The following is a 72,089-nucleotide window of genomic DNA, read 5'->3' as shown; positions in this document are numbered from 1 at the left end:
TGAAAATGGTTCTGATAAAATAAGGTATGTCACAAATACTCATCATTTGGATCATGACTTGCATTCAATCTACAAACTTCATGGTCATTATTAACGGGTTGCCAAGGCGATTTTTTAATGCTCAAAGAGGGCTAAGTCAGGGATGTGCCCTCTCGCCCTTGCTCTTCCTGATAGTTATTGATTGTCTTAGCTGGAAGATGAGGGAGTCTAAAGAGAAAGGATATATTTCCGGGATTAAGGTGTCCAGACATCAGTGGTTCACCCATATGATGTTTGTTGGCAATCTTCTTTTCGGAGGAGACTTCAGTGACAGAATGGTGCCAAATTCACATGATCCTTTCCAAGTTTAGTTCATCTACAGGTTTAAATATGAATGGTGGTAAGTCTTTGTTGATATATGATAATATAGATGAGGAAGTGGACAAAAATTAGACTTTTATTTGGGATCTTGGTTAAACATATTGACAAAGGGTTTAATTATCTTGGTTACAAAATTAAATCAAACGGATACTTCATTCAAGATTGGGAGTGGATGCTTGATAGGTTTCAGAGAAAACTGGAAGGTTGGAAACATAGGTGGTTATTCATGGGTGGCAGATTGATCATGTTGAAAGTGGTATTGCAGAACATTGTAGTATATTGGATGCATTTATATCTCTTGCCGAAGAAAATTATTCATAGGAGGGAGGCTATTAAGAGTCGTTTTCTATGGGCTGGGTGTAGCTAAAGGGAAAGTACCATTTGATAAAGTTGGAGACGATAGGAGGCCCGTAGAGGAAGGAGGGTGAAGCATTATATATATATATATATATATATATATATATATATATATATATATATATATATATATATATATATATATATATATATATATATATATATATATATATATATATATATAAATATATAGTTTTAATAAAGCTCTTATTATTAAGAATATGTTGAGGGCTACTACAAGTGAAGGTATGTGGTCTCTCATCATGAAGGATAAATACATGTTTGATAATTGTTTTAAGTCTCGGATAACACTTGGAGCCAGGAATAAAACTAAAAAATTATATATTTGGCGATGCATGATGAATTTACTTCCTTGTATGATGAGTTTTATCTGATGGGAAATTGGAGATGGTGCCACGATTATGATAGGTTTGGATGCTATGGTGGGAATGATCTAAGGTCATACCTTATTGGCTTAGCTTCTGAATTTCATTCACAGTAAGGGCATTCATACATTACACCAGATTTATATAGCACAATATGATAACATTGATGGTCATTCTTGGAGATGGGCGATAGATTTAGGCTTGTCGGTCATGCACAAACAGGAATGGGAGGAATATGTATCTAAGCTTAGAGACTCATGTATATTTTTCCAAGATCAACACCATAAAATGTGTTGGAATGGGAAATTGTATAAAGGAGCTTTAAAGGTGAAAGATATTTATCTGAATTAGAATCTGAATCCGCAGGCACATGTTACAAACAGTTGGTTACAGGTCATCTGGAAATGAGACATTCCCTTAAATATTAGAAGTTTTTTTTCACTCGCGCTAAATGATAAAATTTTGACTTGGAATAATCTCCAAGGAAGAGGGATGATTGGACCAGGTATTTGTGTATTATGTAAAAAGGGACTGGAAAACACAAAACATCTACATTTCAAGGAAACATCTAAATTTAAGTGTCAGTATGGGACGAAACCCTCCAAACATTGAAAATTAATCTGATACAACGAAGTGGCTCGCTGGACATATGGACATGTATAAAGAGGTGGTTCTTTGTTAAAAAAAAGAAACCTAGACCCTCCCTCTCTTTATCTTATGGACTATCTAGGGTAGTAGGAACCTCGCAATTTTTTATCAGAAAGTTGGGTTGGTTCGAAATGACATCAACAAGATTATATCAATATATGAGGAGATGGATCCGAATAAGAGGAACAAAGGAGTGAGGATTATCCAACACAAAGATATATAAGATTATATCAATATATGAGGAGATGGGTCCGAGCAAGAGGAACAAAGTAGTGAGGATTATCAAACACAAAGATATATGGGGTAGCTATTCTGTGGGTTTCTTTGAGGGAGCATGTAAAGGGAGGAGGTGTGATTTTGGAGCTGTTATAGTCATTAATTCCATTTTTGGTGAGGAGGAGGATAGCTAAAGAATAGTAAGGCATAGTGTACTCAAAGTGGCAAAATGGTTGTGAAGATGCAAAAAAATATCATAGATTGGGTGAAGAACAACACAGGTTTCAGTCCCCCTATTCTCAAAAACTGAATGTGCAACATTGTGGTCCTTGTGAGTACCTTTCAAGCTGTTAACTTCAATCTAATTGAGAGAGAACAAAATATGATAGCTGCTCTGTTGTAAAAAAAAAATGATGAAACCAACAGATAAATTTTACTTTTACTGCTTATGAACAGGGACACTTGATTAATGCTGGTAGTATAAACTCGTCATAGAAGCAAAAGGGAGAAATCTAGGATAGCTAGAAGCATTGACAGATTTATGTCGAAACATTAAGACTCGCTTTTTTTGTTGTTTTTTGTGAAGTTTTATTACTAGGAAAATGTAATAGAATAATCATAAAGGGAAAATAAACTGATATCAAATAGGTTGATGTAGGAAGTTTCATAAGATGCTGGAAGAGAAACATGAATTTGTATTATTTTTATATATTAATACGAATAAAAAATAAATAAAACAGACACGAAATAGTTAAAAATTCTTACCCATTAAAGGCCTTCAGTTTGCAACCTTTCATATTTGCAACATGAGAAAGAGCAGCTCTCCAGCCTTGAATCATAGCAGAGTCGTGGCGTGGCTTCTCTCCATTAGTTTGAGGGTCGCTGCTTGTCTTTTGCTCGAGTTTTTTCAGGGCTTCAACTTATGATCCTTTTTGTCATTCCACCTGACCTCCGAAGGCTCGACATTAAAAAATATTGGAACAATAGGAGCCCCCGACTTGACCATAAGAACTAGTTCATCGAGGCACCATGTCGATTCCCCATAAGTCAGAGAAAAAATTGCAATGTGGATAGAAGCCACTTGAATAGCGGCTTCGATTTGAGACTTGATGTTGTGTCCAACCTGCAGTTTAGGCCTGTCAAGAAACGACCACAATCCATGTTCACGAAGGTGCTTGTCGAGATGGCTAACGAAGGTGTTTTTAACATCGGGCTCCCGATGATTGATGAAAACATCATATCAGGGACAAGAGGTGGAGGCAGAAGACGATGAAGCATTGTGCTTCTATTGCGGTGCAGAAGGCATATTGGGATGGATAATATGTCTGCCAGATTAAAAGAGTGCCCAACACCATACTTCTCATCTCATTCACAGGGAGAGTCCTTGTAGTCTACCATCTTGCTATTCATTCTGACCTTCTTCCTGCAAGACATAATATGTAAAATAAACCAAACCATAACAAACTGACGTACCTTAGGATAATTTGGGGAGGTTACCTCATCTGCAAGATCTTCCAAATTAGCGTGATACATGTATAACATAATCATAACAACATATAGACATATACAAATAAGTGCATCAACACATAAACATCATTCTAGTTAGAGTCCAGTCATCAATGTATGACCATATCAACTACACATATCATGACCTCATGCATGAAAACAACAACCATTACGCCATTGTACACATAGCCACATGCAAACATCAACATGCATAAGCAATGCGTAAGAAACCACACACACACATGAATGCATGTACTCAAGCATAAGCGAACAATACTTGTAGCACAAGAATGATGCATGTAATGTAGAAATTCTGACTGTAGATTAACATGATAATGCAATATAACCAAAGCAAAATACTTTAACCTACTTCTACAATCAATTTGCGGAAGCTTAAGAGATTTGAGCAAGATCAAGCTGAACACATATAACCAGAAGAAGAATCAATGCACATGAAACACAGAAGAATACTCAGGGGAAAGCCTCAGTTAAAAACCCCACTATCTGTATTATCATACAAGTTGGAAATATCTCAGAATTACACAAAGCCTTAGCTCTCACAGCTAGCTAGCTCTCAGTACAATCCTCACAAATGCTCACAGGCAAAATATACTTCTCATAAACCTTCTCCTCTGCCCTCCAAGCTCATATTTTCTTGTGCAGTTTCTCCTGAGTGATCCTCTTGTTACCAAGTGGAACATTGATCTCTCACACTCATCTCACACACTGTAAAAACACATGAAACTGATAGTATATTGTCCCTGTCTTTAATCTCAACTGGGTCTTTCTCAGAATAGACATGCATGAGTTACTAATGAGAGAATATTCAGTTATCTGGAGTACAATTAGTTGAGTGCATGCATGCATCAACTGAATGATAACTCACAATTAGTTCCTCAAACAGTTTGGAACTAATTTAATTAGGCCTAATTCAGTAAACTGAGATAACTAATTACAATTCAAATATAACTCAGTCTTATCTCCTTAATTAAGGGATAATCTTCTTAATTTAAGGGATAATTGTTGCATGACTTCAGAAAGACTTCTAACTTGAATTTCTCCAACTAATTAACTCAAGATGAATTAATTAATTATTTTTCAAGCAGCTAGTGAGACTAAATTCGAATTTTAATTCAAGGACATATTAAAATTGGAATATTAATGTTGCCACATTTCAACACTCCCTCTCAACAAGAAAGGGATTATCTGCGACCCCGATCCTATCTCTATGGAGCACAAATTTACACTTTGACAATGCCTTTTTCAAAATGTCAGCATCTTGCTCCTCTATCAAAATATACTACAACAACATGATCCTCCTCGCTACACAGTCTCTGAGATGATGATACTGGATATCGATGTGCTTGGACCTATCATGAAATACTGGATTCTTAGAGAGTTTGATACAACTCTGATTGTCACAATAGATCACAGTTGGATCCATCCTCTGATCAAACAAACCAACTAGGATTTTCTGCATCCAGATGGCCTCACATGCTGCTTGACTTGCAACCATGTATTCAGCCTCTACCGATCTAAGTGAAACTGACCTCTATTTCCTACTGTATTAAGGAACTGTAGCTGACCTAAGGTTGAAAATCCCTCCTGATGTGCTCTTCCAATTTGATGGACTCCCTGCCCAATCTGCATCAGTGAAGCCATGTAGCTTCACTCCCTCTGTCTATCTGTACCATAATCCATACTAAGATGTGCCTCTGAGGTACCTCAATACATGTTTTTCCACCTTCCAAAACATCTTGGTAGGCTTAACCATCGCTTGACTTAGCTGGTTCACCGCATAGCACAAATCTGGTCGTGTGTTCACTAAGTACATTATTCAGTGAACCCACAAGCTTCCTGTACACAGTAGCCTCTACTACTTCACCTGAAGTAGCATCCTCCTTCCTCCAGTTACCTTCTAGAGGAGTATGCATGGGCTTGCACTTCTCCATGTGGAATCTCTTGAGTATCTCATTGGCATACTTGCCCTGAGACACAAACAACTCCCCATCCTTCTGCCACACTCCCATGCTAAGGAAGTAATGCATGAGACCCATGTCTTTCATCTCGAATTCTCTTGCAAGGTCCTCCTTGCAAGACATGATCAACTGATCATCACCTGTCAATATGAGATCATCAACATAAAGTACAATGATCAACGGCTTACCTTTCACCATGATGTGGTATAGGTTCACATCCGCTTCACTCTTTGTGAAGCCCAACCCAATGAAGTAGTTGTCTATCCTAGTGTACCAAGCATGAGGTGCTTGCTTCAACCCGTACAAAGCTCTCTTGAGTCAGCACACATGCGACTCACGATCGAAGGTCTCAAAACCTTCTAGCTACTCTATGTACACCTCTTCCTCAATCTTGCCATTGAGGAATGCAGTCTTCACATCCATTTGATGGATCTTCCAACCCATCTGTGCTGATAGTGCCAACATCGATATGATAGATGAGTACCTTGCGACAGGAGCAAAAGTCTCATCATAGTCAATCCCCTTGACCTGTGAAAAGCCATGGGCAACAAATCTTGCCTTATGCTTCTCCACACTACCATCAGCAGCTTTCTTTACCTTGTAAAGCCAACGAGAACTCACAACTGACTTGTTCTCCAATCTCGAAACCACGTCCCAAACACTGTTACGAACTATGGAGTCATACTCCTCCACCATAGCATCAACCCAAATCGACTGTTGCACCGCTTCCTCAAAGGAAGATGGCTCGGTCTCAACACATTCCCCAGTAAGGGCCATGTATCTAGTGTACCTCTCAAGTGACCTCCTCTGTCTGCGCTGAGAAGATGGTTCTCTCACATTCTCTCTCACATCCATCAAAAATCTGTCAACTTCTCTTGTGCGCTTCCGTCCATCTCTGGAAGCTCTGCTTGAGTGGATGTCTCCACTCCTACAACCTCTGCATGCGGCTGCTCCGCATAAGTCTAAGGCTCCTCCTCCTTAGGAACCAACAATTCCTCCACAGCCTATAGTTGGAGCTCCCTCTCAAAGGAAACTCGCATGGCCTTCTCTTCATCAAACTTGATATCTCTGCGAACCACTGTCCTCTGACTAGTAGGCAAGTACACTCGATAGTTGTGAGGTGTATCAGTGTACCCCACAAGTATCCCCAACTCTGTTGTCGGCTCAAGCTTCTTCCGTGCATCCTTTGTCACATGGAAATATACCGATGAGCTAAAGATCCTGAAGTGATCCACATCTGGTCTCTTATCGGAGAAATCTTCCTTTGGTGTCTTCATCCCAAGTATGTGATGCAGGCTTCTATTCTACAAATAGACCGTTGTGTTGCATGCCTCAGCCCACAAGTGAAGTGGTATGCCTTGGTCATGTAGCATCGCCCGTGCTACCCCTTCAATAGTTCTGTTCTTCCTCTCGTCCACCCCATTCTGCTTTGGGTTATGAGGTGTCGTCAACTCTCGTTTAATTCCTTCCACTTCACAAAAGTCTTTAAACTCTTGAAAGACATATTCTCCACCATTATCGCTTCTCAAGACCTTGATCTTCTTCCCTGATTCTTTCTCGACCAAAGCTTTGAACTCACAAAAGTTTCTGAAGGTTTGGTCCTTCTTCTGCATGAAATAAATCTAGCATTTACGAGAAAAATAATCAATGAAAATCACATAATACCTTTGCTTCACTTTGGATTCCGTTGAAAATGTTCCACACAAATCAGCGTGAACTCGCTCTAAGATAGCCTCTGCTCGACTGCCTCAGTCATGAAAGGAATACTTGGTGTAGTCTCCCAAGGTACAAACTTTGCATGTGTCAACTTGCTCAAGTTTACCTTTGGGAAGTCCTGTAGATATCTACTACATTATCTTCAAGGCCCCATGATGCAAATGGCCTAATCGCCTATGCCACAACTTGCCAATGTCTTGGCTTTGCACCAATTCTGCTTTCATACTCAATGCTGCATAATCATCTACCTCTAGTTTATAGAGATTCTTCACCCGAATCCCTATTCTCTTGGTCTGACCCGTGGCTATGTGTCTTAGGAATGCCTTTCCTTTACTGAAGACAACATCGTAGCCTTTTTCCTCCAACATCGCGATCGATACCAAGTTCTTCTTCAGCCCAGGCACATACATCACATTTGTCAAGGTGAGAGGAGCTTGATGCTCCCTCTAAAAAGAAAGCATGCACACTCCTGAAACATTATACCTTCCATCGTCACCCATATCTATGTGCATCTTGAGGTCTTTCTCCTCCAAGGCATTGAATAAATTTTTATCACTGGTCATGTGGAATGAACCTCCACTGTCAAGATACCAGACACAACCCATTATCGATGACACCATGCATGCGATGAGGGTAAAGTCCAATTCGAACTGAGAGGCTAATGCCTCACCTTTCAATCCTTTCGAGGATCCCTTCTTGGACTTCTTCGATGGGTAATTAGTCGCATAATGTCCCATCTCGTGACAATTAAAGCATCTCACTTTAGACTTGTCAACCTTCTTCCCTCCATGAGAAGAATTCGTTTTGAAATGGGAAGCGTTCCCCTTTCCTTTCCTTTCCTTCCTTGCTAAGGCCAGATTTTCTTCATCATCATTCCTGGATGAAGAACCATCTCGTGTGCTCCTTCTGATCTCCTCCTGCATGAGATCCGACCACAGTCATTCCCAATCCTGCAATTTCTCCCTTCCATTCATAGAGTCCTGGTAGCTATTCCAGATCTTTGGAAGACCAAGGAAAGCGAGGCTCACCATATCATCATCTGCAGTAGTTATTCCCACACTGCTAAGCTCATCTTTGTAGGTGGTGAGCTTGTTCAGATATGTGGAAATAATATCTCCCTTCTCCATCTTGATTCTTCGAATCTTATCCTTGAGCGCCAATTTCCTCTGGTCGCTACTGTTTTGGTAGAGGTCCTTCAATGTCTTCCACATTGAAAATGGAGTATCCTTCCCATGGAGACTCGAGACAATATGGTCTTGAACTCCCTCAAGGATGATCCGTCTCGCCTTCGCCACACACTTCTTCCACTCAACCAACTCTTGTGCATTAGTTGAAGCTAGCTTTTGGATTTCTTGATCAATGAATTCCTTCAAGTCGTTGTCTTCTAATATAGCCTCCATGCGATCTTTCCATGCTATGTAATTCGAGCTACCATCCAAGGCATACTCGAGTCTCAAGCCATTGAACGCCATTGGCCAACCTTGAAGTATGATAAGAATTCGATTTTGCACCTGCAACCCTGAACTTCAAACTTCAAATTCTCTTCTCAGTATACTATTCACAGCTCTGATAACATTTTCTCTGATACCATGTAGAAATTCTGACTGTAGATTAACATGATAATGCAATATAACCAAATCAAAATACTTTAACCTACTTCTATAATCAATTTGTGGAAGCTTAAGAGATTTGAGCAAGATCAAGCTGAACACATATAACCAGAAGAAGAATTAATGCACATGAAACATAGAAGAATACTTAGGGGAAAGCCTCAGCTAAAAACCCCACTATCTGTATTATCATACAAGTTGGAAATATCTCAGAATTACACAAAGCCTTAGCTCTCACAGCTAGCCAGCTCTTAGTACAATCCTCACAGATGCTCACAGGCAAAATAGACTTCTCATAAACCTTCTCCTCTACCCTCCAAGCTCCTATTTCCTTGCGCAATTTCTCCTGGGTGATCCTCTTGTTACCAAGTGGAACACTGATCTCTCACACTGATCTCACACCCTGTAAAACTGCACAATCCTCAAGGAATGATCTTCCTTATGCATGCATGAGTTTTGTTTATAGGAAAACACATGCAACTAATAGTACAATGTCCCTGTCTTTAATCTCAATTAGATCTTTCTCAGAATAGACATGCATGGGTTACTGATGAGAGAATCTTCAGTTATCTGGAGTACACTTAGTTGAGTGCATGCATGCATCAACTGAATGATAACTCACAATTAGTTCCTCAAACAGTTTGGAACTAATTTAACTGGACTTAACTCAGTAAACTGAGCTAACTAATTACAACTCAAATATAACTCAATCTTATCTCCTTAATTAAGGGATAATCTCCTTAATTTAAGGGATAACTGTTGCATGAATTTAAAAAGACTTCTAACTTGAATTTCTCCAACTAATTAACTCAAGATGAATTAATTAATTATTTTTCAAGTAGCTGGTGAGACTAAATTCGAATTTTAATTCACAATTTTAATTCAAGGACAAATTAAAATTGGAATATTCTTGTTGCCACATTTCAACATGTAACCAAGCATACAAGAATGTAACTAAACATACGAGAATGTAATCAAGCATGAAAAATGATACATGTAAGTGAAACATAACGACATGTGACTAGTCATACATTCACGACGATGCATTCACAATACCAATCAACAACTCTACATGATGACACCACTACAACCATTATCAACATTATGAAAATGCAACAAGCACATGGAATGTAAGTGTAAGAGACACACATGCAACTAACATGCATGCATGACCAACATATAGCCCATCTAGTCTGAGGGGCTAAACCATGCTCTGATACCACTCTGTAACACCCTCCTCCCACATCTACCCAAGTAACTGGCCAACCGAGGTAAACATGCGACGAGAAGCTACTATGGTTAGATTTTACCTCCTATGTGACCTTAAGGAAATGGAATCGACAGAAACATAATACACAAACCTTCCACATCAGCTACAAGACCCCTCAGAACCATGCCATAACTTCAGGCAGCCTCTCCCTAGGTCCCATTGAAGTTTTATGGTCACTTATCTCTTGGTTGCTCTCATGTTATAGGCATGCCAGTGTCCAAGGACATCCATTCGCTCTCATAGGCCTGCCTTCCAGCATCCAAGGACCAATTTGTCTAGTTTTGTGCCAACGTCCCTAGGATTTGAGCAACTTTTTCAGGCCCAGAGCCCAGGTCACTACCCAAAATGGAATGACATCTTAAGAGTAGTAAAATAATAGAGAACCAATGATGCAAAAGAAATAAGTTAAACAATACCTTAACCAGACCCCTACTAGCCATGACAAGCGTTTCGTTAAAGATATCATCAACATGTAATCTACAGAGGTAAACAATAGAATTAAGTATAGGGATCTCATACTTATCTGAGAATCGCTATGAACCATTGTTCCCTCATGACATTTTATGCATTATCATCTATTAGGTCATAGATACATTTTCCATTCATTTACAAGTAAAAACATGGTGAGATCCATACATAGCTATTGTCATAAAACATACATATAACCAGCATAGTAACAACGAAAATACCATAGATATAATAATCATAGAATCCATATATAAACCAATACATTTACACATGAAAATAAAGGGAATGAATCTCTCATTTATGAATGCAGAAACCAACCAGAGATGGGACTATCACATTCCACCCGACTGTAGATTAGCTGAGCCAAGTTTCTCTTCAGCCAATCACCCCCATGCCATATTCCAAGCATGGATGTGGGAATCATAACCAACCGAAAATAACCAAACAATCATGGATGCTACCTGAGTTCTCCACCTACACCGTGAGGAATTTGAGTGCCTCCTAGTCTCTCAGGCTTTATCGTAACCCACTGTCTGATCCAGGGATCACTAAGCCCTACACCGAGACCCACTCCCTAGGCTTTACCGTACATCCCATCTTAGGACTACTAGGCCCAACAGAGAGCAATCGACCTCTTGGATTTACCTTATATCATACCATTCACTGGCAAGGATTCCTAGGCCCACCGAGGCACACAATCATGGCTTTACCGCAACCCACAGTCTAGCTTAGGGGTTACTAGGCTAGTGGCTTTACCGTGATCCATAGTCCGGTTCAGGGACCACTAGGTCATGTGTTTGTCATTTCGAAGATCCACCCCACTCAGCTTTGAATCCATCTGGCAATCCATCTCAACCAAAGTATGAGAACCCATCTCATCAAGGTTATCAGGAAATGGCAAGGCTAGGATGAAAACACTGTCACACCTAGAAAAACCCATGTCATGAAAGAAAACAACCACATGCAACACGATGCATGCCAAAACTAACAAGGAAAATACACATGCAAATCGATACCTACTAAGAATCTTGTTGTAGCTGCTTGATCCTGCCTTTCCCCGCTTGATCTTCGCTCCCTCTTACCTTCTTTGCCTTTCTTGCTCCAATTCCAAAGTGCTCCAAGAAAATCGTAAGTGTCCAAGAGTGAGAGAGAAGAGAGAGAATAACGAAAGAGCTCCAAAACTGAACTGAAAAAATGTTACAAATTGATCCTCAAAAGCCTTTCTATGAAACAGGCCTCTGTTTTCTTCATTTTCCATTATTTTCTTTCATTTTCCACCTCACATGGAACCTGTGACCTTTCACCTTACTTTTCTCCTAATTTCCATTATTTTCATAAATAATTGTGCCAAAATTCCATTTTTCCTTTCCAAATCCTTAGCCATTACCTTTGCCAATTTCCTTGGCCATAAACAACCAAATGAACACCCCCTAGGATGTCTTTCCCAACATTTAGCTTGGAATAAGTGTCCCATCAACTGTGGTTATTATTTTTAACTTTTATTACATGGAATGTTCATCAGGGTTGTTACACTATTTTTATTGATTTATTTTTTCCCACCATAGTTTCATTTTGTTAATTATTTAAGCAATCAGTGGTGTGCATCTTGTCGCGTCGATGCTAGAAAAAGTTTATTATGTATAACGCACTTGAAAAATGACTTTTTGTATAATTGTTAATTTAGTATATGGTTTTAAATGGTTACTTGGAGTTTTTGAGCTCATTCTTGAACCAAATTGGAATCTAGAAGAGGAACAATTATCAGTGTCCAAAGGTAGATGTTCTAAAGGCATAAAAAACTCATTGATATATTTTTTATGATTAAAATATATGTTATATCTTCGAAGGCCTATGAGCATGTTGAAGTGGTTTTGAGTTTATGGTAGAAGTAGGTTTCGAGATGAGTCATATGTGACCATATTGGTGAACAGGTTGAAGAAAAGTTGTGACAGGGTATGGCAAGGCATACACAATAGTATGATAACATCAACTTATTCACTTTGAATATTTATTTTGTTTGAAGATTACGTGGACCTAGTTTGAAAGATTTTAAAAAGTGGTCCATAATAGGTTGAAGGAGGAGGTGGGTGCCTCCACTAAGGTTGGAGCTTAGATTAGGTTATATCTTGCTCATCATCGAGGTTTATGCCTTAATCAGGTTGGAGCCTAGATCAAGTTGAAATACTCTCATCATCAAGGTTGGTTCCTCAATAAGGTTGTAGCCTCAATGAGTTATTACTTGCACATTTTCAAGGCCGGTGTTTCAATCAAGTTGTAGCCTACCACAAGTAGAAACTTCCACATTTTTGGAGTGGGTGCCTCCAGTAGTTTGGTGCCTACAAATCTATGTAATGATTTGAAGCATAAGAAGAAGAATTTGTGGTTTTCTCCCATATGGGTTTCCATGTAAAACTTGTGTCTCTTTTTGTTGAGGTGATGGCTTCCTGATGTATTATTGATTTGATGATGGCCTTATGATGCATTTTTATATATGATGATATGTTGCAAATGGTTATGTATTATTTTTGTATAATTGTTTGTTAAAGAAAAGTTGTGAAACTGTAAATTTGTTGTCAGATTTACTCCCCCCCCCCCCCGACCCCCCAAGTGTGGTCTTTTGTCCAAAATTTTGTATATTTCTAACCAAAAATGATGGATGGAGCTTAAAGAAAAATTCAATATCTACAATTCTAGCCAAATTTTATAAATATATCTAAAGCAATTTATAATATGAGCCCTTTAATAAATTTGAAAAATAATGGATTTTAACCAAAAATACATTGTTAGAATTAGATCTCATAGCATTACAATTGCAACAGACACTTTTAATGAGATCTACAATATAAAAAGCATAGATTTTACAAATAAAAATTAGATTACAACTTATTTACTTGTCAAACAAGGTAAATCTAATAAAAAAACAATATCTATCAAGTTTCAAGATCAAAATATATTTGATACAGTACTTTTAACTAGTAAAAAATATTATCTTTCTTTATCACCTCAATACTACTTTTGAATTTGGAGAGATGTAGGATGATGTTGTGGATATTTTAGTGCTTCCTCAATACATCACCAATTCTTCCCATATTATTCAATATGTCTTTGAAATTGATACCATGTTGAAAAAATGCCTTCACGCAAAAATTTATAAAATAAGGAAAAAAATAGTTGCAAAGAAAATAGAAGGCTAAAAGCCTATGAACCTCACATGAAAATAGAACTAGTTGATATTATTTAACTCTAAGTTAAATTCTAGGAGAGAAACCAATCTTAAAATCCAATGAGTGTGATAAGTCTCATTTACATATTAAGCTATAGATCCTCTCAACTAATTGACAAATATGCTAGAATAAACTAAATCCTAAAACAATTAATTTAGACTTCTAGAACATTAGGATTAGGATATTAATAGACTGGCCTACTCTCTTTATTAGAATACAATGATTGAGGATGGGTGAATCGTCTATTCTCGATACTTCCCCACAGGGAAAAATCTATGCTTGTGGAAGGATTCATCAAACCTTCAACATAGTCCCCTTCAACAATGAATACTATTCCTCAAAAAGGGTTGGCTCAAAGTTACCTTCGGATTCTCTATGACACGATACCATGCACAAGGGTGGGTTGGTCGTCCCCTCCTTACAATCTCCCCCAATGAAATGACTAAGGCTTTAAAAAGGGCTAATTGACCCTTTCTCTCATGCTCCCTCATGATGTAAATACTATGATCAAGAACAAGTTGATTTTTCCTTCCTTGAGTTCCCTTTTAGTGTATATTATGCATCAAAAAGGGTTTGATGATCATTCCTTCAAATTTTCTATGACATCAGTGTTATGCTTAATGGTCAATGAAATCTTCCCTTGGGTCTCCCTCAATGGCAATACTGAATTACACTTAGTGCCCCCACATAGTGAAAATATTATGGTCAAGGACCTAGGATATTGGTTAAAAAGAGAATCATACCCTAAACAACCCTTCCCTATGACCCCTTAGATTACAATATTATTCATAACAAAGGGTTATTAGCTAACGTATCCCCATTCATTGTCTTGATGGAAATATTATGTGTGAGGAAGGGTCAATCAACCCATCTAGTGGATATCCTATGACGTGAGTACCATCCTTGAGAAAAGTTTAGTCAACCCTTCTTTATGTTTTCCCTTCATTTAAATAATATGATGAATCTTTCTAACAAGTATATAAACTCTAGAAGAAGAGAACATATCCCTATAATGGCTATGGAAGCTTGAAAAAGAATTAGGAGAATTTTGAGGTCAAAACGGTGTCTGAAAACACATTTTTTACATGCATTTAAAAAAAAAATTGTGTCTACTAAAAAATATGCAAAGTGGGTACTCATAGGATGCACTTGAAATTTGAGTAAACTTATAAAGAGATAAGTTGAAAATATGATTTAAAAAAAACTCTCTTTTTCTTTAAAATTTCATCACTTATTTTATTATTTAAATTGTTGTTTTATTATTTTCAATGGGAGACTCATTTTAGACCTCAAAATTCCCTTAATTGAAGACAATAGTTCCCATGTAATATCCATATAAGTTCGAAAAAAAAAGAGAACATATCCATATAATAGATTTGGAAACCTAAAAAATGAGAGAACATATCCCTTATGACAACTAAGGAAGCTAGCTTTGATATCAACTAATAGAAAAATAACTAGTTTAAACTATTGAAAAACAAAGAAATTATTATTAATTTCTTAATAATTCATCACTTTATATATGAAATCACAATCTTTATGTCTCCTCTATTATTATTAGTCCCTATCAATGGCCAACGCTATTCCAATCACTTTGATCATTATTTTGAGTTAGTTATATAAATATTTACCTATTTGTTAATTTATAATATCAAATAAATATATTTTTATTTTTGTAATATATTCAAATTTTGTGTTTATATCAATTTATTGTTGGATAAAATCGTGACTACTAAATTGGAAACAATAATAAAAGAACAAAAAATAAAAAACAATAAAATTCAAAGAGGAAAAATAATGTCCATAAAACTTTGAATTGACAATGAATGGGTGTATTGTTAGGGCACTCCATTCTCAAAGCTCACTAGTTCAAATCCTAGTCGGTGTATACTCCTTTTTCAATTGTTTTTTTTTTAAAGCTAATTATTTGAAAAAAAATTAACACCATTATATACATAAACCTTTTATAGACAACATTATCTATTCACATGAACTTCATTTTGAGAGGATTTAAATCTCTTTTTATTTTAAAAATACACAATTTAATCCCTCTTTTTAATAATTATAATTGAATAATTACCTTTAAACAAAGTGTAATTAATTATATTGAATATTTATCATGCTTTTTCTAACTTAACTAAAAACTACACAAACATATATATAACAATCATTATTCTATTTTAACAATAATTTTACTTCTTTGCTTCATCTACTCTTGATTTCTACACCAATATATTACATTTGTCAATTTAGCTTAACATTTATATCTAAAATAACATACACATGTTATAAGGCTCAATTGCATATTAGAATATTAATCTCAAAAAATTGTTTATTCAATGCATAATATGATAATTACTTAACAAAGACTATTTCAAATGCTTTCATTTCCAAAAGGCATTCTATTGGTCTTTCTATCCATGGAATTGTATGGAAATAGAACTCATTTATTTTTTTTAATAAATTTTATATATTGTAAATAAAATTATGGAAATAAAACTCATTTATTTATTTTTAATAAATTTTATATATTGTAAATAAAATTATGTTTAACATAATATTTTTAATGTTTCAAAAAGAGAAAAAAGAAAAAGAAAAATGAAAGAGATATTAATATTTAATGAAAGAATTATTTTTGAATATTTTGAATTGGTTTGAAAATAAATGAAATATTATTGGATAAAAAATAAAATAAAAATCACAATTTTTATTAAAATTGAGTTAAAAGTTTTCATCAAATTTTTATTAGACCCAATCTTTACGATGTGATTAATCACGAAGACTTTTCTCTAAATTGATGGATCACAAAAGTCTTAGATCTAACAAAATTTATTCATTTGATGTCCATGGGGTTTTAGAGAGGTGCTTTGTTAAAACACTTGTTGATGTGAAGTCATAGATTTAGTCATGCCAAATTACAAAAAAAATAACTTATTTCATTTGATTACATTAAGTTGCAAAATACTAATCAACTTATTAATGAGAAAATAATTTTCAATTAAAAAATAAACTAGTTTCTTGTGCTTAAACTAATGTTCATTCACATTATCATTAATAAATAAATATTTTTCAATTAAAAAATAAACTATTTTCATTTTTTAAATTGAGCATGAGCACAGGCTTATATAATGTCTTTTCCAGAAAGAAAATAAAATTTTAAAATAAAAATAATTTTATGTAAAGATTTGATTATTAAAATATGTCTCTTCAAACTTGAACTCAATTTTTTTTGTTTGTTTGTAAAAGACATGTTTTTAATCATTAAATCTGCAAATTAGCCATATGAATTAAATGTTTGGTAAACACAAATAAGCATCAATCCATGATAAAAATCAACACATTTTGCCAAAAAAAAAAAATTTATAAAAATAAACTTCATTATAGTTTTATTTTAAATTATGTATTATTAATTATAAAAATAATCAATATATGAATTAAACCTATAATCATTTTAAAATACATGTAACAATATTCTTAACCATGGAAATTCTTAACTTGTAAATAGTTTTTTCTTTTTACAATACCATGCCCAATACCGAGATATATATTGATATTTTTTTAATTAATTAATTTGAGCTAAATCAATTAAATAAACATAACTAATTTGGAGATAAAAACTTATTTCTAACCCATAATTAAATTAAAATTATAAAAAACTTATTATAATTATTAAAAAATACTATAAATAATTATTATTATTATTATTATTATTTAATATTATTAAAAAATTTATTATCATTTAATATTATTAAAAAAAATACCAACCCTAACATTAACTTGTATAACTTACTTTCTTTAATGCTATTCACACTAATAACACCTCTCACCATGACAACCACGAAGTGTTCGAATGGTTGGAGTTTTGAAGTTTTGCCATCTATCTATCTAATATCAACAATGTGTCTTCCACCGCATCTAACAACTAAATTAAATGAACCCAATACTAACCCACTTACTACCAACCAAGAGCAACAAGGTCACCAAAACAAAGAGACAAATGCAATAAAGTATTAAAATATACTTTCCCATGGGCTTAATTTCCCCTGGTCTTCATTCTTTTTGTTTTTCTATCCCCCTCGCACTCTCTCGCTCCACAAATAGCGGACCACAGCCTCTTCATTTTGCTTTCTTTTACATATGTGAATCTTTCCTTCAATCGTTGGCGCAACTGCTCCAGTACTCTCCCGCGCCACTGCAGTTTGGGACAGTACCATACTCTAAGAAATTTCAAGGACATTAAATGTTCCACACCTCGCAGCTCTTCTAATTCATGGCATTCTCGAACATTTAAACCTCTAAGCTTTCTGAAGTGCTCCAACCCTTGCATGCACTTGAACTTGGGACATCGATCAACCCTCAAACACCATAAATTTTCCAAAGCTGGCAACTCTTCTATCTCAGCGAGATCACCAACAAATAGGATTTGAAGCTTTGTGAGGTGTTCCAACCCTTGTATGGTCTTCAGTTTACTACATCCAGAGACGTCCAACCAATCCAAAGATGTCAGATGTTCCAGAGATGGCAACACTTCTATCTCATCACAATCACGAACATCTAGTATTCCAAGCTTTGGGAGGTGTTCCAACGCTTGTATGCTCTTGAGTTTGCTACATCCACTCACATACAAGTGCTTCAAAGATGATGTCCACGTTTCAAGACTGGTGAGCTCCTTTACATTTTCACAATCATAGATACCACAAAGCCTTCCTATCTGCCTCAATTCCTTACAGCCAAACAAGTGAAGTCGTTGAAGGTTTCGGCAAACTCCTTCAGGAAAGGTTACCTCCCTTATCTGTACTCTAACCAGTTCAAATTCCCGGAGCCTCTCCAAACCAAAGATACATTTGCCATTGTAGTCGTCCAATTCATTCAACGCTGCTACTGTTTCTCTTTCTCGTTCTGCTGTTTTAAATGGAAGTTCGCCCAATGGACAATCTTCTATGCGAAAGTATTCGAGATTGTTCAGCAGGAGAATATCCTGTGGTAACTTTTGTATCCCACAAGAAACCAAACTCAACCGTGTCAGTTGAGTCAACCGTCCAAAAGTATCCGGCAAGCATTTCAATCGCGGGCAATTGCTCACCCGCAAATCCTTCAAGCTATTGAGGGAACCGAGGCAAGATGGCAGCACTTCCAACAAATGGTCCCCTAAATGCAGAACCTCCAAGTTGCATAGATCTCCAATACCGCTTGGCAATTCTTTTAACTCGGCATCCAACAAATATAATTTTTCCAGGAATCGTTGATGTGCGACCTGGGGAGGCAATTCTTTCACCTCGGAACAACATGAAAGATCCAAGAATTCCAGCGTGGTAATATTTCCAAGTGTCTCTTTGGAAATGGTCACATTCCTACATTCCTTCAAAGACAGACGTTTGAGTCGAGTCAAATTCCCAAAAGAATTTGGCAGCATCGCCAGGCGGGAACAATAAGACAAATTAATGGACTGGAGGTTTGGTAGCTTTCCGATGGAATCAGGCAGCATCTCCAAACTGGTAGCATAAGACAAATCGATGTGCTGAAGATTTGTTAGCTTTCCCAGCGAATCAGGCAACGATCTCATTCTTGTGAATTGTCTTAAGACCAGGCATGTCAAAGAGTGCATATAACAAAATTCCTCTCGCAAAGTTTTGATTTGGACAGTCCCATCATAATCCACAACAATCTTTTCAAGGTACTTCAGTTGTCCAATCGACTTTGGAAAATCTGAAAAGGGAGCGTAGATGTTTAACTCTCGCAACTCGAGAGGCGGCTGCAATGTCCACATTTCCACTGTAAGAAAGATTTCGAGATGATTCTCATCTACAAACTGAGATTGAAATCGAAATAAAAGAATAAGTATAAACACGCAAAATTGCGTACCTGAGATTCCTGTTGCCACAAGGTCTTCAATCTGCTTCCTCTCACTTCTAAAACTCTTAAATGTTCCAGGGGAACCCAAGAAGGCAGGGAAGAATAGGGGCATTTATACCAGCGGAGCCATATGAGATGTGGTGACCGCACCCTCCTCAATATAGCTTCTACATAATAATCTTCACTTGCAAGAATTCGCAAACCATGATAACGGTCTGTATTGAACAGTGCCCGCTTACAGTTTTCCAACAGCTCCTGACTACGCCTTCTGTACCATGACATTTCTGAACGGACACCGAATCGATAATCGAAACCGTCTAGACGATGAACCGTCGAAATCCCGCGAACTTCGGTTGTGACCTATTCAATCATAAAAATAAAAGATAGATAGTATCCAGGGCACAGATCTTGCGTTGACAAAAACAACTTTAAAAATTTTGAACCAAAGAGGAATGTTTGAATCACTTACAGACCACGACGATTCTTCAAATAACTTATCAACATTGTTATTGTTGGTGGCGTGACACCAAAGACGATGGGGCATTGATCTTTCCGCAGCAGTGTATCTTCCCATATCTCTAACCTGATCATGCATTTTTATCTGCTTTCCGCTGTCCAGTTCCAGAAGACACTTGCTCTCTAAATTTGAAATCCCCACCGCTCCCCATATTCTTTTTGCTGTATCCATATCTTCTCCTATAGAAAAGCAGGCCATATCTAAGAATATTTGCTGGTACTCTTGGTCGAGTGAATTATAAGTAATTTGGAGCGTTTCCCGTATGTCCGCGGGTGGTATCTTGTGAAAATCATTCAATAGCTCTTTCCAATATGTGTCATCTCTTCCACAAAGAAGAGCCCCAGTAACTTTCAATGACAACGGCAATCCATCACAGGCCCTTACAAACCGTTCCACCAGATGTATAAATCCTGGTGGTGGATGTGGCTGATTGAAGGCATATGAGCAGAACAACTCTTGGGAGTGTGCTCTATTCATCCCGGTGAGTTTATAAATTGATGAATCTGCTATTTCTGAACATAGGAGAGCATGCTTGTCCCGAGAGGTAACTATTATCAAGCTATTGGAACTAAGAACATCCCTAATTGGTAAGAATGCATCCAATTGATCGGCCTTCTCTACATTATCTAAAACTATCATTGCATTACAACAAGCTAGGTAACGTTTAAGGATTATCACACCTTGGTCCACAATCTCAATTTTAATATCCCTGTGTGTCAAGTCCTTAATGAGCTTCATTTGCAAATCAACCAGAGATTTTCTAGCTGCAGTTTCACTAACATCAGATAAAAAAGAGGATCCATCATACTCAGAGCACCTACGGTTGAAGATCTGTTTCGCCAAAGTGGTTTTCCCAATACCACCAACACCTATAATTCCGACAACCCTGGCCTGGACGTCACGCTCCTGCCCCTGCTGCGTTAGCACTGTACTTTCAAAGTGTTGTAGCTTATCATCCAATCCAGTTGGATATTTAGCCACAAAAAGCGGTGTTTTTGGAAGTTTTTTCAATAGGCTTTGAACAACTTTGTCCAGAAGCTCCGCCTCATTCCTGGATGACCACATTGAACTTTGGGTTTCATTCAACTTAGTTCACAATGCTAACAACATGCAAAATGTCTCTGCCTACCCTTGTAACCATTGCTGAAACATAAGAGGCAACACACAATTCCCCTGATTCAAATGGATTGAATTCAAACTACATCAGGGAGGAAACACACAATTCCCCTGATTCAAATGGATTGAATTCAAACTACAGCAAGAGAATGGAAAGGAGATTGCGTAGGGCAAAAGTAAACAAGAACATACATCAAGAGACACCATATTTACCCGGGAGAAACCCAATTTAAGAAAATCCCTGCAGGGAAATGGACTCGCTTTCCAATCAGCTTGTCCAATTCAGATTATTGAGATGGACTTTTCATTGGAGCCAATGGATCACTTAAAAAAAATCTCTTACAGCAATCCCCAACATTCATTTGCTCGGCAAGATTTCTCAGACCACCTTCAAGTTGCTGATTTCCTCAACTGACCGAGAGAACTGGAAGGTTTGTAGTTAAATGCTTTTATTCTCACGTATAGCACGTCGCAGGGCGTCAATCACAGGATCAACATTACACTATACTTTTGGAGATAAACGAGCAGGATAATACGAAAGGATCCCAGCCTTTCTGAAGTGCACAAAAAGACAGATGGGATTATTTTGTTATTAGCTTGGTCTAGGGCGATCAGCTCATTGAATTAAGGGGATCGACGGAGGAGATGATTTCAATTACTAGTTTTTCTGGTGTTGTGTGGTCATAGTGGAGTTAAGTTTCATCATGTGGTAGGACTTCTCCTGGATCCTTTGTGAGAAGCCGATTTTGTCATGATATCTGTTTTTCCTCCTTCGTTTCGGCTGGCCTTCCCTTCATTTGCAGAGATAAAGCTTCAATAGCTGGATCGTAGCCGTTGGGGATTGGCTGAATGGACAGGGGACTTTCTTCGGTAATCTGTGTTTTTGCGCGTAGTCTTAAAATCCCATAAAATAACCTAGAAATCCCATAAAATAATCTAGCCATTTGTAATAATTGTCCAATTTTAAAATTTTGTCCAATTTTAAAATTTTGAATGTGTCAGAGAAGATTTTTGATGATGCTGAATTTATTTCAGCCCTAAAATAAATCGATTCAAACACTCCAACTAACTAACTGATTTTTTGAATTTTTTGAAATTTTAATACGAGATTCCGACCAAAGCGGTCGTCGAGGCTATTTTGTTGCGTCTGTAGACAATTCCATGTTTCTGGGGGTTGGACGATTGGGACTGATCGCTCTTTGGGTGGTGCGTTGAAGGTCTTTGACCGGGGTTCTGACCTATTTCTTGGTCAAAAGTAGTTGGTGGGGCTAAACTGGCTCTTTTCAATTAGGCAGAAAATATATTTCGATATTTGTACCCATCGCGTGGCTAGCAGTAGGTTGGCGTATCCACTAGGAGATTTCTGGGCGACCTTTTTAGGCTTGGGATCTGCTCCTCTTCGTTCTTGGGGTTTTTGATCCCATGTCAGTTCATAGGTTCTGTACTGGGGCTGTGGCGACGTATCTGGCGTAGACGTATGCTGCCCACTCTTCTCTTCACTAGGTGGTCCGTTTTTCTCGATTGGAGTTGAAGCTTGCGTGTCTAGCTGTTGTAAGGCCTTCCATTTATTTTTTTACACCTCACTCGGTACTTTCCTTGGGAGGTGGGTTGGTACTGGGTCTCGCCTCTCCGGCTGGAGCTAATCAGCGATATATTGGGTATTTAATGTCTTCAGAGCAGCACACCACTTAGCCCGATAATACGGGAGCGGGCAAATATTATTTAATGCTGAATTTGCTCACTCCCGTGTTATCGCGTTAAGTCCCCTGCTGCTCTAAAGGCATTAAATACCCAATATATGGCTGGTTAGCTCTTTCCCTCCGTTACAGGGAACTCCTATTTCATAGACCATAGAAAAGTAAATGCTCCCTGACATGCCAGGTATTTACCTTTCGCCCTCTGAGTGACAGCACGCCCATCGAGATAGCAGCCTCGAGAGAGAGGGTGAAAGCGAAAGATAAATACCTGGCATGTCAGGCAGCGTTTACTTTTCTATGGTCTATGAAATAGGAAAGCGAAAAATAAATACCTGACATGTCAGACAGCGTTTACTTTTCTATGGTTTATGAAATAGGAGTCGCCTCCATTTATTTTTTTGACACCTCCGTTACACTCGGTACTTTCCTTTGGGAGGTGGGTTGGTATTGGGGCCTCGCCTCTCGGTTATGGATTGCGATGGGGTACAGTCAGGGTTGGAATTTGACGGGCATTTTGCCCGTCAGAGACCAGTTTACCCGTAAAATACGTTGAATTTTTTTAAATAACCGTCTGACCTGACGTGTTGGGAAGGACGCACAACGTATTTTTGACGGTTAAGGTTTTTTTTAAAACGTTATTAATATCATATCCCAAGAGTGACACCTTTCCACTTCAACTTGGAACACTATAATAAATCGATAATCATCTTATCAACAAATGAACTTTAGAAAAAAACCAGGTGCTTTAGAGGGCAGTTTTCTCGACTTTAGTTTACAGAAATGGTCCGCTGAAACTAAAATTCGTCTGCATTATACGTTCCGTGATTGTGGTTTCGACAAGACTGCTAAAAGATATTATTCATGACCATCCCGCTATTCAGTGCTCGGTTATTATTAAGTATTTTAGATTTTTATAGTTTTTTTGGATTGGAATTAAGTATGGTATCTTTTAAAGAAATTGTAGATTTGTGTGGATTAAATATTTTTATTTTTTTAATGTATAAATTAATTAAGTATATTTAAAAATCTCTCCAATTTTAAATAATTAAAATTTGATAAACATAATTCTTTAAAAAAGTTTAGTGTTTTTTTATGATGTTTTAGTTAAAAATATACTTGAAATATATTAAGTGAATTTAGTGAATTGCTTTTTATAGTATTTTCATATTTTTGTTTCTTTTTCTCTTTTTTTTCAAATATTGGGAAAAATGATTATAATTTAGTGGTGAAATTCACATTGGGGACAATCATCACTGGAAGCTATCCATAATGCAAGTTGAATCATCATGGTTTCACTGGCAGCTATCCATAATGCAGGTTGACTCGTCATGGTTATTATAGAAAAACCACTCCCTCGAATTACCCCACTCCCTGGAATTACCCTACTCCGAGTCCGAGTTTGACTTTCACTCTTACCAAATATCTCTTAGTCTTGGCCTATTAACCTATTTCCTTACATTCCATGAAATCAAACTCTTAGCCAAACAAAAGCAATTTTAAGGCATACCATAGAACTAAAAAAAAAATTGTCAACAATTCCAATTTATAAACACAATTCTTTTAAAAATTTGTAAGAAGTGTGTGTATATTTAATGGTTTATGTTTTACAAAATCCATCACCAACAAGGTGTGTTATTGAAACACATACTTGTAATAAGTTAAGTGGGTTCAAGTTAAAAAAAACCTAATTTATTAATTGTACAATACCATCAGAATGAAACGAGTCTAAAACATCACTGAAAACTATTTTTTAATTTATTGGAATTAATAAATGTAGAAATGGTGTTGAAGAACTCAATTGTAAACATGATAATGTAGATATCTTACCTTGGAAACCTTTTTTTAACAAAACCTTCTAGAAATGACCTTTTTATACTTTAGGAATGATTACAAATAGAAATTATAAACTTATAGATAACAATGTTGCGTATTTTTATTCCTAGGCTTCACATTCTCGGTCTTTCTCTATTTTCTTTTGTGCCATTAATTTTGCAAGATTTCAATTTTCCATGGGTAAATCCATTTAGGCCCCTTTTCACCTTCATTGATTTGCTTTCTTGTTGATGAGCTTGAGGTGCATGTGAGTGGACCATGCCAATTGAAGAGAGCTCTCAAGTGAATTCGAATATGCACACACATAGAAAGTGAAACATATTTTTATTAAAGTAGGAATTACGATACTTACAACTAGCACAAAAGCACCTAAAGCCTAAGGACACACAACCAGGAAAATGGATTTGAGACCATTCAACAAAGGTTATTACCTAGTCTCCTTAAATATATGTCTACAAAACTAAGTGATCAATAAGCATCTAGTCTAATAGAGACTTTATATATATATATATATATATATATGCCCACAACACAACAAATTTGGCTTGGTTTGAAATGTTTTGTTCATGATGAGATCTCTTCAGATGCTCAATCTTAATATGATTGAATTCCCATAAGTGTCACCTAGAAGGTACAAGGGGAAGAAAACATATATATTTCGTACTCCTTAGAAGGAATGTCGTTCAATAACTCACAATTCGTTCATTTGATTAGGGTAAGTTGGATTAGAATCTAAGTCCAAATAGTTTCCTTGAAATCCAATGAATATGTATCTACCTCTTATGCAAACATCATTAAAATTCTCACTTGAATGAATCAAACAATCAATCCATGAGTGTGTTAGTGCATCATCGAACCTACATAGCTAAAAGAACAAAACGTCTTCCTTGTCACAATAATTTTGGACCACAATCTTGCTTGTTCCCACTTACTCTCCCTGAGTGTATTGGCCACCCACCTTTATTGAATTGTTTGGGCCAGAGGTCTGTCACAGTGTCACCGACTCACCACTCACTTATGAAAGTTATCCTATGTCACAATATCATCTATGGAACAGTGGAAGTTTCGCTTCGACTACAATTTGCACATCGAGTGTCTTAACATATCACTTAAAAGATTTGAAAGATATGGCTCATGAAGCTTATGAAATACTAGAACACTTTTTATACATTGTACTTATTTGACTACAAACTCTCCAGAGTGGACCCTCACATTGATTCCATGTGATTATGATCATGGAGAGGATGCAGAGGATAGTCCATCTCATAGTTTTACATTGTTGGTCATCTTATACGTCCCATAAGAACTCCTTAGTAATATCATGTTATGGCATGTTTGAGTCAAGGACATTTGATTTCAGAGTTATGGAGATTTTATTGTGAGTGTTCCATATAATTTTAAACCAAATTTCAGAATTCAATAAGTCATTTATGTGTTATGGTCATTTTGTTTTTCTTTTCTTATGATAGATATGTGTTTTTAATGAAACCTTTATTAGTGAAGCGTTACTTTATTATTAAAACATCACCTTTGGAAGGGCAAAATTTTAAACATAACGTTTCTTGAAAGGCAGCATAAAGACCTAAAACGTCAAAAAAAAAAATTATACGATGAGTAAAGAGGAATCCAAATTCCAACCCTAGGTACAGTTGGCTGGCATGCATGATGGGATGTCACCAACTGCCAAAGCCTTGATCGAAATCACTATTTGGGCGGAGCGGGCAGCATTAGCAGTATTCTGTCTGGGAGTCAGAAATACTGCAATTTACCGAGAGTTCTGTTGCGGGTGATATCCCTGCCTCTCACGAGAACTAGAGAGACAAAAACTAAACATAAACCTTTGGAGGCGATTACAGCACAACCACCTCTGGTTTTGGGTGAAAATGATTTATGGGAGAGTACAGAAAGGCTCAGGAATAAGGCGCTGGTAGGGCGGTGGCACCCTCTGAAAATGTCGGGTGAAAAACCTAAGAAATGGGTGGAAGATAGATGGTTCCCGATACAGACCGAAGGTAAGCCAACTTTTGAACGGATGTTTATGCTTTCACTCCCTGAGTTTGGAGAACGCTGACAGGATTTTAAGGGATCCTTGGGTCAAAGGTAGAGGGTTTCTCCTAATGCAGTGGTGGAAGACCAGTTTCGACCCTCTAGCTGGGATCCCTAGACGTAATCTGATTTGGGCAAAACTGTCGGGTTTACCGCTGGAGTTATGGAATAGGATTAGGAAATTTTATTTCTGGGATGACAGTTGTGTTGGTCAGCTGGATAAGCGCTTGGCTTGGGTGTTGGTCGAAGTCGACCTGGGGCGAGGTTAGTTAGCAGAAATTGATGTGTAGTGGAGCAGTTATAAGATTCGGCTGAAAATTGATTATTGGGCTTTGCCATATCGGTGCCTCCTATACCAGACGGGTCACTTGATGGCTACATGTCCGGTGCATGGGGTCTCGTCTTCAAGGCGCAGACATAATGGACTTCGGGACTCTTCATATTCCGGTCCATCGGCATGTGCAGTTCAAGGAAGTGAGGTCCTCTCTAGGGCTTCTCCAGGTATTTCGGCTTATTCCTCTGAACTTGTTAGCGAGCCACCTTTAGACAATCTTGTATCAAATATTTCGCATACAAATATTTGGGGAAATTCTCGGTCTAATGGGCTCGGTCCCGCTTCATCTGTTGATGTCGTAGTCTCTACCTCTTCCCTTGGGGTTGACAGGGGTTTGATCACCCCATCCTCGGGTGCTGGGTCTTTAGATTCCTCCCTATTGCTAGATCACTGTTTCCATACTCCCCATCCTGGCGAGAGTGGGTTAGCCCCGACCTTGAAGGTGGGTTCTGAACCTTCTGGAGAATTATTAAACCCTGCTTCGTCTGTCCTTGAAAAGGAGGTGGAGAAAGTTGCGTCCCTATCTCCAGACCGGGAACTAATCGGTGTTCTGGACTCTGCCGAGGAAATGGAACCACTTGTCATCAAACGGTCTTTCTTTGTGCCCTCGGAGGTTTCTGGACATAAGCCAAATTTCCAGAACGTGACCCATCAGAAGAAACGTCACCCTCGATACAAGAAAGTCACAGACTGTAGATTGACAGCTTCGAGTTCTCATCCGGCTCTCATCCCTGGTGATTCGTGTTTTTCCATCGATTCATCTTACACTGCTGGTTCGGTCTCTATCTCGGATTTTGATGGTACTCGGGTACTTAGAGGGGATATACTCGTCTTTGGGTTGTCCCCATGACCATTATTTCTCTGAACATCCTGGGGCTGGGAGCTTACCCCAAAATCATCTCGATTAGGGGTATTATTAGATTATACCAGCCGTCTATGATACTACTGCAGGAAACGATGGTGAGGGTTGACAGAGGTTGGGAGGTCATGTTAAAGATTTGTTCTGACTGGGTTGTTTGCTCAACAAATGCGATAGGTATCTCAGGTGGGTTGGGTGTGATGTGGAATCCACGTCATTTTGATCTGAACGCATTCTATACTTGTGCAGGTATTCTCTTAACAGGTTACATGAAGGGTTCGAGCAATAGGATCAGAATATTAAACACATATGCACTGTATCATGGGCGGAAAAGCTTTTGGAATAGAGTGGCTAATTCTGGGATTTTAAGTCTCACCGCATTAATACTGGCGGGGGATTTAAATTTCACATTGGACCCATCAGAAATCTGGGGTACGAAGGCCACGGAAGATCCACTTTCTGCTTTCTTTAAAGGAATGATGGACGCCAATGCTTTGATTGATGCAATCCCAGATACAATGGCTCCAACTTGGAAGAACGGGAGAATTGGAGGGGAGGGCATCTCCAAGCGGATTGATCATTTTCTGGTAAGTCAGACCCTGTTTAATAACATGGTGGAAGTCGAGTCTTATATCATCCCAATGGATATATCGCACCATATTCCGATAGCGCTGAGGTCGCAATGGATATATCGCACCATATTCCGATAGCGCTGAGGTGGAAAGGGATGGAGGGGCGGTGGGCATATCCATTCAAATTTAATCCTCGGTTGCTGAAATTTGAATCTCGGAGATGGATCAAAGCGAAAAGGAGGGAGGAACAGATTCTATTAGTGGAGTTAGAAAGAGCTGATATACCTTAATCTGGTCCCATTATATTTCTCGGCTTTATATCGTGATAAGATCGCAGTTTTGGAGGGTCATAGGAACATCATTCTTCAGGCCCAGGAAGAGGACATAAGGCACAAAAGTCAGGGCCATTTGGATCCAAGCTGGGAATAAAAATTCTAAATATTTCCATAGGCAATTTAACCTGAGGAAGCAACATAATTCTATCAGAAGGATTTGGGATTCTGATGGGAATATCTTGAATTCTCAATCCTCTTTGGAACAAGCAGCCATTTCACATTTCAGAGATCACTTTATGGCAAAAAATCAGGAATATGGGGATCAAGCAGAATTTATCGAGTTGGTTTCTTCGCTGATTTCTTAGGAGGACAATGAAATTTTGGGACAAGTCTTCACTTGCGAAGAACTATTAGCGACCTTAAAGGACTGTGCGAAGGAAAAAAGCCCGGGCCCGGACAGCTGAGGGGTTGAACTTTTTATCTACTTACAAGGACCTGATCCTTCGGGATTTGCTGGCGGTGGCAGAAGAAGTTAGTCTGAGGGGATTCGGACAGCTGAGGGGTTGAGCTTTTTATCTACTTCAAGGACCTGATCCTTCCAGATTTGCTGGCGGTGGCAGAAGAAGTTAGTCTGAGGGGATTCATCTCGGGGGCAATAAATGCCACTTTTCTTTCTCTGATTCCGAAAAAGAAGAATCCATCTACTTTTGGGGACTATAGGCATATCTCCCTTCGTAACTCGATTTACAAAATGATATCTAAGTTTACAAAATGATATCTAACCTGATCGCCCGTAGAATTAAACCCTTTCTGTCGAGATTTATTTCACATGAACAATTAGGGTTTATGGAGGGTAGACATATTCATGATGCAATAGGCATTACCCAGGAGATGCTACATTCCGTCAACTCCAGGATTATTATCTCCTCAAGGTAGATCTGATAAAGGCCTACGATTGCATTGATTGAGAATTTTAAAGGTAGATCTGATAAAGGCCTACAATTGCATTGATGGGGCATTTTTTACGTTGATCTTATCAAAATGGGGATGAATTGGATGAATGTTCACTAGATCATGGGGTGTATCAAATCCACTAATTTCGTTTTGATTATAAATGGTTTTCCCTCCCAGTTTTTCTCGGCGTACAGGGGTTTGAGGCAGGGATGTGCCATGTCCCCATTGCTCTTCCTATTGGTGATTGATAGTCTGAGTTAAAGTTGTCAGGCACTTGCATGTAACTCATTTAATGTTCGCGGATGATTTATTATTGGGAGGGCAGAAAAACACCAGTGTTTGGTCGGAATATTAGAGAATCATCAAGACTTTTGGGGATGCTTCGTGTCTTTATATGAACGAGTCCAAGTCTAAATTAATACATAATGGTCGTGAGGATACAATGGTGAAGGAGATCTGTGGACTTCCCGGGGTGACTTCTAACCATGTAGCAGAGGGAATCACTTACTTGAGTTTCAGATTAAAACCGATGGGATATAGAAATAAGGATTGGGAATGGTTGGTGGTAAAAAATTTTGGAATCATCAAGACTTTTGGGGATGCTTCGGGTCTTTATATGAACGAGTCTAAGTCTAAATTAATACATAATGGTTGTGAGGATACAATGGTGAAGGAGATCTGTGGACTTTCCGGGGTGACTTCTAACTATGTAGCAGAGGGAATCACTTACTTGAGTTTCAGATTAAAACCGATGGGATATAGAAATAAGGATTGGGAATGGTTGGTAGTAAAAATTAACCAAAAATTGGATTGCTGGAAACACAAATATATGTCTATGGGCGGAAATTTGATTATGCTCAAATCGGTTATGCATAACCTCTCAATTTATTGGATGCCTCTTTTTCTGTTGCCTTGTAAAATTATTAAAAGGATCCACTCTATTATGGGGTGCTTCATTTGGACAGGGGCCCATAATGGGGAGATGAAAGGTAAAATTCACCTGACGCGATGGTCGCTTATTGCTAGACCCGTTGAAGATGGATTTCCTCATGTGCCACGTGCGGTGGACTGTGGGAGATGGCTCCATGATTAAGATCGGCCTTGATGCTATCAGCGGTATAAAAGGTAACCACTCATTATGTATCCAAATTCTAAATCATATTCATTTCAAGGGGTCTTTTATCTTAATCAGATCTTAATCCATAGGCCTCATCATATGGACCTTCAGGCATGGTATAAGGCAGAAGAATTGGAATTACCGGAGGAACTTTCTAAGGAATGGGAGAATGTATTACAGTTCTCCGGAACGCAGGGATCTCAATAAATGATGAAGAGGACGAGATGTCTTGGGGAGGCACACTCAGAAAAGGACCACAGGTTATCTAGAAATGGATCCTTTCAAATAAAATCAAAGTTTTTAGTTGGTTGGCTATACATAGAGATGTTTTGGGGAGGCACACTCAGGAAAGGACCACAGGTTATCTAGAAATGGATCCTTTCAAATAAAATCAAATTTTTTAGTTGGTTGGCTATACATAATCGAATCTTGACTTGGCATAATCTATAGAAGCGAGGATTTCAAGGACCAGGTATCTGTGTTATGTGTATGAAGGGAGATGAAGACAATCTCCATCTTTTCTTTCATTGCCCTTATAGTCTCCCTCTATGGGAAGGGGTGTTGGACCATTACAAACTAGTATCTAGGATACAATTCCAGACAATGTACAGATGTATTAAAGTTTGCTTGGAGCAAAGTGCAAGATTATCGTGCGCTTCCATTATACGTCTTTTGGACTATATGGTAGAGAAGAAATGCAATCTTATTTGATCAGAAAAGCCTGGAGCTCCATGAGAACATTAACAAGATGGTGACCTACTACAATGAGATAGCTTTCATTATACGTCTTTTGGACTATATGGCAGAGAAGAAATGCAATCTTATTTGATCAGAAAAGCCTGGAGCTCCATGAGAACATTAACAAGATGGTGACCTACTACAATGAGATAGGGCCGACGAAGGGAAGTAAAATGTACATGATTCCAAAAGTGAGGGATCTATGGCAAACATATCTTGTTGGTTTTTTTGATGGAGCAAGTGGCACGAGAAAATGTGGTTGTGGAATGGTTATATATAAAGCATCGTCTAAGTTCTACCATTTCTGGTGGGAAGGAGGAGAGGGCACAAACAAAGAGCAGAAATAATAGCCATGTGGGGAGTGTTGATTGCTGCCAAATGACTCGGAAATTGAAGAGATTCAGATCTTTGGGGATGCGAAAGGCATTATTGAGTGGGTTAAGGGGCGCCACGAGTTCAGACTGCCTATTCTTATTAACTGGATTGAATCTTTGGGGATGCGAAAGGCATTATTGAGTTGAGTGGTTTAAGGGGCGCAACGAGTTCAGACTGCCTATTCTTATTAAGGGGATGAAGCGCATCAAAATTGTAATAAGAACTTTCCAGCAGGTAAACTTTGACCACATATACAGAGAGCAAAACTGGTCTGCTAATTTACTTTCAAAAAGAGGCAGTCATCGAGAAACAGGTAAGTTTTACTTTTCAGTTTTTGAACAGGTTGTCATGACCAACACTGTCAGCATCAACTACTCATAAGGAGAGACATGCCAGGGTCTCATTTTGATTACTGGATGCACTAATGTAATAGAATTTCTCTTCCACTAGATAGGCAGCAATAAACTTTTGAATTTTTGTTCAACAAAGAAATACAATCTCATAAGATATAGTTTTTTTGAAAGTATGTTGATTAGTTTTCAGTCTCCTGTATGCAATTTTCCAAAGAAGAAAGACAGAAAAATGTTCCAATATATATATATACTACTTTTTTCTTTTAATAAAAAGTTTTCCTCCTAAAAAAATGTGTACGGACGCGAGATAGTAGAACGTTACCCATTAAAGGTCTTCAGCTCGAGACCACTTATGTCGGCGACATGAGAAAGAGCATCTCTCCAGCCTTGAATGGTAGCGGAGTCGTGGCGTGGCTTCTCTCTATTAGTTTGAGGGTCGATTATTGTCTTCTGTTCGAGTTTCTTCAGGGCTTCAGCGTATACTCCTTTTTTGTCGTTCCACCTGACCTCGAAAGGCTCTACATTATAAAATATCGGAACAATAGGTGCCCGGGACTTGACCATGAGAACTAGTTCATCGAGGCACCATTTCGATTCCGCATAAGCCGGAGAGAAAATGGCTATTTGCACAGAAGCCACTCGAATAGCGGCTTCGATTTGAGACTGGAATTCGTGTCCTGGCTCAAGTTCAGGCTTGTCAAGAAACACCCACAATCCATGGTCACGAAGGCGCTGGTAGAGATGGGACGCGAAGGTGTTTTTAACATCCGATCCCCGATGATTGATGAAAACATCATATCGGGGATAAGAGGTGGACGCAGAAGACGATGAAGCATCGTGCTTCTGTTGCGGTGCGGTGGGTAGGTTTGCCATTGCAGAAGGCGGATTGGGATGAATGGATGGACTGATAGGCCGAGTCAATGAAAATAAGATGAACAGCTGAGACAATGAATAAGACGAATAGCTGAAAACTGCAAGAAGCTGCAGCAAAACGCGTATCGCACTATGGGTGGAAAGGATGTGCTGAAAACTGCAAGAAGCTGCAGCCAAACGCGTAGCGCACTATGGGTGGAAAGGATGTGCTGTATCTCAACCAGTATTGTAATGTGGGGAGAAGGATGTGCTGTATCTCAACCAGTATTATAATGTTATTTTATAACCCCCAAAAAAAAACTAGTAGGGTGGATATTAGCACTCGTAATCAAAACATGTAACCAGAAGTTTCTTGGTTGGAACATCCCTGGAGGTTTCTTGTTTGAAATATTCCAAATAATTAAAAGTTCATCATGACAACTCTTTATCGAAACCTACCTTTCACTTTTGTCAGGGAAACGACGAAATGTGGATACATGTTAGAGGTATTATTATAAACAAATTTATTGTTAGATTTTTCTTTGGATCATAATGGAACGGGAAACGACGGAATGTGGATACGTGTTAGAGGTATTATTATAAACAAATTTATTGTTGACTTTTCTTGGTTCATAATGGAAGGGGAAACGACAGAATGTGGATACGTGTTAAAGGTTTTATTATAAACAAAATGTGGATACGTGTTAGAGGTTTTATTATAAACAAATTTATTGTTGATTTTTCTTGGTTCATAATGGAACATTGTTACTACGGTTCCATTGTTACTACGGTTTGTGGTTGATTTTTTATCTGTTATTATTGTTATTATTTTTTATTAGTTTATTTACTTAGTTTTAGTTTTACTCTCTTAAAAATCAATAATAAATTTAAATATTAAATTAAATAAATAAAATTGTGAGAATTCTTCAAACCGAGTATCCAAATCCAAATATTGATTAAATAAATAAAATCATGAGAATTCCTCAAACAAGGGAATCTAGTTTGGATGAGAGATTCTCTCCAACTAGCTCTCTTAAATTAGTGTAAGTTGAAAAATTGTCTCAACCAAGTGAGTCTAAAATAGACGCACTATCTTAAAACCAATTACTCATGTATTTAAATGTATTATTAAATTATTTGAACAAGACATGATCGCTCTCTGCCTTTTCCGCGGGTTAATGTTGTGTGTGTTAGTTTGCTGTGCATATGGTGATTTTCCTTCATGTGGTATCGGCGCCACTTCTCATGAAAGAGCATTTGTCATGATATACATTTGCATTGATTGTTGACCAACCCGAGTAATGGTGCCAGGAAAATGTTGCATGTGGTTCTGGGCACCACCAGATTTGGGACGAGCCATAATGAGATTTCATATTAAAAGATCACGTGTAGAGCGATTGAAAGAGTCCACGAGTAGTCTAGGTGCCCACAGCGAGATTGGGTTCGTTCACATGGAGACCAAGCCAAGTTGTTGTGGTCGTTACAAGGATTTGATCAAAGAAATCAACCAAGATACCATACGCATTCACCAGTTCAGTTGTTTTTCTGCGCTGAGTACGATGAATTTGATTGGTGTGTTGTAGATGGCCGAGTCAAATTGTTGGTCTACTTCTAACTAGCTCGGGCCATTTGGAGTGATAGCAGCAACATTCGGCTGATTGTATGATGGCCCAACCCCCAACATTTACAATCGTGTGGAATTTAATGTGTAGTAGTTGGTAACCGTGTCAAAGTTACAGGCCCCTCTCGACCCTTCGGTGATTAACCTATGGTTAGGTTAGCTGTCATGTTAATATGCGATGACATTATGCCTCCGTGGATTTTAACTCGTTTGCAATATGTTTGTATTGATTGCTGTCCCTCCTCACCGGTTAAAGGACGCCACCTGTCGGTCTTCTCGGTCTGGCCGCTCCCGCCTTTTGACAAACCCTATTCTCGTTTATTGTCACTTTTGTTTGTTCTCTGTGCTCGACTCTGAGCTCTGCCCCGTTGTGGTTTGCTGGTGCCTGCGAGCCTCCCCTGTTCTGCGCGTTGAACTCTATACTGCCGAGGTATGTTGGTGCCTCCGGCTTCCTCCGTTCTGTGCATTGAGCTTCGTGGTGCCCCCAGGCTTTCTCTGTTCTGTGCATTGAACTTCTATGAAGGCGACAACCCCGTCGATTCCCTGCCCTGTGCAATGGTAGGTTTGCTGTTCCTCTGGACAATTTCTGTCACATGGGTTGATTCTCGGCTCTGATAACTTGTTGGTTTGTAACTGTGACAGGGTACCCTCCAGTTCCGCGCTTCTGGCTCGATTCGTTCGTCCCTGCCTCCAAGGTATGCAATTGTTCTATGCTTTACTCTGCCTTCATGCCTGTTTCAGACTCTTACAGTCTCGCTCCTTGTCTCAGGCTCTGGTTGTCGGGTTCGGTTTTGCAATGTCGCCTTATCAACTACAGGTAAGAACCGATGGGTTTCATGGCTTGTTTCGTCTGTTGGTTTAGCTCGTCTTTCGTTCCGGTTCTGCACTAACCCTCATCCACCTCTGCTTGCAGGTTGTTAAGGTGGCTGGCCGCCGAGGGTTTGCTCACTCTGCAATCTCCGGGTAGCAGTTTGAAACCCGCCCAGTCTCACATAACGGGTAGGGTCTTTCCGACCATGATTCGGTTGTTAAGTTATGAAGGGTTCTGATGTTCTTGGTTCTTGTTCCGTTATAGTTGCAGTCACCTGAGTTGTAGATGGATTGTGCTCCTCCCTGTCCTTCGTGGCTCGTATAGCCGTGTTCTGTTGTATTTAGCTTAAGAGGCTTCGTTTGTAAGAGAGTTTGTTTTTGGCGAGTGCTATCTGCTCAGAAAATCTTGTGGTGTGCTCTTGCTTGTAATGGACGGTGGTTAACTGGTTAATTAAGTCAAACTGTTTTTCTCATTTGCTTTCTATACTTGTATTATCTTGTAAATGGAATGAAGGCGTTGTATTTTTGTTACCTGGTCATTCGTCGGTGACTGTTGAATGGTTCTCCTTTCTTTGCTGGAAATGGTTTCCTGTAGCAACACTTTTCCCTTCTCGACTCCTGTTACAGCTTGTTGTCTTATTGTTTCAAATGCATTTTAATCACAACAGACGGAAATATGGAATACGTATGAAATAATTAATAATGGACTATTAGTTGGCAAGGTAAATGATTTGTTTGTTTTTATTACAGAGGACTGTTTCACTGTTTGCTTCTTCGTACCGGAGGTTCTCTCTCTCTAACTATTTTCCCTTTGTTTTTAATACTTGGAAAGCATAACTGCTTCTATTTTCGGTTGAACTGTTCAACCAGAATTTGTCCAACTGCTAGCCAGTTTATTTTTACAAAAATGATAACTAACTGTTAATTATTTCCTAAACTAAAACAATTCACAACTGTAATCCTACGGTCTCTAACGGCCTTTTGGAAAATGAAACAAATAATAATAAAGAAAACCAAAAATGACAAGTCTAATAACCTGTCCAGCTATGCATGTAGTCTTCGACTTGTTCTTGTTTTCTTTTCGAGACAGTCAACCACCTTCTGTCTCCTCGGCGCTGGATGCTCCTGCATCAGGCTCCCGGGGTGGCAAAAAGTCATGGCTCCGTTCCATGAGGTCGTCGACAGAATAGCCTGTTTTCTATATCTGCGTTGCGTTGAGCCACGAACTGTCCTCTATCGGACGGTCCTTCCACTTGACCAAGTACCGCAGATATTCTTTCCTGCGTGTGCGCCTAGCTACCTGTGTGTCAAGGATCCTCTCGATCTCATGGGGTTGTGCCATTAGCATCTGCCTCATCCATGAACTTTCCTCACAACTGGTGTCCCGCGGTGGCTTTGCTGCCGCACTGTCTTCCGAATCAGCGACATAGGGGAACAGATCTGCCACGTTAAAAATGGGAGAAATATCGATCCCTGGTGGCAGCTGTAGCTCATAGGCATTTGCAGAAAACTTGCGAATGATTTTGCAGGGACCGATCTTTTTATACTTTAACTTGTTGTACTCCCGTTTTGGAAACCGTTCCTTACGTAAATATGCAAGGACTTCATCTCCAACGTTGAATTGAACTTCCCGACGCTTTGAATCAGCTCGCTGCTTATACTTTTGACTGCTGTCCTGTAATTTCAGCTTTACCTGCTCATGTAAGTTGCTCATTGCTTGGGCGAAATCTTCCCCATCAGCACTTCGTTTTTCGAGCTTTCCCAAATCTCGTAATTCATGCACTCCGCGTGGATGCATGCCGTATAAAATCTGGAAGGGACTATAACCGGTGCTGCGATTAGGTGAATCGTTATATGCGAATTCCGCTTGAGCAAGTACATGGTCCCACGTCCGTGAATTTTCGCCTATTAAGCTCCATAGCAAATTCCCCAGACTCCTGTTTACCACTTCAGTTTTTCCATCGATCTGCGGGTGGTAAGCGGAGCTGAACTGTAACTGGGTGTTCAACTTTTTCCACAGGGTTCGCCAAAAATGTCCGGTGAACTTTACGTCCCTGTCGGAGATGATGGACCTTGGGAGACCATGTAGTCGAACGATCTCAGTAAAAAACAAATGTGCTACATAAGTAGCATCACTGGTTTTCTTGCAAGGTACAAAGTGCGCCATCTTTGAAAATCGATCTACCACTACCATTACTGAATCGAAACCCCGCTGTGTCTTAAGCAAGCCCAGAACAAAATCCAAGCTGACGGAGTCCCACGGTCTGCTCGGAATGGGTAATGGTAAGTAAAGACCTGTATTCTGACTGTGACCCTTTGCCAGTTGACAAACCTTGCACCTACTTACGTACCTTTTTACATCCCGTTGCAACTTTGGCCAAAAATAGAAATGCCGTACCTGTGAAATTGTCTTGTCTATACCAAAGTGTCCAGCCAGACCCCCACTGTGTTTTTCCTGAATAATGTTCTCTCGCATAGAGCAGTTGGGAATACATAACTATCCTCCCTTAAACAGCAACCCTTCCTGTAAATTGTAGTCCAACCACAGGCTACTGTTTCTCAACAGAGGGTTTTGGCAGGCCTCATAGGCCTCCTTAAAATCTGCATCTGTTTGATACAGTTCCCTCAGGTGCTCAAAGCCTAAAACCTGCATTGTACTTTCCTGTAAGAGTAGGGTCCTCCTACTCAGCTCATCTGCCACCTTGTTCGCTTGCCCACTAATATGTTTCAGTACAAACGTGAAATTCTGTAGATACTCGACCCATGCTGCATGCTTATGGTTCAATTTATGTTGCTGCATGATGTACTGTAATGCAGAGTTATCCGTAAATAAAACAAACTCATTACCTAACAGGTAATGTCTCCAATGCTTTAACGCTTGTATGATTGCGTAAAACTCCTTGTCATAGGTTGAGTATTTCTGTCTACTCTCGTTCAGTTTTTCACTGAAATACGCGACTGGCCTATCCTCCTGACTAAGTACTACCCCAATGGTTGTACCACTGGCATCACAACGAACTTGAAAGAGTTTGTTGAAGTCAGGCAGCCTCAATATCGGCTTTTCGGTAATCTTCCTTTTCAAAATCTGAAAACCATTTTCCGTTGCTTCGGTCCAGTGAAAAGGCTGATTTGCCTTCTTGATCATATCCAGCATAGGTGCACAGATCCCACTGAAATTCCTGTAAAAACTTGCTAGTCCGTGAAAACTTCGGACTTCAAATAAACTTCTTGGAGAAGGCCAGCTAACTATAGCTGCCACCTTTTCTGGGTCCATCTTCAGTTCATTTTCCACAATTACAAAACCCAGGTACACTAACTCCCGCTGAAAAAAAGTACACTTTTTCAGATTGATCAGCAACTTGTTCTGCTGCAGCTTCCTCAACACACTTCGAACATGCCTGAAATGTTCTTCCTTAGTTTTACTAAAAATCAGAATGTCATCCAGGTAAACTATTACGAACTTTCCAATAAATTCCTTCAGCACCTCATTCATCAGGCGCATGAACGTACTGGGAGCATTGCTCAACCCAAATGGCATCACCAGCCACTCATACAGGCCTTCATTCGTCTTGAAAGCTGTCTTCCACTCGTCTCCTTCCCAAATTCGGATCTGGTGATATCCACTCTTCAAGTCAATCTTCGAGAAATAAGCCGCCCCACTCAAACAGTCTATCATATCGTCCATTCTTGGCAAGGGAAACCTGTACCTAACAATAATTTTTTTAATGGCTCTAGAACCCGTGCACATTCGCCACTCTCCTCCTTTCCTTGGAGCCAAAACGGTCGGTACTGCACAGGGGCTCATGCTTTCCCTAATCAATCCTTTGTCTAACAACTCCTGAACCTGGTTTCTAATTTCTTCATGGTCCTTAGGGCTCATACGATAAGCTGCTTTATTTGGCAGACTTGCCCTGGTATAAAGTCAATACAGTGACTAATACCTCTCCTGGGGGGTAGTTCATCCGGAAGGTCATCCACCACGATGTCTCCAAATTCCTGCAACATATTTTGGATTTCCTCGGGCAAATCTGAAATCTGTGTATGCAGTATCACTGCCTTTGGCCTTCTTATGACAGCAAAATTTACATCACTGTCCTCAATCTGTTTTATAAATTCTTTTCCGCCCATCAACAATGCTTTTACCCCACTGGTTTCAGCTGCACTTTCCTCTTTGATGGGTACAAGCGTGTGCTTGATCCCATCTTTGACAAACTTATAACAATTTGTTTTCCCGTCATGAACTGCGCTTCTGTCAAACTGCCAGGGTCGTCCTAGCAGTATATGACAGACATCCATTGGCATAACATCGAAGATGATTTTATCCTTATACCTGCCTATCTGAAACTCCACCTCACACTGTTCATCAACTAACAGTTGATGTCCTTTCTGCAGCCATGACACTTTGTAGGGAGTGGGGTGCTTCAACTTTTTCAATCCCAGTTTCTCCACCATCTCTACAGCCACTAAATTGTCGGTACTTCCACTGTTGATGATCAGCTTGCAGCACTTACCCTGTGACTTGCAAACTGTTCGGAACAAAGCCTTTCGCTGGTCAGGTTCTGCAATTTCTTTTGCTGGTTTCAACAGCACCTTATTCAACACCAAAGCTTCACCCGTCTCTGGTGCGTTCTCCACTTCCTGAGGTGTTGCCTCAGCATCCTCTGGCTGAGCAACATAAGCTCCTCTTCCGCCTACCGGTTCACCTTCAGGACAGTCATACGACTTGTGTCCCCACTTGTGGCAACGATAGCACTGGACAGTTCCCCTGCCCCGACCATTTCCTCGCCCTCGCTGAGCCGGTCGTCCTCCTCTAGTGCTATTGTCCTTCTCTGCTGTGCCTGCAGACTTAGAACTGCTGCCTTCTTCACTTGAACCTGCACCTCTGCCTCTGCCAAAAACCTTACTTTTCCCCCTGCCAGTTCCGCCTCCTCTCGTGGCATTCTGTTTCCTGTTAGTTTTCTCCTCCGCCTTTAGTGCAAACTGGTATGCTTCATCCAAAGTTCTGGGTGAGAGGATACCGATTTCATCCAGTATTTCCCCCCTCAACCCATTCACAAATCTGGCTGTTTTTTCTGGGGAATCTTCCACATACCTTGCTCGCAGATTCAACTTATAGAACTCTTCTTTAAATTCCTTAACAGTCATCCCTCTTTGCTTCAAGTTCTGCACCTGCCTATACAACATGATCTGATAGTCTTTCGGCAGAAACTTCTCCTTCAATTTTGCTTCCATCCTGGTCCACTTCTTTATAGGTTGTTTGTGTAGCCTTTTCCTTTCCGCCTGAACGCTGTCCCACCACAAGGACGCATGTCCTTTCAGCTTTGTGGCGGCGAACTTCACCTGCTTGTCCTCACTGGTTTCCTCAAACTCAAAATATTTATTTACTTCACTCAACCAATCCAGTAACACATCTGCAGACAAACTTCCGTCATAAGTGGGTAGCTCGTGCTTTGGCTTATGACTGGACAGCAAAACTGACTTTAATAACCGGAATTCCGGTGTCACCCCTGTTACACAGCAATTTGTCACTGTCATCCTGTCAGTATCCCTACTGTGTCATGAAATCAAATTTATCATGCTCATGCTCTCTAAACTGGCCAAATAACCCACTTTTTCCAAAGTTTTGTGCATCAGCGCGTCTGTTCCTAAAATAACCGCGATGACAGGCGCTTTCTAGTGTATTTTGTGCGCTGCCATCGCGGAAGAACATCACTTTTCCGCGATGGTTCACAACGCGCCTTTCCCGTGTTCTTCCGCACTGACGTGACTTGTCCAGTTACTGATATGTGCTGACAGCGCGGCAGTTTCCCTATAATCCGCGCTGATCCAGTTTGGGCGAATTTGTTCAAACAACCTGCCTTCCAGATCTCTCCAGGCTTGGTTGTTAGCTTTGTGAATGTCGACTCCCTTCTATGGTGTGTCTGTTCAACCCTTTGCAACAACTTCCCTTGAAGATAAGATCATCCTTCCACCCTTATAGGAGACTCCTTCTCCTATATAAACTTCCACCATTACCATGAGCAGAGAGTTTTTTTAGTTTTTGGATAGTTAGACATAGCTTGGATTGTATAGAGCTTATAGTGCTCAGATTGCTGCTACTATAGGTATTTGGTGTGCTAGGTGTGGAAGTGATTGATTGCTTAGGGAAGGTTGTTTTGTGTTGCTTGTGAGAGAGAGAGTTGTTGTTGGTCTTGGGAGAATCATCCTCAAAGGTGAATGCTTGAGATACATGCTGACTGGCCCCTCCTGAGAAGATTACCGACGTCAGAACATTTGGTTGTACTCTTCTCTATTCTGATTAATAATAGATGACTGCTATTATTGTTCCATTCCCATTTGTACTTGCAATGGTTAAATGTGAATTACATCTTTTCTGACTGATGTATGGTTGCTTTTACTAGATTTCACGCTTGTGTTTGTTTCCTCTTCGAGTGTGCAGGTATCCATTCGCGGGGATCGCGAAGGATTGTGACCAGCCAAAGCGAAGGAGCGAAGGCAACATCTCTTCGCCAAACAACAGCGCTGGAATCCAAGTAGGTGCTCTTTGCCTCTTGTTTAATTGTAATTAGGAACATGCATAGCAGCATTGTTTGATTGTTGCTAGACCCTTGCTGGGCTAGTAGGGATCGCCTCTATCCGTAGAGGGGATTTACCTCTCCGACAATTTTGGCGACTCCGCTGGGGAGCAGCCTTTTTGTCTCTTGGGTCCACTTTTGTGTTTGACTTTGATTGGTCTTTTTTCCGAGATTTCGGGATTGTTTCTCTGCTTATGAACTTTCTAGGCGCTTCTGGGAAGCATCTTTATTGTTTAAAAGCTCTTGCATTTGGTTTGGGAAGTTTTTAGTTTGGCCTTGCTTGTTTTTTGCGCTCAGCGCGTTTTAATTCCAAACAGTCGCGCTGACATCGCGACCCTGTTCTTTGGTTTTCTTTCCATCGCGTTTGTACGTCTAAAAGTCGCGCTGACCTCGTTTTCAGAGACAGCGCGCTTTATTCGTGTCCTTCCGCGCTGACATCGCGCCCCCTCTTCTTTGTATTTCCCGTCATCGCGTCTGTGTGCTTTATATCCGCGCTGACCTCGTTTTTTTGAGACAGCGCGCTTTTTCCCTGTCTTTCCGCGCTGACGTCGCAAAGTTGCTGAAGGTCTCCCCCTGTCAGCGCCGAGTTGCTGAAGGCTACCCGCGCTGAGCCTGAAAAACTCATTTTTGACCAAATCGGCCTCCTGAACCTCTTGCTGTGACTCTCCCTTCTTCTCTCCACCTGTCTGATGACTTGTTATTCACTGTCTGAACTTTGAACTGTTTGATTACGAAGCTTAGCCTCATAGGGTTTCGTTTTGCTCGGTTTTGAGTTTGCAAATACCTTCCCTTTTTGCTTTCGCTGCTTGGTTCGTGTTCCCACCATCACTTTTGCAATTGCTGGATTGTGTTGTGTCTCTAGTTGACTGGTTGTGACTTTCGTCCTTCGGGTGTTTGCCTTTTTCTATTGATTTCGCGCTCTAACTCTAGGACATCTAGAGGTCGCGTGTGTGTCAAGCCTACCGTAGGGAGCTTGTTTGTTTGTTCGACCAGCCAAGTTCAGATCTGTTCACGCACTTGTTCAGTGATTGTTGGAGTGCTTTGGATTGTGTTTCCAAGTGGTTTCTTTTCGCTTCCTCCTTGCTTGCAATCTTTGCTTGTTTTGCAGAGCTTAGATCACATAGCTCGTGCATTACTTTGTTTCTTTTGATTTGGAAACTTTGGTTGAGTGTTTCGGGAACTTTGTGTGCTCTCATTAAGTAGTTTACTTGGTGTTCTGGTTCCTCCAAATTCATTTAGATGCTTTGTGCCATTGGAAGAAAATCAAACTAGTAGCTTTGCTTTGAGAATTGAAAAGGAAAAGGATGTTTCATTGATTTGCATTTTCAAAAGAAAAAGTTTCCTTTCCTTGCTTTTAGCTGCATTAGGTTGCTTGTTTGCTTGTATTTGTTTTGTTTGATCAAAATTCTTTACCCTCTCATAGCTAGAATTCATCGAACAAAATGAAATTCTTTGGCATGTAGTTGGCATTTAGGTAATTGTGAGAGAACATACGATAGGACCTGAAATCGAAACTTAATCTCAAGATCAACTATAAAATGAACCAAATGAATCTAAAAACGCATTGGAACTAAACGCAAATATTTAGAGGTCTAGGTTAGAGACGTGTTCCGGTGTCTTAAAACATAGTCACTGTTGTTTCACATTAGGTTGGGTGATTCCTCCTTCTGTGACTCGATAGTGGTCTAACACGGACTGTGCTCCCACGTACCGTCGCGTATATAGGGAGACCCCACTAGGCTTTTATCCTTGATCCATAGGAAGCCGAGTCTGCCGCCTTACGATTCGCAATGCAGTGAACACAGCATTCACGAAGATTGACCACCCGTACCCTAAAAAGTATTCTGTGGTTTTGCGAAAAGTCTGGCACACCTTTTACCTAGAGTCTCCAGAGCAGTCACTTTTGATCCTTTTCGGACTCCCTAAATGAAAAGGTGCCTGTGAGCGTCTTGTCACTTCGTGCTCATTAAACATTCGAAGGAGACTAGAGTCATCTTTTCGTCCTTTTCTCGACTCTTGAAACATGAAAAGGTCAAGTTTGGTTCCTGTGTCTTAAAAGTTTATTCGGCCACGATAACATCACCTGGTTAGATCTTGTGTGCGTTAGCTTGAGTAGATTTCGTTTTCGTTTGCAATGGCAACTTTTCCGGGATTCACTAACCCAGGTTCCCCCTCTGATGGGAACCCAGGACAATTCCCTCCTCTTGGGAATGTTGGTGCTCCGTATATGGCAACGTTGTCCCTACCAGGGTTAACTGTTGGGTTGCCTGTTTGGTTGTTTTCAACCTCTTTGGTTCCTACCGTATCGGCTGTTAGTCCATCAGTCCCTCCACCTGAACAACATCATGTTGATCCTAAGGTGGATCTCTCCTCTTCGACGCCTACTTCTACGTCATCCTCTTGTACTTCGCCTGGTGAAATTCTCGATGAAAGTAACCAGGTGGCTAAGAAGAAGAAGAGGAAGACCAAGAAGAAGAAGTCCCCTAAGGGAGAGCCTACACACACAGTTCCCCTCCTAAGTCCAGCTATTCACTCCAGTACACCTGAAGTCGGGTCACCTTCTGCTCCTCCGCGGAAGGTTAAGCTTCCTTGTCGATTATGCAGGGAGGACCACCTGCTTCGTGATTGTCCTGGCATTCCCAGGGTATTAGAAGTTTGGTCTCACGATCCGGCCCGCCCTTCATCGTCCACTGATCATCATGGCGATGCTACCTCATCAGCTGGGAATGGTAAGGAGAAAGGGAAGATTCGAATCCCCTGTAAACTTTGTGAAGGCAATCATCCCCTTCACCTTTGTCCGCTCATGGATAAAGCCTCCAGTGTCTTGGAAAGTCTTACAGCTCCCTCACCCCAATTCCCCGTTGGATATCAACGTCTCTCTGCAGTTGCAGATCATTCGCCTCCCGACAATGAGATTGGTTCACATTCTTCTATTGTCCAGGCCCCTCTTCCCGAACCTGGCTGTTCCCAGCCTGTTCCAGACCCGCCGTTGGTCGGAAAGGGTGTTGACTCGAGTTCACCTCCTCTCAACCACTCTGTTTCGGAAGAGCAAAATTCTCATGTTCTTCTCGTCTCCTCGGATCCTCCTGAGCTTGAAACCTCTCCGGAGAATTTAGATTCGGTTCTTTCCGAGCAGGGGGGCAACCATATGGTTCCCCCACCAAGTAGTTCAGTCATCTCCTTTGATTGGAGTCGTTTGACTGCCCCTCCCCTTCCATCCCATGTGCCTTTCTGGGTCACCGCCTATGCTTGCAATAGGGCGCTGCCCGGCACTGTGTTAGATGAAGGAGCATCGGTTAGTCTTATGCCCGTTACTACTTGGCGAGCTTTGGGTTCCCCATCGCTTGTACCTGTCGCACCGCATCTCACCGCGTTTGACGGAGGAACGAGTCAGCCATTAGGGATCCTTCCACAGTTTCCTATCACTTTGGGAGGCAAGACTGTCTATATCGACGTCTCGGTTACCCAAGGTTCTTTAGACTTCAGTCTTCTCCTTGGTCGTGACTTTGTGTATGCCATGGGAGCCCTTGTTTCTTCACTTTTCCGTGTGGTTTGCTTTCCACACGATGGAAGAATTGTGACGTTCGATCAATTATCGTTCGTTCGTCCACAAACCCCTCCGGCGCACTCGTCCTTCCCTCCTGGCTTTCAGCCACAAGTTGCATTTGCCTCGCCGCAAATCAACTACGTGGCCACCCACCCCGTGCCCGTACCCAGTGATGACACCATCGTGCATAGTGTCCTGGGGGCATTAGGTCCTGATTTCCAAGATGTCGGCCTTCCCTCCGGAGCCACTTTCTTGGAGGCCTCCACTTCCCGTTCATTATGATGAAGTCTGGATGGAGCATAGTTCTTTTCCTATGTCAAGCTCCTTAAAAAATGAAACTGGGTTTGGTTGGAGCATAGTTCTTTTCCTATGTCAAGCTCCTTAAAAAAAGAAACTGGGTTTCGTCGGAGCATAGTTCCTTTCCGGTGTCAAGCTCCTTAAAAAATGAAACTAGGCTTGGTCGAGCATAGTTCCTGATCTTGTGTCAAGTTCGTTAAAACATGAAACAAGGGTTATGAGGATAGTTCTTTTACTGTGTCAACCTCATTAAAAAAATGAAACAACTCCCTTTTCCGATCGAGTCTTTGATTAAGATCTCGTAAAATCCCAGTCGAGTCTTTCCAAGATCTCGAACGTGAACCTTCATTCCATCCACTTTGTCGAATGCAATGAAGCTTGGGGGGCATGTACCTCGATGTGCGTCATTATGCTGGGGGCATGCGAGCTTATAACAAGCATAGTTTTTCGTTTCAAGCTTGTGTAAACATGAAACCGAATCCAAGCAAAGTTCTCCATGGTTCAAGCTTGTGTAAAAATGAACCCATACCCGATTTACATCTCGTGATTGCCATGTTTATCCGCTAAATTCTGCTAGATGAGCCTTGGTTGTTTCATTCCATTGCTACCATCTCTTTGGCCGATCATATGCTTTCACTTGGTTGTTTTACCTTTCCTGAGGGACCGCAGTTATGAGTGGTTTTGATAGCCAGCCTCTTGACCATTACATGTTTTGAGCAGTTCCACCTTTGCCGGAACCAGTTGCTACCCTTTATACCACTCGTTCCTCTAGGACGAGTCGCCTTTAAGCTCTTTTCTGACTCGTAAAATATGAAAAGATTGCCGAGTATTTTTCCCTTTTTGACTCGTTAAAGAGAATAAAAATGGAGGTCTGCTTTCAGCTCTTTTCTGACCGTTTTAAAGACGAAAAGATTGCCGAGTCCCCCTCTCAGCTCGTTAAAAGGAACGAGAGGCGGTCGCCTTTAAAGCTCTTTTTTTGACCGTTTAAACTCAAAAAGATTGCCGGGTTTTTGTCGTTTTGAACTCGTTATTGGCTCCAAAACGACGTACTTCCGACCGCTTTTTTACTTTTTCGAGTCGAAGGCACTACTTACGAAAAGTACTCCTCGATCGTAATGGTCGGGCGGTTCTTTCGAGCATTGTTTTATACTTTTTCGGGCTCGAGAGACACAACTGTACGAAAAAGGACCCCCCCTGGAGTCTCCTTTCCCGCTGTCTTTTCAGACTCTCTAAACAAGAAAAGACGCCGAGTTTTTCCTTTGTCAGGCTCGTTAAACACTTGATGACATCGGACATTGTCGAAATGACACTCTTCAAGCATATGCTATCCCCGTCAAGCTTGTCCTCCAAAAATAACCGGGGTACCTGCCAGAAATGGTGGGGAAATGGAACTGTAATCATAGTCGTGTCGGCAGTCTGTCGCTCTTGAACATGGCACTCTTCTGCTTCATGTCTGGGTGGGACCATCTCATCTCGTTTTTCACTAGCTTCTGTGGGTTTTGGGTTACCATATTTGACCGCTCATCTGCTCGTTTGCCTTGTCACCATGACCTCTCTTCATTTGATGTCAAATACTGCCAAGTCCGTCAATGTGCCACTGATATGTTCAAGAGAAGTTGACCTCTGCAGAGTTACAACCTACCCTTGACGCCTCACATACTTCTGATTCGTCACACTAATCTTCCTTTGTCTCGCATCGATGATGTGGGAAACATTATGGCCCACCTTCGATCAAGGTTGCCTCCTGTCGACTTCAGCTCATTATCCGGGAAGGTGACTTAGAGACCCCTTTCAGGTGCCTTAGAGCCTGCATGCCTCAATGGCAGGTTCTTCGTGTTCGACGCGAGGTTTTCATCATTGGCCTCCGATCGGATGATTCCGCGGGTGTTCGACGCCAACTCATTGATTCGCATGCCGTGGATTGTACCTATAGTACCTTGAGGACCATTGTCATTATTGGTGGCCCCTCTCGCGTCTGTTAACAGTTTTCATCATTGACTGGTAATCAGACGATGTTCATGCATGTTCGACTTCAACTCATGTATTCACATGCTTGAACTTGTACTTTGTTCGGATTGGGATGGAGCGCAAGACCCTGGTTCTAGTCTGTTGTGGGCCAGGCTGTGATTTTTGTGGATCGATATTACATGACTCGTTGATGGATGGCTGCGACCATACCTGAGTCTTTTAGGATGGCTGCGACCATACCTTATTATCATCATGGTCTCTTCAGCTGGGTGGTTACGTCCATACCACAGACCTTTCTTCATATGTCTTTTGGATGGCTGCGCCCATGCCTAGACTACATGTAATCAAGCTATCAGTTGTACATACGTGCAGGTCCTTCCTGGTGGTGTTCCAGTTCGGCAGTTTTGTAAAGCATTTCACCTCTCCCACTCTCTCGGGCTTCATGCTTTAGGGGGCATCTGTTACACAGCAATTTGTCACTGTCATCCTGTCAGTATCCCTACTGTGTCATGAAATCAAATTTATCATGCTCATGCTCTCTAAACTGGCCAAATAACCCACTTTTTCCAAAGTTTTGTGCATCAGCGCGTCTGTTCCTAAAATAACCGCGATGACAGGCGCTTTCTAGTGTATTTTGTGCGCTGCCATCGCGGAAGAACATCACTTTTCCGCGATGGTTCACAGCGCGCCTTTCCCGTGTTCTTCCGCGCTGACGTGACTTGTCCAGTTACTGATATGTGCTGACAGCGCGGCAGTTTCCCTATAATCCGCGTTGATCCAGTTTGGGCGAATTTGTTCAAACAACCTGCCTTCCAGATCTCTCCAGGCTTGGTTGTTAGCTTTGTGAATGTCGACTCCCTTCTATGGTGTGTCTGTTCGACCCTTTGCAACAACTTCCCTTGAAAATAAGATCATCCTTCCACCCTTATAGGAGACTCCTTCTCCTATATAAACTTCCACCATTACCATGAGCAGAGAGTTTTTTTAGTTTTTGGATAGTTAGACATAGCTTGGATTGTATAGAGCTTATAGTGCTCAGATTGCTGCTACTATAGGTATTTGGTGTGCTAGGTGTGGAAGTGATTGATTGCTTAGGGAAGGTTGTTTTGTGTTGCTTGTGAGAGAGAGAGTTGTTGTTGGTCTTGGGAGAATCATCCTCAAAGGTGAATGCTTGAGATACATGCTGACTGGCCCCTCCTGAGAAGATTACCGACGTCAGAACATTTGGTTGTACTCTTCTCTATTCTGATTAATAATAGATGACTGCTATTATTGTTCCATTCCCATTTGTACTTGCAATGGTTAAATGTGAATTACATCTTTTCTGACTGATGTATGGTTGCTTTTACTAGATTTCACGCTTGTGTTTGTTTCCTCTTCGAGTGTGCAGGTATCCATTCGCGGGGATCGCGGAGGATTGTGACCAGCCAAAGCGAAGGAGCGAAGGCAACATCTCTTCGCCAAACAACAGCGCTGGAATCCAAGTAGGTGCTCTTTGCCTCTTGTTTAATTGTAATTAGGAACATGCATAGCAGCATTGTTTGATTGTTGCTAGACCCTTGCTGGGCTAGTAGGGATCGCCTCTATCCGTAGAGGGGATTTACCTCTCCAACAACCCCTTCAAACTCGTCTTCTGGTTCTGCCACATCTTCATCACTATCATCTGCTGGGTCTCTCCTTCCCCCAGCTTCTACTACTGCCAATCTTTCACGCAAAACGCGAATCTCCTCACGGAGTCCCACTTCTGCTATCCTCCGGACCGCTCTTCCTCTTCCTCTTCCTCTTCTGCCAACCTCCATTTGCTCTTATTCGGCAACATGCTCTGATACCACTTTTGATGGCCCAGCCCCCCAACGTTTACAATCGTGTGGAATTTAATGTGTAGTAGTTGGTAACCGTGTCAAAGTTACAGGCCCCTCTCGACCCTTCGGTGATTAACCTATGGTTAGGTTAGCTATCATGTTAATATGCGATGACATTATTCCTCCGTGGATTTTAACTCGTTTGCAATCTGTTTGTATTGATTGCTGTCCCTCCTCACCGGTTAAGGGACGCCACCTGTCGGTCTTCTCGGTCTGGTCGCTCCTGCCTTTTGACAAACCCTATTCTCGTTTATTGTCACTTTTGTTTGTTCTTTGTGCTCGACTCTGAGCTCTGCCTCGTTGTGGTTTGCTGGTGCCTGCGAGCCTCCCCTGTTCTGCGCGTTGAACTCTATACTGCCGAGGTATGTTGGTGCCTCCAGCTTCCTCCGTTCTGTGCGTTGAGCTTCGTGGTGCCCCCGGGCTTTCTCTGTTATGTGCGTTGAACTTCTATGAAGGCGACAACCCCGTCGATTCCCTGCCCTGTCCAATGGTAGGTTTGCTGTTCCTCTGGACAATTTCTATCACATGGGTTGATTCTCGGCTCTGATAACTTGTTGGTTTGTAACTGTGACAGGGTACCCTCCAGTTCCGCGCTTCTGGCTCGATTCGTTCGTCCCTGCCTCCAAGGTATGCAATTGTTCTATGCTTTACTCTGCCTTCACGCCTGTTTCAGACTCTTACAGTCTCGTTCCTTGTCTCAGGCTCTGGTTGTCGGGTTCGGTTTTGCAATGTCGCCTTATCAACTACAGGTAAGAACCGATGGGTTTCATGGCTTGTTTCGTCTGTTGGTTTAGCTCGTCTTTCGTTCCGGTTCTGCACTAACCCTCATCCACCTCTACTTGCAGGTTGTTAAGGTGGCTGGCCGCCGAGGGTTTGCTCACTCTGCAATCTCCAGGTAGCAGTTCGAAACCCGTCCAGTCTCACATAACGGGTAGGGTCTTTCCGACCATGATTCGGTTGTTAAGTTATGAAGGGTTATGATGTTCTTGGTTCTTGTTCCGTTATAGTTGCAGTCACCTGAGTTGTAGATGGATTGTGCTCCTCCCTGTCCTTCGTGGCTCGTATAGCCCTGTTCTGTTGTATTTAGCTTAATAGGCTTCATTTGTAAGAGAGTTTGTTTTTGGCGAGTGCTATCTGCTCAGAAAATCTTGTGGTGTGCTCTTGCTTGTAATGGACGGTGGTTAACTGGTTAATTAAGTCAAACTGTTTTTCTCATTTGCTTTCTATACTTGTATTATCTTGTAAATGGAATGAAGGCGTTGTATTTTTGTTACCTGGTCGTTCGTCAGTGACTGTTGAATGGTTCTCCTTTCTTTGCTGCAAATGGTTTCCTGTAGCAACACTTTTCCCTTCTCGACTCCTGTTACAGCTTGCTGTGTTATTGCTTCAGATGCATTTTAATCACAACAGAAGGAAATATGAAATACGTATGAAATAATCAACAATGGACTATTAGTTGGCAAGGTAAATGATTTGTTTGTTTTTATTACAGAGGACTGTTTCACTATTTGCTTCTTCGTACCGGAGGTTCTCTCTCTCTAACTATTTTCCCTTTGTCTTTAATACTTGGAAAGCATAACTGGTTCTATTTTCGGTTGAATTGTTCAACCAGAATTTGTCCAACTGCTAGCTAGTTTCTTTTTACAAAAATGATAACTAACTGTTAATTATTTCCTAAACTAAAACAATTCACAACTGTAATCCTACGGTCTCTAACGGCCTTTTGGAAAATGAAACAAATAATAATAAAGAAAACCAAAAACGACAAGTCTAATAACCTGTCCAACTATGCATGTAGTCTTCGACTTGTTCTTGTTTTCTTTTCGAGACAGTCAACCACCTTCTGTCTCCTCGGAGCTGGATGCTCCTGCATCAGGCTCCCGGGGTGGCAAAAAGTCATGGCTCCGTTCCATGAGGTCGTCGACAGAATAGCCTGTTTTCTATATCTGCGTTGCGTTGAGCCACGAACTGTCCTCTATCGAACGGTCCTTCCACTTGACCAAGTACCGCAGATATTCTTTCCTGCGTGTGCGCCTAGCTACCTGTGTGTCAAGGATCCTCTCGATCTCAAGGGGTTGTGCCATTGGCATCCGCCTCATCCATGAACTTTCCTCACAACTGGTGTCCCGCAGTGGCTTTGCTGCTGCACTGTCTTCCGAATCAGCGACATAGGGGAACAGATCTGCCACATTAAAAATGGGAGAAATACCGATCCCTGGTGGCAGCTGTAGCTCATAGGCATTTGCAGAAAACTTGCGAATGATTTTGCAGGGACCGATCTTTTTATACTTTAACTTGTTGTACTCCCGTTTTGGAAACCGTTCCTTACGTAAATACGCAAGGACTTCATCTCCAATGTTGAATTGAACTTCCCGACGCTTTGAATCAGATCGCTGCTTATACTTTTGACTGCTGTCCTGTAATTTCAGCTTTACCTGCTCATGTAAGTTGCTCATTGCTTGGGCGAAATCTTCCCCATCAGCACTTCATTTTTCGAGCTTTCCCAAATCTCGTAATTCATGCACTCCGCGTGGATGCATGCCGTATAAAATCTGGAAGGGACTATAACCGGTGCTGCGATTAGGTGAATCGTTATATGCGAATTCCGCCTGAGCAAGTACACGGTCCCACGTCCGTGAATTTTCGCCTATTAAGCTCCGTAGCAAATTCCCCAGACTCCTGTTTACCACTTCAGTTTTTCCATCGGTCTGCGGGTGGTAAGCGGAGCTGAACTGTAACTGGGTGTTCAACTTTTTCCACAGGGTTTGCCAAAAATGTCCGGTGAACTTTACGTCCCTGTCGGAGATGATGGACCTTGGGAGACCATGTAGTCGAACGATCTCAGTAAAAAACAAATGTGCTACATAAGTAGCATCACTGGTTTTCTTGCAAGGTACAAAGTGCGCCATCTTTGAAAATCGATCTACCACTACCATTACTGAATCGAAACCCCGCTGTGTCTTAGGCAAGCCCAGAACAAAATCCAAGCTGATGGAGTCCCACGGTCTGCTCGGAATGGGTAATGGTAAGTAAAGACCTGTATTCTGACTGTGACCCTTTGCCAGTTGACAAACCTTGCACCTACTTACGTACCTTTGTACATCCCGTTGCAACTTTGGCCAAAAATAGAAATGTCGTACCTGTGAAATTGTCTTGTCTATACCAAAGTGTCCAGCCAGACCCCCACTGTGTTTTTCCTGAATAATGTTCTCTCGCATAGAGCAGTTGGGAATACATAATTGTCCTCCCTTAAACAGCAACCCTTCCTGTAAATTGTAGTCCAACCACAGGCTACTGTTTCTCAACAGAGGGTTTTGGCAGGCCTCATAGGCCTCCTTAAAATATGCATCTGTTTGATACAGTTCCCTCAGGTGCTCAAAGCCTAAAACCTGCATTGTACTTTCCTGTAAGAGTAGGGTCCTCCTACTCAGCGCATCTGCCACCTTGTTCGCTTGCCCACTAATATGTTTCAGTACAAACATGAAATTTTGTAGATACTCAACCCATGCTGCATGCTTATGGTTCAATTTATGTTGCTGCATGATGTACTGTAATGCAGAGTTATCCGTAAATAAAACAAACTCATTACCTAACAGGTAATGTCTCCAATGCTTTAACGCTTGTATGATTGCGTAAAACTCCTTGTCATAGGTTGAGTATTTCTGTCTACTCTCGTTCAGCTTTTCACTGAAATACGCGACTGGCCTATCCTCCGGACTAAGTACTGCCCCAATGGTTGTACCACTGGCATCACAACGAACTTGAAAGAGTTTGTTGAAGTCAGGCAGCCTCAATATCGGCTTTTCGGTAATCTTCCTTTTCAAAATCTGAAAACCATTTTCCGCTGCTTCGGTCCAGTGAAAAGGCTGATTTGCCTTCTTGATCGTATCCAGCATAGGTGCACAGATCCCACTGAAATTCCTGTAAAAACTTGCTAGTCCGTCAAAACTTCGGACTTCAAATAAACTTCTTGGAGAAGGCCAGCTAACTATAGCTGCCACCTTTTCTGGGTCCATCTTCAGTTCATTTTCCGCAATTACAAAACCCAGGTACACTAACTCCCGCTGAAAAAAAAGTACACTTTTTCAGATTGATCAGCAACTTGTTCTGCTGCAGCTTCCTCAACACACTTCGAACATGCCTGAAATGTTCTTCCTTAGTTTTACTAAAAATCAGAATGTCATCCAGGTAAACTATTACGAACTTTCCAATAAAATCCTTCAGCACCTCATTCATCAGGTGCATGAACGTACTGGGAGCATTGCTCAACCCAAATGGCATCACCAGCCACTCATACAGGCCTTCATTCGTCTTGAAAGTTGTCTTCCACTCATCTCCTTCCCGAATTCGGATATGGTGATATCCACTCTTCAAGTCAATCTTCGAGAAATAAGCCACCCCACTCAAACAGTCCATCATATCGTCCATTCTTGGCAAGGGAAACCTGTACCTAACAGTAATTTTGTTAATGGCTCTAGAATCCGTGCACATTCGCCACTCTCCTCCTTTCTTTGGAGCCAAAACGGTCGGTACTGCACAGGGGCTCATGCTTTCCCTAATCAATCCTTTGTCTAACAACTCCTGAACCTGCTTTCTAATTTCTTCATGGTCCTTAGGGCTCATACGATAAGCTGCTTTATTTGGCAGACTTGCCCTGGTATAAAGTCAATACAGTGACTAATACCTCTCCTAGGAGGTAGTTCATCCGGAAGGTCATCCACCACGATGTCTCCAAATTCCTGCAACATATTTTGGATTTCCTTGGGCAAATCTGAAATCTGTGTATGCAGTATGACTGACTTTGGCCTTCTTATGACAGCGAAATTTACATCACTATCCTCAATCTGTTTTATACATTCTTTTCTGCCCATCAACAATGCTTTTACCCCACTGGTTTCAGCTGCACTTTCCTCTTTGATGGGTACAAGCGTGTGCTTGATCCCATCTTTGACAAACTTATAACAGTTTGTTTTCCCGTCATGAACTACGCTTCTGTCAAACTGCCAGGGTCGTCCTAGCAGTGTATGACAGACATCCATTGGCATAACATCGCAGATGATTTTATCCTTATACCTGCCTATCTGAAACTCCACCTCACACTGTTCATCAACTAACAGTTGATGTCCTTTCTGCAGCCATGACACTTTGTAGGGAGTGGGGTGCTTCAACTTTTTCAATCCCAGTTTCTCCACCATCTCTACAGCCACTAAATTGTCGGTACTTCCACTGTCGATGATCAGCTTGCAGCACTTACCCTGTGACTTGCAAACTGTTCGGAATAAAGCCTTTCGCTGGTCAGGTTCTGCAATTTCTTTTGCTGGTTTCAACAGCGCCTTATTCAACACCAAAGCTTCACCCGTCTCTGGTGCGTTCTCCACTTCCTGAGGTGTTGCCTCATCATCCTCTGGCTGAGCAACATAAGCTCCTCTTCCGCCTACCAGTTCACCTTCAGGACAGTCATACGACTTGTGTCCCCACTTGTGGCAACGATAGCACTGGACAGTTCCCCTGCCCCAACCATTTCCTCGCCCTCGCTGAGCCGGTCGTCCTCCTCTAGTGCTATTGTCCTTCTCTGCTGTGCCTGCAGACTTAGAACTGCTGCTTTCTTCACTTGAACCTGCACCTCTGCCTCTGCCAAAAACCTTACTTTTCCCCCTGCCAGTTCCGCCTCCTCTCGTGGCATTCTGTTTCCTGTTAATTTTCTCCTCCGCCTTTAGTGCAAACTGGTATGCTTCATCCAAAGTTCTGGGTGAGAGGATGCCAATTTCATCCAATATTTCCCCCTCAACCCATTCACAAATCTAGCTATTTTTTCTGGGGTATCTTCCACATACCCTGCTCGCAGATTCAACTTATAGAACTCTTTTGTAAATTCCTTAACAGTCATCCCTCTTTGCTTCAAGTTGTGCACCTGCCTATACAACATGATCTGATAGTCTTTCGGCAGAAACTTCTGCTTCAGTTTTGCTTCCATCCTGGTCCACTTCTTTATAGGTTGTTTGTGTAGCCTTTTCCTTTCCGCCTGAATGCTGTCCCACCACAAGGATGCATGTCCTTTCAGCTTTGTGGCGGCGAACTTCACTTGCTTGTCCTCACTGGTTTCCTCAAACTCAAAATATTTATTTACTTCACTCAACCAATCCAGTAACACATCTGCAGACAAACTTCCGTCATAAGTGGGTAGCTCGTGCTTTGGCTTATGACTGGACAACAAAACTGACTTTAATAACCGGAATTCCGGTGTCACCCCTTCAAACTCGTCTTCTGGTTCTGCCACATCTTCATCACTATCATCTGCTGGGTCTCTCCTTCCCCCAGCTTCTACTACTACCAATCTTTCACGCAAAACGCGAATCTCCTCACGGAGTCCCTCTTCTGCTATCCTCCGGACCGCTCTTCCTCTTCCTCTTCCTCTTCTGCCAACCTCCATTTGCTCCTATTCGGCAACCTGCTCTGATACCACTTTTGATGGCCCAGCCCCCCAACGTTTACAATCGTGTGGAATTTAATGTGTAGTAGTTGGTAACCGTGTCAAAGTTACAGGCCCCTCTCGACCCTTCGGTGATTAACCTATGGTTAGGTTAGCTGTCATGTTAATATGCGATGACATTATTCCTCCGTGGATTTTAACTCGTTTGCAATCTGTTTGTATTGATTGATGTCCCTCCTCACCGGTTAAGGGATGCCACCTGTCGGTCTTCTCGGTCTGGCAGCTCCCGCCTTTTGACAAACCCTATTCTCGTTTATTGTCACTTTTGTTTGTTCTCTGTGCTCGACTCTGAGCTCTGCCCCGTTGTGGTTTGCTGGTGCCTGTGAGCCTCCCCTGTTCTGCGCGTTGAACTCTATACTGCCGAGGTATGTTGGTGCCTCCAGCTTCCTCCGTTCTGTGCGTTGAGCTTCGTGGTGCCCCCAGGCTTTCTCTGTTCTGTGCGTTGAACTCCTATGAAGGCGACAACCCCGTCGATTCCCTGCCCTGTCCAATGGTAGGTTTGCTGTTCCTCTGGACAATTTCTGTCACATGGGTTGATTCTCGGCTCTGATAACTTGTTGGTTTGTAACTGTGACAGGGTACCCTCCAGTTCCGCGCTTCTGGCTCGATTCGTTCGTCCCTGCCTCCAAGGTATGCAATTGTTCTATGCTTTACTCTGCCTTCACGCCTGTTTCAGACTCTTACAGTCTCGCTCCTTGTCTCAGGCTCTGGTTGTCGGGTTCGGTTTTGCAATGTCGCCTTATCAACTACAGGTAAGAACCGATGGGTTTCATGGCTTGTTTCGTCTGTTGGTTTAGCTCGTCTTTCGTTCCGGTTTTGCACTAACCCTCATCCACCTCTACTTGCAGGTTGTTAAGGTGGCTGGCCGCCGAGGGTTTGCTCACTCTGCAATCTCCGGGTAGCATTTCGAAACCTGCCCAGTCTCACATAACGGGTAGGGTCTTTCCGACCATGATTCGGTTGTTAAGTTATGAAGGGTTATGATGTTCTTGGTTCTTGTTCCGTTATAGTTGCAGTCACCTGAGTTGTAGATGGATTGTGCTCCTCCCTGTCCTTCGTGGCTCGTATAGCCCTGTTCTGTTGTATTTAGCTTAAGAGGCTTCGTTTGTAAGAGAGTTTGTTTTTGGCGAGTGCTATCTGCTCAGAAAATCTTGTGGTGTGCTCTTGCTTGTAATGGACGGTGGTTAACTGGTTAATTAAGTCAAACTGTTTTTCTCATTTGCTTTCTATACTTGTATTATCTTGTAAATGGAATGAAGGCGTTGTATTTTTGTTACCTGGTCGTTCGTCGGTGACTGTTGAATGGTTCTCCTTTCTTTGCTGCAAATGGTTTCCTGTAGCAACACTTTTCCCTTCTCGACTCCTGTTACAGCTTGCTGTCTTATTGCTTCAAATGCATTTTAATCACAACAGAAGGAGATATGAAATACGTATGAAATAATTAACAATGGACTATTAGTTGGCAAGGTAAATGATTTGTTTGTTTTTATTACAAGGTAAATGATTTGTTTGTTTTTATTACAGAGGACTGTTTCACTGTTTGCTTCTTCGTACCGGAGGTTCTTTCTCTCTAACTATTTTCCCTTTGTTTTTAATACTTGGAAAGCATAACTGGTTCTATTTTCGGTTGAACTGTTCAACCAGAATTTGTCCAACTGCTAGCCAGTTTCTTTTTACAAAAATGATAACTAACTGTTAATTATTTCCTAAACTAAAACAATTCACAACTGTAATCCTACGGTCTCTAACGACCTTTTGGAAAATGAAACAAATAATAATAAAGAAAACAAAAAACGACAAGTCTAATAACCTGTCGAGCTATGCATGGAGTCTTCGACTTGTTCTTGTTTTCTTTTCGAGACAGAGCTGGATGCTTATTCGCGCTGGCAGTTCCGGTTGATTGAGTGCCTGAGCAGAATTCATTGTTGGAAGGGGACGGATTTTCCTTTTCGCTGGTTGATATAATCCACGCGGGGAACACGTTAAATGCACCCTGCGTTAGATAGGACGGGGTTGCACCAAGACACATCCGATTGTAAGGTTGTGCGTTCATATATACCTGTGGGTGTCAGAGATTTTGAATGAATACGATGCATATATGATCGCTAGATCGTTGGCAGAGTTGAGGAATGCGATCCGGCGGATTTTCAGAATATATATGTAGCAGAGATCTGACTGAGTATTTGTGTGTTGCAAGGACACAACCTTGATTATTTAATTATTGTTTGTAGATGAATTACTGTCATGAGTCAAACACCTATGCACTAAATCTTCTTGAATTTCTGTCAGTTAGACTCAGAAGCGATCTTTACAGCATCTGGCCAGCACATTCGCCTGCATAACCTCCGGTGTTGGCTGGACAAGAATATAAACGCACTGGTAGAAGTGGGTGCCGCGGGCCACTTGATTAAGGCGGCAAGTGTGAGGTGCCACGGCCCTGCATGCGACTTCCAGATTTGCACAGGCCTGGGATTTTGTCAGCCTCTGGACGCCTACTACGGTCACATGGGGTTCAAATGAAGGCCCTCCGAATTCGCTCTTGAGCTCATTCATCAGTTTAACAAATTCCTCTCTGCGCTCAGGCGACGGCGTTGCCCACCCAGAGTACATCCCCACCTCTTCCGTCATGTTGTAAAACCTCACTCGCTACCTCAATCCAGATGCCACGCCATTATCACAGATTGATGGTAATATCTGTAATGTTGAATATTCATTCTGGTGCTAATATTCCTAGCGTGAGATTTCAGCTCCAAAATACACTCTACGTGGCGGAAATTCCTTCAACACAGCAATGTGAATATCAAGAAGAAATTTGAGATGTGAAGACAAAGGAGAGCTAGCGTGGAAGAGAGCCAACTTTTCTCAAAAACAAATGGGTTGAAAATTCAATTTCAGCCATAGTCAACTTTTTCTCCAACGAAAATGTATACTTTATGAAAAATTTAAAGTCTCTTTTGACTTTTTAAAGTGTTTTGACTTTTAAAGAGATTCATTCACTTGAAAAAGTTACTCTATAAAAGTTAATTCACCTTTTAAAAGGAACATCACTAAAAGTTTTAATGGGAGTCTAAAAGGCATTGAACACCAAAATATTTGTTTTTTGAGACATAATGTGCATAAATTTTATGTTTGGAGTGATGGAAGATTTAATGAAATTTTTTAAGATATATGGGGAAAAGTGATAAATGTTATTTTCTATGTAATGGAGTAATAAGGGTATCAAGTGTGATTTTGTGGAGTAATAAGGTGAAAATATTTTTTGTATTTGAAGTGATAAGTGATTTTTTTGGAGAAAGTTATCAAAAGTAATATTTTATTTTGAGAGGGCAAAGACACGATCGAACCATGACCAAAGTTCGAACACCTCAGGTGCTAAGTGGCATGCCAATTCATACAATGATGAAGCAGGAATTGAAAGGAGGTATAGTGGCGGCTGAGGGGATGAGTACCAAGGATTACGCATTCGATGCGATAATTAAGACGCATCAGCTGAGAGGGGAGATTAACGAGGTGTCAGGATACACCGTAGTAGATGTGATTATGGATGGAACGGTCGACGGTAGTGGGGTACCGGATCTAGATAGGAAGAGACCGGGAACTCAAATTCGGGCATCATTATATATGCAATATACTAGAAACCGTCGAGTTCAAGAGAAACAAAATTCGATAAACAACTATCTTTGCGGGATAATTTGGAATCACTTTCAGAGTCTCCAGCGGAAGCAGTCGAAGCGGGGAAATAATCCGAGAAGGAAGAGCGGCAGGGCTGCAGGAGGCATGGAGACCCGTCAGAGAGGCCGAGGCGCAGGGGAGCGGGGTGTAATTGAGGAAGAATGGGAGCAAGGGAAGGGCAAAAGCCCCCTAAACCGGGAACCCCCAATCACAATTTGGGATACAGAGGACGACTCAGACGAGAAAGAAGAGGGAGGCTCTGGGAAAAGATCCAAGGAAATGCAAAAGAGAAGCTTTAAGGGCAGCACGCCCCAAGCGGAAACAAATTCGTCCATGCAGCAGGTTTCTGAAGATAGGCGCTCGGGGCTCCGCAAGAGAGGTCGTCCACTGAGCAGTGGGCAAAGCAAAACGCAGAAGGGGGATAAAGACCACGGAAAGACAGAGTATGAGGAAGGGGAAAATTCTGGCAGGCGTCAGCAGAGACAAACGAAACCGAAAAGGACCGTCATGCATCAAATTCGAGCGGCGGAAAAAGCCTTTCAAAACAACGCTGACCCCGATATTCGCAGGATTATGCAATTTCTTGAAGAGGAGGCCAAACAGGAGCAATCGGCAGACGAGATGGAGGAATGGGCTACAATCCTCCACGACCCGGGCCACACTCGTGGCCGCAGGACCCTTTTCAAGCAATCCCTTCACATGTATTGGGTAATGAAAGGCTTGATGGCGAAGGCCCTGGAACAGGTTGCCAAAGAAATGGCGGATTTGCTCCAGAAGAAACCTGAGATGAGCAGGGAGCTAAGCTATATCCGCACAACCTTGTCAAAGCAGGAGGATAAACTGGATGAGATCCTCTGCCTGTTGAAGGGTGAACGTCAGGATCCTGTTCAAGAAGACAGACAACCGAATCCCGCGCAAGAAGCCCGCCGACCGGTGGACGAGGAAAATGCATGAAGGCAGATATGTTTAGCTATGCTACTGTTGGTCCTGATTTTGCTTGCGTCTTTTTAAATGAATAGTAGAAATAATAATGTAGTTATGAATAGGATTTACTGTAAGTTTCAAAACTGCTATGCTGTGTTAGCTACTTTGGTTAGACGGAGAGCCTATTACTTCTGGGCTGGACTGAAAAATTACAGATGGTTTTTGACCCGGTTTCCCCTTGAGGGCGGGCATCTATGTTTGGATCGATGTATCTTTTTGAAAAAATTTCAGTAATAGAATGAGTACTACCTGAGCTTACAAAAAAAAAAAATATTTTATTTTGAGAGAGATTTTAAGAGCAATTGAGTGCACATTTAGTATTTTGAAGACATTTTGACGTCAAAGAGTTCTTAGTCTGTGCTTGAGACGCATCACTGAAGACATTGTCATGATGATGTATATTGAAGGTTAATAAAAACATCTCTTTTTGTGGTGATCGTGTCTTAGATCCCCCTGAAATTGAATAAGGGGATCATAGGAACACTCTGTGTCGTGGATGTGTTTGCATGACTTGTGTCGAATTTGTAAAATGCTCTTTTTCTTATGCTTCAAAAAAACAACTACATGCACATAAGAAAAGTTTACATATACAAATCATCGATCAAGTTCTTGAAATTAAAGCTCCCATAATCAATTAAGTTCATAAGCACAAAGCGTCACATCATCGACTTGATAAACGCTACTACAATATTTCACAACAGCTAAATCACGTCGTCAAGTTAAGGACGCTACGCACTCAAGCATTTCAAAGTACAATCGCCATCAATTAAGTTCATAAGCACAAAGCGTCACATCATCAAATTGTGTCAGGGGACACCGATGTTGTGGACAGTTGGATCCTTTTGCAGCGTGGCACGATGGAGTTGTCAAACAACATTCAGAGATGAATCAAACATGCAGCTGATTCATGTTCTTTTCAGATTTGAGTTTTTTCACATCTAGCTTTGGCGGTTTTTTCAGGCAAATGTTTTTTGAGGATCAACTTGAAAACTTGGAAGATGGTTCCTTGTTCGTTTTGGATTTATCATTGAGGGGGGGATGTTAGCCTCACTCTCTTAAAAATCAATAATAAATCCAAATATTAAATTAAATAAATAAAATCACGAGAATTTTTCAAACCAAGGATTCTAGTTTGGATGAGAGATTCTCTCCAACTAGTTCTCCTAAATTAGTTTTTAAGTTGAGAAATTGTCTCAACCAAATGAGTCTAAGATAAATGCACTATCTTAAGACCACTTTCTCATGTATTTAAATGTATTATTAAATTATTTGAATAAGAGAGAATTACATGAGCATGAGAGACCACATTATGGCTCTCTGCCTTTTTTGTCAGTTAATGTTCTCTGTGTTAATTAGTTGTGCATATGGTTATATGGCTGTGTGATTTTCCTTCACTTAATAAATTGTAAATTGAATTTTATTTCATCTTTCACCATATAATAAATAGTCTGAAAAGCAATTGCTTGAATTTTATTTCATCTTTCACCATATACTCAATAATCCTTGATTTCTTAATATATAGTCAATAGCATAAAAAGCAATTGCTAGAGTTATAAGAAATCACAAAAAAAATGCTATTAATAGATGTTAATTATTTGTAATCTTATTTATTTTTGTTTTATGATAGGTGTAGTATGTTTTTTTTTTAATGTTATTATTTTTTGTTTTATAATACGTGGTTTTTATTGTTGGATATTTTTTTTCACATAATTTATTCAATTTTATTTGATATTTTAATCTAATATTACAAAGAAATGCCATTAATGAATGTTCAGTTTTTTAAATCTTATTTTTTTTTGTTTGTTTTGTGATAGGTGGTCCTCTTTAGGGTTATGGTTACTTCTATTTATTATTTTTGTAGTCGTCATAACAATAAGACCATGGTGGATTAGGATCAATAGAATATTAAGAGAGAAAATAGATCAAATAAGGGGTTAAGAGAGCATTTTAACTTATCCTACATGCAAGATATAGCATTGTAATGAATATGAGATCATTTCGTGCTTGTGACTAGACTAAGTTTCAAGTTGAGTTTTATTCCAAAAATGAGGGTAGTTCATAGAAATTTCTTACTAATGCTTTGTCATTAGAGAGAATGCATTGTCATTAGAGAGAATGCATTACAATTAGGGAGAGAAACATGGTATAGGAACATAATCAAAAGCCATATAAGAGAAGACATAAAGACATAGGAAGGAGGAGTAGAACAAGTCACAAACTAAGCTATACTGATGTAACAATCCCACTAGTGAGAGAGCCACACACAAGGTAGCCATAACATTTTCTAGCCTTATCATTTTTATTCTCTATCCAACGTATAGATTTTTGCTTGCAACCGTGAACTCTTATTGTGTAGTTTGTTTTCCAAACAATGGGCTAGAGAGGACAACAACAGAAGGTATATTAAAAGATTATCAACTCACAAAAAGTTTCCAAAATGTAGAGATAATTTCCCTTGTCTCCCTACTCTACTCAACATGTACTCCTACAAGAGATAGAACAAACCTTAAGGTTGATCAATAGGCATACATAAGCATACAAAGGATTATGGCCAAGACATGTTAATTATATTGCATGTCAAAGTGAATTATCCATGTAAAATAATATAGTGAAAGACATTATATACTCAATAATGACTAGCACTAAAGCCTCATGGTGTATCAATGTCTTTACTCATTCTTTACCAACCTCTTAAGTATCTCTCTTAGTGTTACTAATAGAAACTATCACCTAACATACATCCTAAGTCACTCTCTTCATTCTTTACCATCCTCTTGAGTATATCCCTCGTGTTACTAGTACCAATTGTCACCTAACATACATCCTAAGTCACTCTCTTAGCATAACAAAACTTGAGAAAAAAGTGAAAAGCTACCATATTAAGAGTGAAGATAGAAATTCTACCACTTCCCATATTTTTATGAGGTAAAGATTCATTACTTATAATATAACACTTGCAGAGGAAACCAAGAATTTATGTTTGCCCAGCATAACAAAACTTTATCTCTTTCTCTTGCTCACATCACAATCCAAAAAAATGCCAACATTCCAAACTATGTTAGAATTTTAAAGCAATGAGGTTGGGTGGAGAAAAAGGTGGCAAATAGTGAAGAAATACACTGAATATGTGCAAAGCTAAAATATTCAATAGAAATTACTTTTCAAGTCATAGTTTAACATAGGAGATCTAAATTATACACTTAAATGAATGCTTGAATATATGATATTTCTACAATAACATTATATATATATATATATATATATATATATATATATATATATATATATATATATATAACAAAAAATAGTTACAATAAACTTGAAAAAAAGAGAGTAAATGATGATAACACAAAGTTATAAGGGAGAGTAGGCTACCTCCACATGGAAACCTGCATGGCCATCCCGCTACTGCAAAGGACGAAAAAAGATGGTAAGTTAGTGTATGTTGCACCAACATAGAGAAGAAGCATGCAAAGAGTTGAGCCGAGACACTAATGTTATGGTTTACACTTTCAAGGACACAATGTTTCCTTTATGGAAGAATATAGGTCAAAGCATGATCATTATATAGAGGAATGGGGACAAGGCCAAAACACAGTGAAGAGGAAGCGTTTAAATATATTTATAATCCACCAGCCATGGAAGGATACAATCAGGCTTTGCAACTCTAGATTATTAACACCATTTCAAGGAGAGCATGTAGGCAAAGGATCTAATTATCACTATCCATCACGATAGTTCCAGTTCTTCTCACTCATGTGCATCACTCCTCTCCATGGGACCTTCTCTCTCAGGTTCAACTTTTTCTTGCTCTTACCCTGCAATTCTATTTCGAATCTACAACATTTTATGTCTACTTCTCCATCCTTTGTGAGCTCTTTTGGTTTCTAGACCTCCATCCCTTTCCTCGACCCTATGTATCTAGGAGGTTACTTCTCACTTGTATCTCTATGGTTTCCCTACCTATCTATTGTTTCTTCCCTGTTATTAATTGGTCCTATTTCTAGCTCCCCCTCTTGTTTTGGTCCAACGCTTATTATTTTCATCCCCTGATCTTAGGTCTTCATCCCTCAATCAGTCCTCCATTATTTATCACTGCTCGCTCTTGTCATGTCCCTTCTCAAACACATTTGTAACAGGGTGCTGCTACACAATTTTGGCAGCAATTTTGGTTTAAGAGGAGAACCCCACACGCAGAAACTTAGGAACTATAGGCAGTTCGAATTATTTTTGGCAACTAGTGGAATGTGGAGGCCACCCATGCATAATTTGAATTTGGCCAAGGAGGACGTTGGAGGGAATTCGAGTTAGTGGAAGGAGGGGCCCACAAGAGGCTAAGGGAGCCCAAGGTGATAAAAGGGGATGGAGCTCTCATTTTTGAGCATTCTGATTATTTTGACAAACAAACTCATTTTGTACGCTCTGCTGTTCAGCGAGTCTATCGGTTGTTTAGCCACAAGTCTTCTACAGGGAAGATTCAACCACTTCTTCGGGGTACCATCCATCTCCGCCCTAGGGAGGCTGTTACACAGGGGTTTCCAGGGAGTCTGGTACATTCACACACTTTAGTCATCAGTGTAGGGAGGAACTGTGTATTCCCGGGCAGTGAGAGAACACGCAGGAAGGGTTAGAAACCAGCGAGGGGGATTCACAACTTACTGGGAGAGTTGGGAATAGACCAACAAAGGGATTCACAACGTGCTGGGAGAATCGAGAGTTGAGGAGACAGCGTAGAAAGGGAAACTTTGTTGGAGTAGCAACCAGCTAGACCAGTGCAGAGGCCACTGTAGCAACAAACTCGTAGTGCTGGGAGAGTAGTCATCCGGACCAAGGGTCATCTGGGAAGCAAGGAGTTAGTCAGTACAAGACGCAACGTTCTAGGGTTATTTTTAGAGGGCTTGACAAGCTATTTCCTGCAAGTCAAATTTGGCTGTAGCAGCTCGGGAGAGGCTCCAAGGAGGCCCAAAATCCAAAGTCAAAACTAGAGAAACTCCCTTCTAGGTTTACCTGGGTTTTTGACAAGGATCCCAACTCTAAAGTTTCATAATTTTCTGAGCACCAGAGATGGGGTTTTAAGTCGTATCTTTGCAGCATACAATGTAGAATTGTTGGGAATTGAATAGTGCCTTTGGCGGTCGATTTTGGGAAGTCAAAATCAAGTCAACCCATTTCTGGGTTTTGTCCAAGGAGTCTAATACTAAAAGGATATAAATTTCTGGGTAGTTTTTTGACACATTCCAGCAGGTCGAAATTGTAGATCAGCAGTTTGTTGGGACAATGCAGTGCAAAGTGGTGCAGCAACTGAACGACCATCATCTCAGCTGTTCCATCACTCGGGTTTAGTACAGCTTGTCCTTGAGACAAGCCCAGGGGCACCACCTTGTCATCCATTGTATTTGGCCTTCAGAAAATTAATAAAATGGCTCAGAAGTTCTCCATTTGCAGCTTTTATATGGGTGTTCGCTGAATATTTCATTTTTGTAATTTGCTACATGTATTATTTGCTTGTTATCACTTGTATTCCTATTAAGGATCATTACATCTCCCTTCTATTTTGGTTCGTCCCTCCCACCTCGATTTCTCTTGCCACACCTCCATTCACTAACATGGTGAGGCATCATCTAGTTAGACCCTCCCGACATGGTTGAAGAGGTAGACTTGGGGCTCCCCCCTCTTTTGTCTCTAGTCCCCCAACCTTGTGAGGCACTGATGCACAATCCTTTGCAAAGGAATCCATGGAAAGGTACAAGGATATCATCCCTAAGGTTGTCCAGAGAGTAATATTGACGTAGAGGAGCAAGTTAGACAAGATCACAAGTTCATGCTAAGCACACACATGGAACGAGAGACCGGAAATTGGATCTTTGATGTAGGAAATTCCATTAGAGCCATAGCATTTATTTACATGCAGACTATCAACCTGTATTGGTACACAAAAACTCTTATGGGAAGAGTTCTTAGAAACAGGGTTGACACCCAACAAGAAAGTATCGTTGTATGGTCGAGCTCATAGAAAAAACAAACAACATTAACATGAGGAGTTGTCTAACGAGGCAGAGGAATTGCCCGGACGGCTAAAAGTGGTCGGAATCCGGGAAAAAAATTCAAAAAATCTTGTAGATGCAGTGTTTGAATCGTGTTTTTGATGGTGGAAATAGATTCAGCACCATCAAAAATGTCTAAGACACCTAAAATTTTGAAATTTAACAACTATAACTTGGATTTACAAAAATCCTTGCAGGATTTTCTCTAAATATGACCGGAATTTCCATAACTTTCCAGGCAACTTCTCCGCCTCATTAGACTATGCGTTAACATGAAGGTGAAAATTTTGACTAAGCGAATCACAGGCACAAACCCCTCAACATAAGATACTAATAGTGATCCTTGGCTACTAGATTAGGCACACAATTCAGTGGAGTGAGACAATATATGGTTCATGCTGAAGCTCATAGTTTATTTTCCAACCATTTGGCAACGTCTTTCAGTTTATGTAGTGTTCTTTGTGTAGACATTTTTTCTTTGCTTGTTTTATTTTATCAGCTTAGTAGATCACAAACAATAGAGACAATCTTAAAATTTTGAGTTTATGCTATTGGTTTGGTTTCCCTAGCAAAAAGCCAACAAAAACTATCAATATTGTAAATAATTTTTTTTTTCACATTAATATAAATTCTCTGATGACACACAAACACAAATAACTAATTTAAATTCAAACTATTGATAATTTCATATTTAAAAAACAAATTAAATGACCTTAGGGATATAATATATATTTTTGTAAATTTTAAAAGTATGATTCTTACGTGGGAAAATCACTTATCACCTCAACAAAAAACATTCACGTATCAATTTAATATTTATACCCAAAATTATAATATATTAAATCATTTTGGAAAAAATTATCATGCTTTCAAAATGAAAGGGATAGGATTGTTAAGGGATCCTGAATTAATCTAATATTAAATTTAAATATTGGGTGAGATATTTAATGATCACAAATTGTATATTTCAATAATATTTATAAAAAATTTATAAACAAATATTGTGATTTCTTTTTAAAGTGGAATTTTCTTGAGAAACCGCAATTTAAGGGCATCTAAGTTGTCAAAATTATACAAAGATCATACCAAACCTAGGTCACATCAACGGTTAACATGGTTGGATTTTTTCTCACAAAGTTTTGAACCAATGGCTTTCACATTACCGAGTACTTTAATAGTACACCCACCACTGTCTATTTTATGCCTCGTGGGATTTAAAGTGGATATTTCTAATTTGTAATGAACAAAGTCTAATTTTTTGCATATTTTATTTTTCTAATATTTTTTAATTAATTTTATGGGAAATTGTATAGATATTCATTGGAATAATAAGATTATGAGAATTATAAATTTGATTTGTATAATTTAAAGCATCTTTAAAATTTTAAAATCTGTTTTTTATTAAAAAACATAATTTAAATAATTCAAAATTACAATCTCTTCAAATTTATATTTAAATGCCAAAAATAAATAAGCACATAAAAAATTAAACTACATGCTTGGTCACCTATATTGCCTATGTTACTTAATATACTTATAAAGTCAGCGTTATACATGTAATTATATATAAGGAAATCAATATTTTTATTTCTAAATTTTTTTGTTTATAGATGTAATTATAATTAGGGAAATAGATATATTTATTTAGGAGAGTGTATCTGTTCTATGAATTGGGAATCTGGTGAATGTAATTTTTTTATTTTTCAGTTTCTGACAGTTCCTCGACCTCTGAACCCCTACACCCTTCAAATGACTCTCCTCCATCTTACTGTCACAATACATGTGTCACATACTAACATCAAACATTGAAACAATACGCTTCCATAGTCGCCAAGACATAGTCCCACATTTCAAATTTGAATTTTGAATCTTGGTGCTCCATGAAGAATTTAGATTGAGGTTGAATTGAAATATTTTGTATTTGAGTTGAATATCTCAATCAAGGGTTTCATGTATACTCTAGTAGATTTTAGAATGTAGGGCCCACCCTGAAATATTTTGTCCCTATCCTCTATGCTGTTGAAGATGATTGTGAAGAAATCTTTTGAGCTTGAGCCTAGTTTAAATTTTATAAATTCCTTTTTCTGTTGGTATTTCCTAATCCACCTTGCGAGTAATTTATATAAGGGCAAAATTCCCACAAATTTGCAAATTAGTGTATGGTCCTTGATATGTTATCTTTTTTTATTATTTGATTTCATACAACATAGTTTTTGTTGTTAGTGGGAGACAAGTGCTTGTATTCCCTTAGCCTTTCGTTTGTGGGGTCCCTTGCCCTAATTCGTTCTTTCCTAGTTCTGCTTGGTATTTCGATGTTGTTGAGAAGCACTGATTGTTCGTTACTGAGCTGAGATGTTTGAGTCTACGGGATATGTTCCTAGTGGCTCTCCTCACCAAAATATTACTGAAGGAGGGGTTTCCCCCACCTCCCCACGGGAGAGACATGTGAATTCAAGAGTAAGGTGGTGTAGAAAACCTAGCTAAGATTAGTGGATTGATTTCAAGGTTGTTCACAAAGAGTTTCTAGTATAAGTTAAATTAGCAAAATTCAAAAACAATTAAATAAAATTGGAAACTCATAAATGATGAATGTCATAGGTGAACAAATTAGCTTAAAACAAAAAGTCATTCATTAGTCTCCATTTACCAACTTAAAGTAACACTAACGAATGAGCAATTAAAATTACAAAACCATAAAATCATAGAAGAATTGTCAAGACATGAATAATACAACCTTATTGTTGTGAAGGTGATAATAGAAATACTAGAAGCAACCCACGCCAAGAAAATCACACAACACCAATTAATCCTCATCTAAAATGGTCATAAGGGTTTCTTCTCAACTAATTTTTCGGAAATAGTTCCTCCAAATTACAAAAAGAAAGACCCCTTCAATCAGGTACTCTTGGACATATATCACTAATGAGTTGAAATTGTTTTCTAAGAGTTACAATTGTTTATTTACTTTGCATTGGTGGTTATAGCTTTTGGACTTCCATTTTTTTGTCTTAGTTTGATTTTGCAAATAACTATACATTATGACTCAAAGGAAACATTACACTTAGCTTTGGGCATTTACACTAAAAATAGGCGGTCCATACTTCCACAGAGGCTTCACTGTGGGAGAAATACCATACCACGTGCATTCATATTGGAGGATATATATTGAGGAAAAAATGACATAATATATTGAGCATATATTAAGTGGTAAAGAGTTTTTATATTAGCAGGTACAACAAATGTAGCTTAAAATTAATGAAAAAATATAAAGGGGTGTAAAAAATATTAATGAAAAAATGGATACCTACAATATCTATTGAAAGTAGGGGTTTTTAAATTGAGAAGGTGTATTGGGTTCGTCTTGGTAGGGGGTTAAATAATGTGATTTTTAGAGGTATTTTCCAATATGTAGTCAAATTAAGGGTATTGTTTAATATGCCACGAACACATGTGATATGTCAGAGCTTCATTGAGTGAAGCCCTTGTGCATACTGCATGCTAGATGCAATAGCTAATAATTGTCTAAATAGTGTATTTTATTAGAAAACTTGATAAGTGATTGCATCCCTAGTCATAGGAACCATTTCCCTTTCGAGCTTTATTCCATGATGGATAATTTTTCCTTTCTCACTTTCTAGGTTGCCATATCTGGGACCTATAATACACTCATTCACAACATCAAGTATTTGTATTGTTAGTATTTCAAAGTAACAAATTTCCTATATGGAGATAGATACATGATTACAAATTATCTCATCTATTATTGGTAGCCTCTTACAAGAAGTAATTTTATACTAGAAACCAAAAAAACCATTGGATGATCCCCACAAATAATAATTTATGTTCTTTATATTATTCAAAAATTAAAACCACTTCTATGATAATGGTGGTAGGGCATCTGTTTTTCCTGATATATAACACTTTTGATATGATGCAATAAAAATGTTGTCGCAATGGAGGAGTGGAGGACGGATGGAACAAGTGTGATGGGTGGCATGACAAAAAAAACGTGGACAAAATGTGATATGCCATTCAAGTTGAAAACTTTGACAAAATGTAATATGCCACACAAGTTGAAAATTTTGTCCTAGGTGACAATGTGTAAAATCCTCTTCCATGTGATATATTAAGACAAAGAAAAACTTAGATTGATGTAAATCATTGTTTAAAACTCCAACTCAAACAATTGACATGTTTATATTTATACACATGTTTATGAATGCACACCAAAATTAATAGTTAATATAAATTTAATTAGATATATGTTTCTATTCAGAATTATTTAAAAAACAACTCAATTAAATAACATTAATAAATTTCTTATTGAAGATAAAACATATTAATTTTTTAATGATAATAATCACATTTACCATAACCAAATAAATTTAAAAAAAAATATATACAAAATTAAACAATAGAGATAGTGATTATCTGTTGTTATATGTAACATTATATATTCCATCATATTTTCATAGTGCAAAGTTGCGGAGGTTTAAAATAGTAGTGTACAATCTCTTATTATCTATTTAACAAGTAATATTATATATTTAAGCAATATTGTATAATTAATAATAATACTTTTGTTTGGAATTTGAGATAGAAATTTTGTTAATATTATAAAAATAATAAGTGGTTTTGTTTTTTATATTTTGAAATTTAGTTGCAAGTTTAATTATAAATATATTGTTTAAAAAATGGTAAATGGAAGGTGGAAATGTTATTATAGAGTTAAAAATAATTGTAAATCGATGGATTTTTGGATTTGGGATAAAGAAATTTTTTCATTTGAGACTCATATTACTTTTATTATTACTCTTATTAGTTTATATGGATGTGAAGCTTGGGATTTTGCAATGTGATTTTACATTGTAAATATGATGCTCAAAACATTAAAATGTTTAATAATTTCTTCATGTGTCATAATAATGTGGTAGTGCATTGTTTGGACATTGATATAATTTATAGTGCATTAAGAGCATTATGTTTGT

At 39.9% G+C, this 72,089-nt stretch overlaps 3 protein-coding genes and 1 pseudogene across 3 annotated transcripts; 1 reads left to right on the top strand and 3 right to left on the bottom strand.

Annotated features, from left to right (window-relative positions):
* Nucleotides 1-17,618: 17,618 nt before the first annotated feature.
* LOC149266080 (disease resistance-like protein DSC1) lies at nucleotides 17,619-33,511 on the bottom strand. Its single transcript, XM_089429964.1, has 4 exons — nucleotides 32,702-33,511; nucleotides 20,063-21,161; nucleotides 19,603-19,953; nucleotides 17,619-19,492 (listed from the first exon to the last, which is right to left on the bottom strand). Exons 1-4 carry the CDS (start codon nucleotides 33,250-33,252, stop codon nucleotides 17,774-17,776), a joined length of 3,720 nt encoding a protein of 1,239 aa, XP_089286090.1. The 5' UTR covers nucleotides 33,253-33,511; the 3' UTR covers nucleotides 17,619-17,773.
* LOC149266081 (uncharacterized) lies at nucleotides 26,778-29,979 on the top strand. Its single transcript, XM_089429968.1, has 2 exons — nucleotides 26,778-28,671; nucleotides 28,713-29,979. Exon 1 carries the CDS (start codon nucleotides 27,174-27,176, stop codon nucleotides 27,984-27,986), a length of 813 nt encoding a protein of 270 aa, XP_089286094.1. The 5' UTR covers nucleotides 26,778-27,173; the 3' UTR covers nucleotides 27,987-28,671; nucleotides 28,713-29,979.
* Nucleotides 33,512-51,851: 18,340 nt separating the features above from the next.
* Nucleotides 51,852-52,367, bottom strand: LOC149266079 (uncharacterized). The gene has a single exon (XM_089407095.1). The coding sequence runs from the start codon at nucleotides 52,365-52,367 to the stop codon at nucleotides 51,852-51,854; it is 516 nt and encodes a 171-aa protein (XP_089263221.1).
* A 6,329-nt stretch (nucleotides 52,368-58,696) lies between these two features.
* Nucleotides 58,697-59,029, bottom strand: LOC149266078 (cyclic phosphodiesterase pseudogene; annotated as a pseudogene).
* Nucleotides 59,030-72,089: the final 13,060 nt, after the last annotated feature.

This window comes from Pinus tabuliformis, chromosome 6 (genome assembly GCF_031772625.1).
Source record: "Pinus tabuliformis cultivar Carrire ecotype Pingquan chromosome 6, CPIR1, whole genome shotgun sequence".
Taxonomy (NCBI): Eukaryota; Viridiplantae; Streptophyta; class Pinopsida; order Pinales; family Pinaceae; genus Pinus; species Pinus tabuliformis.
This window is presented reverse-complemented; position numbering and strand designations above follow the sequence as displayed.

Bases quoted from the DNA above. Each gene is read 5' to 3' on its own strand.
- LOC149266081 (XM_089429968.1), top strand. From the start codon at position 27,174: ATGGCTACATGTCCGGTGCATGGGGTCTCGTCTTCAAGGCGCAGACAT.
- LOC149266079 (XM_089407095.1), bottom strand. From the start codon at position 52,367: ATGAGCAACTTACATGAGCAGGTAAAGCTGAAATTACAGGACAGCAGT.
- LOC149266080 (XM_089429964.1), bottom strand. From the start codon at position 33,252: ATGGCAAACCTACCCACCGCACCGCAACAGAAGCACGATGCTTCATCG. The intron at 19,954-20,062 runs GTAAGTGATTCA...ATGATTGAATAG, and splicing joins TTGAAGAATCGTCGTGGTCT to GTCACAACCGAAGTTCGCGG. The intron at 19,493-19,602 runs GTACGCAATTTT...TGGACATTGCAG, and splicing joins TGTGGCAACAGGAATCTCAG to CCGCCTCTCGAGTTGCGAGA.